Below are 72,089 nucleotides of genomic sequence, written 5' to 3' on the forward strand. Positions count from 1 at the left end.
ATGTCCGCATAGCTTCTTAATAGATATAGGAAGATGTGGTATGCGTGCCAATGATAGAACATACCACCCAAGTCACAATTTATAAAAGTAAACCATTATAAGTCACGGTACGATCTTGATCACAGAGCCTAGGCTCTTAAGTTCACTTGTTGGTTAATTGATGAAAAATAACACAAAGGCGCTTCTGAACTGTATATTGTCCCTAAAGACAACACAAATTCGTAAATGTATGGCTATTACAAAATCAATCGTTTCTGTAGCAACATTTGCCACATTACATTTGAGACTGGCCGTGCAGATATGTCAAGAATGTGCGTATGGGAATATGGGCCATGAACATTGATCGAAACTTTGTACTCTCGTTGCTTTTGTGTTTCCTATGCAGAGGTAAGACTATACCTGATAAGTGTGACCGAATCAAGACGGTATTTACACTCCAGATGGCATTGTACTCAAAAACTGTGTTTGCTTTGAACAAACTCTGTCCTGCGCCGAATTTGTTCTTGTTAAAAAAGGGAAGTGTGTTGTAATGCTTATACGCGTACTGAATCCGCATATGATGATTAAGAGATTAGTTCATGTCCCTATTTGATGAAGACTTGAGCTATTGTGTGTCGCTTTAATAAGTTATATAAGGGTCATGACTGATTTTGAATTACAACATTACCAAATTGACATAACATTGTATAATTTTTCATCCTTCTCTTGATAAGTAAACTTTTTTACCAGGATTATCCCACTAAGACAATGTTCATGCACCAAACTGACTTTGTTTTACACTCAACCAAACCCCTAATCCAGTCAAGTAACACTTATGATTTTTTTAAACCTCGCATTCGCCTCGGGTGACTATGGTATTGTTTGTGTTAAAACCAGACTTTGCAAATACACAATATGTATTTATCTATAACAAGATACTAATTTTCACAAAATACACAACCTTCGAGATGCAAAATTAAAAACACTGTTTCAGCGCTTGAATTTAGTTTTTTTCAAAGATAGAAAAAAATATTGAAATAATTTGATAAACTTGTGTTTTATATATTGGAAAATAATTCTGTAACATAATGCAGTGAAACACTATACACAATATAAAAGTTTATGGATGTGAAAAGGTCAAGGCCACTTCTTATTTTGCTATGTCATAAATGGAAAAAAAATCAGAAGGTTCCAAATCAACGCCATTTTGTAATGGCAGCTTTTCATAGTAAAATTTGTCGTTTTAACATCGTTTATATGATTGAATCGTTTTTTAGCATTCTATTGAACAATATCATTAATTTCTCCTTTTTGTCCTTGTGGTTGAAATATTGACATTTTTAGGTCTGACCTTTGATCTCTATTTCACAAAAATGTGACCACTCTAGATTTTTACGACCAAACTTTTCTTATTGTACACGTTTTCCTCTTTCCATCGATATATAATTTAGGTGTGTGTTCTTCCGGACCATTAAAGTTTTAAAAAATGAATTCTGGTTGCAGTACTATAAGCAGATCCTACTAAAGAATAAACAATACGAACCCCACCAAAAACAAGGGGTGATCTCAGGTGCTCCGGAAGGGTAAGCAGATCCTGCTCCACGCGTGGCATCCGTCGTTTTGCTTATGTGATAACAAATCCGGTAAATAGTCTAATTCGGTAGATCACATTCACGAAAGGGAAGGGATTGTAGTTACGACGTAAGGAACATATCCGATATCATTTGTGAAACGGTTATTCCATAACGGTCAACCAATTCGTGTTGGCGTCCGTAAAACTTACGAAGGGATGACTTCAACTTCACCGTTTGCAACTCTTGGTTTAATAGCTTCCTTGTGAGCAGCAACCCTTTATCAAGAAAATCATGATAGGAAATGCAAGCACGAGGATATCGTATCAATTGGGATATATATACACCGTATGCAGGTGCTGCTGGAATGTTGCTACTTAAAAATGGAAAGTTCATAATTGGAAAGCTGAAATCATCTCTTTTGTTTTCAACCGACCCTCATTGTCAATTTTTAGATGTTAGTCAAGATATGAGGCCGACTTAAATGTATCTGCAGTATCCTTTATCTCTAGTTCGATTGGATAGATGCGTTCACAATAGTCACTAAATTTTGAATTATTTAGTGAAAGAACATCATCTAAATAGCGAAAAGTAGAGTTAGAGGATATTGCTAACTTTTTATTTCTAAGAAGTTCCTGTATGAAGTCAGCCTCAGAATAATAAAGAAAGAAGTCGACAAGAAGAGGGGCATAATTGGTTCCCATTTGAATGCCGACAGTCTGTTGAAAAACACGTCCTCCGAACGTAACAAATATGTTGTCAATCAAGAAATCAAGCGTCTTGATAATGTCAGTTTCAGAGAACTTTTTTTTTGAATCAGAGTGATCCTTTATACAGTAGGATTTATCCCTCCCTATTTTGTCATTGACAATTGCAGCCATTTTGACTTATGTTTGTGCTGATCATTTCATTTCTAATTACAGCTTCCATTTATAATGTTTTCTGCAAAAATTAGTAAAAAACGCCTTAAAATGGCGGTAACTCTTGTAAGTGATCATTCATGTTGATCTGATTTTGAATATTGTTGCTAAAACACAGTTTCATATTCATTTGTTAACATTTACTGTTTGCAATAGCATTAAGTATTCTATATAATAAGGATGTTCTTATCCCGTGCATAAAAACAATGCCGTATTTGTCAAAACCTTTTCAACTTTTAATCTTCAGTGCTGTACAACTTTGTACCTTTTTCACGTTCGATCTTTTATATCTAGGCGTTATGTATTCAGGTTTAGTTTTCTGTAATTAGTTAATACTTTAGTTTCTTTGTGTATATCTCTTTCATATTCATTTGATAAAATTTACTGTTTGCAATAGCATGAATTGTTCTATATAGTAAGAATGTTCTTATCCCGGGCATAAAAACAATGCCGTATTTTGCGAAACCTTTTCAACTTTTGATCTTCAGTGCTGTACAACTTTGTACTTTTTTCACTTTCGATCTTTTATATCTGGGCGTCACTGGTGAGTCTTGTGTGGGCAAGGCGCGTTTTTGGCGTATTGAATTTTAAACCTGATACTTTTTGTTATCTATTAATCATGTTTTTCTGTGTCTAATATGTTCTCCTATTTATTTGTATTGTAGTCCTGTAATATTATGTTGTCATTTCAATGTTATATTTAACTTTGCCATTAAAGTGCGAGGTTTGGCATGCCTTAAAACCAGGTTCAACCCACCACTTTTATTCCCCTTTAAAAGTGTCCTGTACCAAGTCAGGAAGATGGTCATTGTTATATATTGTTCGTTTCTCTTTGTGTTGCATTTTAACGTTGAGTCGTTTGTGTTTTCTCTTATTTTTGAGATATTGAGATAAGACGTGGCACGGTACTTGTCTATCCCAAATTCATGTATTTGGTTTTCATGTTACATTTGTTATTCTCGTGGTGTTTTGTCTGATGATTGGTCTGTTTCTGTGTGTGTTGCGTTTCGATGTTGTGTCGTTGTTCTCCTCTTATATTTGATGCGTTTCGCTCGGTTTTGGTTTGTTACCCCGATTTTGTTTTTTGTCCATGGATTTATGAGTTTTGAACAGCGGTATACTACTGTTGCCTTTATTTCCCTCTATTATGGTTTCTGCTAAATCGCACATAATGTTAAAAAGAATTGTTGTCCAATCTTTCGGAATATTCCATAAGAGACAAACCTTGACCTTTGATAATTTAAACCCTTTCACTAATTCTCTTATTAGGTTTTGAGGTGTTTAAATCATAAATGGTATTTAACCTTACTGTTCAATTTTTTGCAACATCACCCCTCGGGGCAATACTCCGGGCTTGATTAAATCATAAGTATCTGAGAGTAATCAGATGTCAGTATTTATTTTTGTATTTATTTTTGATGTGGTTAAACCGATGTCGTAAATGCATCAGCTATTTTGGAAAACCAAGTACACTCTATTTTTCCAATGTAGTATTTCCACTGATGCTAGTAGTAGATGCTATAAATCCAACCATTTTGACATTCACACCATTTTAAAATTCAAAGGTTTGTATGCATGAAAGATGATAACAATTATTTAAAGAAATTCCAACAACCAAGGTCTTTTCATGGATAAAATTCCTTATCACATGTTTTATCTATTAACAAGACGGTGCTATTACATTTTCCCAGCATTAGGTTTGCCTTTTGTAAATCAATGGCAGGTGAAGGAAGTCAACTTAGGAGTGCGGTGATTGGATGTAAGAGTACAATTTAATGTTTCATTCCTCTATAAATAACTACAATATAAATATATAAATTTTGAAACCCATTGAAATATTTTTTAGAGAATTATTCGAAAAGACTTCAAAAGTTTCATATATTTAGTGTAAAATGACGGGAGGCAAGAATGTTAACATAAACGAGCTCTTTTGGAACTTGGTCATTCATGGTACTTTTTGGTTTCAATTTTGAAAAAGAATTATAAAGTACAAAAACCACAAATAAAAGTTTTATCCAGGTTTTTATTAGAAAAAGTGGTAAATTTAGAAAATTTTAATATTGTCGCCTATGGCAGAATAAATAGTATCGATTTCCCTGGTGCATTTGGCTCAGTATAAACGGTTTCAGAAAAGGAGCATTTTTTAAATCTTACAAGGATGAATACGACAGAAGAAGGCCTAAGAGGACGATGATGACGTCAATGGAAAGGAAGACGAACGACGACATAAGAAGAAGGACTACATACGCCAAGTGATGACGACAGCTAACGTGCAGGCAAGATAATAGAAAAAGAAAAAAAAAAAACGAAAGCCAGAATTATACATGTTAAAGGTGTGCATGTCCACAAAAAAAATTGCAGGTATAATTTTTTTTTATTCCCAAAATGTTTTGATACTATATAATGATAATATTCTGTTTGTATTGTTGTAAATAACATAAACAAAATTAACACCGAGAAGGGTGACTCTATTTTCTTGAACGGAAATGTCTAAATATACTTCATTCCTTTTAACTTTGAATATACAAACTATTCTCGATATTACAAAAATGTATTTCATCAGAGGCTGATTTAGAGGTTTTTTAGGGGGCCCGAACCCCAACCTTGTCTGCGGAAACTTTGGTTGATTATATAGGAAATCACTGAATCATGACTGGAGCGGGGCCCCTCTCAGGCAGTCAGTGGTCCTCACTTATGAACATTTCTGGATCCGCCACTGGTCATGGTGTTTCTATAGAAGCTATATATAAATATGTGGTCATCACAAAGAACTGAAAGTACTTTTGGTTTACTCTGCAAATCTAAAATTAAAGACATTTGCTAATGCATTGATAAGTAGATGATATAAAAATATATTAGTAGTTTTACCTTAAATGTTTATGTCATTCAAAAATTCTTATTAAAACATTTCATGTCTTCTCACAAGGTCAATAAATCAACCCGGATGTTTAAATGTCACAATACACGTAATGCCATGTATACTGTTCATCAAAACGCAGCACATATACAAAAATTGACTGCTGAATTCTTTTCATAAAAAAAGTATATTTTTCAGATGTAAAGTGAAGAGTTTAGACTGTTAGCACGATTAGAAAAGAGCGTCGATAGTTAAAAATAATTTTATATACTTAGGATAAACTATAAAAAAAACAATCAACAACAAAATATAAATTGGCGGGTCTCAAATATGACAGAGCGGGTTCTGAATCAACTAGTCAAAGTCGTTAAACATCTGGAGCAGTCGATGTCATTTATCAGTGGGGGAACCTGAAATCCACTAACTGCGATAAGAGAACCCCAGCACCAATGATTCTTTAAAAAATCACCGTAAAATTTTCTGCAAAAAGGGGGGGGGGTGGACTATTACAAACTCGAGAAAATGTGAAGCTTTTCATCAATGGTGTCAGCTAAAGAAAGTCACCTTACTCATGTCTTCTCACTTTCAAATGAATTCTGTTCTGATTTCATTTATTTAAGGTTGCTGCAAAATTATATGGATTGAGAAATATTTGGATTTCCTTGTTTTGCCAAAGACTTGTCTGTAGAAAATGTATTATTTGTTAATATTCAAATGTGTGGGTCAACTATTGTTCTGACAAATAACATCAACTAGTAACTTGACCTGGATACCTGTTAATCTAACAAATATTTAAATGAATCAAGTAGTAGCTTGATTTGAATACCTGTTTACCTAGCAACTATTTTAAAGAACAAATCAATAACTAGAAATTGATAGTACTTTCTTTTATAAAACTTGAAAATAACATCCCACTTTGTATTTATAAAGGAACCTTTCTATATTTACATGGTCCTAGAGTGATCTTTTAAACCCCCATTATGGTGTCCAAGTTAAGACTGTTCTAGACCGAGAACAACTTATAAAGTATACTATACATATTCATGGCAGCAGTATTTAACACAGTTGGAGTTATCCTGATACATACTCGCTACTGTATACGTATTCTGCAAGTTATAACATTCATATTGAAAATCGAAAAAATTGGAACTATTGCATCATAATTAAAGGACGAGAAGAAGTGGAAACTGTTTCATCAATATTAAAGGACGAGAAACAGTGGCAAATATTTTATCCATATGAAGGATTTAGAAACAGTGACAACTCTTTCATAAATATTATTAGACCAAAAACAATGGGAAATATTTCATCAATATTAAAGTACGAAAAACAATAATGGTCATTATTACCTAATGAAGAGTATTTTACTGTTTTATTTATATTTCTATATCATTTGCTATTTTTCTGCCATTTGTTATTCCATGGTCTATTGCACTGGAAGTTATCGTTCTATTGCACCTGTGTGTAGTCTATTGCACTGACCTATTATGATCTCTTAATCTGAAATCTCATGTTGTCTAATCAAATTGGGTCGTTTAAACGTTTTTAGGTTTATTGTTATTATTAGGTAATAAAACAGTTGAATATGTAACAGTGCAATAGATCAAAATATTTCTCCCTCGGTATGAAGATCAGCTCATTGTTATATTGCCCTCAGCCTTTGGCTTCGGGCATTAGAACAATGAGCTGATCTTCAACCTTCGGGAAATATATTTTAATCCATTGCATAGTTACATATTGAATAACTGTATAGTAGTTCATCTATGATAAAGGACGAAAAAATAGTGGCAAATAGTTCATTAATATCAAAGATCGAGAAACAGTGGCAACTATTTTATAAATATTAAAAATCGAGAAATAGTGTTAAATATTTCATTCATATAATAAATAGTCTGTGGCAGAACAGATTTTTCATTTAGTATCATATCACATGACTATTCAGACTAAAACAATTCAAATAATACTGAATAAATCCTAAAAACTAAAATAAAAATCGTAAATTTTAATAACCTTTTCGAAAGAAAGGCTTTTTTCCAAAAATAAAAACAAACAAAAAGAATGACAGTTTCATTGCGAAGACGTAATTTGTTGACTTGTTTGTCATTGTTTATTACTTTTCTTTCATTTAAAGGTTACAAAATTTCTTATGAATTTTTTTCAAAATGTTTGTTGATTTGAAAAGTATATATAAGTGCAATTTATCATTTTCTTTTTAAATCTTTACATTTTTATTGGGTTCATGTTGCTTAAATGTTGCCACAGTGTGTATTGTTGCCTACCCTTTAGATGTCTTTATCCCCGTACTAAGTTTGAATGTCTCCTCGGCATCTTCTGGCTCTTGTTTTTATCGTTTTCTGTTGCTAAATTGCGCATAGCATACGCTTTCAAAATGTTCATGACTTTTACATGATTTAATATAGAAGTAAGGAAATGTGATATGCAAGCAATAATAGACAACCGTTCAGCCTTTAACAAAGATAAGATCCTATACTGTACCATCGGTTATAAAAGGCTCCGACATGGAAAATACGCAACAATTCAATTTAGAAAACTAACGATCTTATTTTATATCAAAACAAGTTACGTAAAACAAGTATGACAGACATTAACTATAAATAATGAACATCGATATGGGTTCGCAACCAAAGCCCTTCAGGTTTTTTTTTAATTAGGAAAAATTATCGAATAAATTTTTCTTACAGTCAAGTCATTTGGAATCTCATAGAGAGATGTTGCGTATGCCATCATAAGATTCCCCTTATTTCAATATGTTTTAAAAACACAGTATAAATAATAATCAGTCAGCAACAAGAACCACTAAAAACTGCATACTTTCTGGGAGGAATCAGTTTTCTCTCCACTTACAACCGTCGTAATAGACGAAAAATTAAATGTTGTAAATAATGCGGACGCCATACGCGTTCCAATTTTAAACACAACATCTACAGTTCTTACTTTATTTATTTCGCATCAAATTGATTACCATGAACTCTCGATTTTAAAGTGTTTGTTAGTCAAAGCTTGGCGTGTCTCTGAAACTGCCTTTTCGTTTATTTACAGTTAAATTTGATAGATATGATGACCATATTAGTTATTGTCTTTGAGTTATTAGATACACGTTTATCATCTCCAAAAAAATGTAAGTATACTTTAATTAAACAGATGTCCCACAATTTAAAATGGCGTGTACCAATAGTTAAAATCAAAGTCCCAAGACCATGACCTAGGGAACAAGGCCATGGAAAAGTCGTCAAACAGACTGTACTGACAGTAAAATTGAGAATAGAAATCGGGAGTAATACTTTTTTCGATGTTTCGATGTTACAAAATTGTTTCAGATAAGGGTAAAGGTTTCGTACAATTAAAACGTTTAAACCCGCTGCAATTATTTGCACCTGTCATAATTAAAGTTAGAAATCTGATGTTCAATAGTTGTCGTTTGTTGATGTGCTTAATTAAAATTAATATATATGTTTGTAATAGCTGTCAACATGTAGTTTTAAACATGCTTTTTTCAAATTATAATAAAACGTATGGGTCATTTAATTTTTTTTACGCTACGGGTTGTGCGACATTGTCATATTTTGTATAGATTATACATGGACAATCTAATTTTGTGTGATAAAAAGAAAACTATCCCATATTAATTTTGTAAATAAAATAATAAAAGATAGCTTCTCGAAGATGCTTTCAGATAAGAAAATTTATAGAAAATGGTGGTCACCGAACTTGCTTTCTTGCCATAAAGTACTAAAAAAGGTAAATTCACAACTACTCTTTCTATTATAAAAGTTGCATTATATATCCGCTTATGTGGCAAATATCAAATAAAAATATTGTGTTTCTTTTATTATTAGTACAGCCGTAAATATGAAAAAACACTTATTTGTATATATATTAACATAAAAAGTGCTAAAGCATTTACTTAAATTAAATATAATTTAAAGTTAATTATTTAAGTTAGACCACTTTTTAAATCATGTCTACAATTTTCCATTTATTTTATTTTCAAAATTAAAGTAATGATCTAAAAAGAGGGATACGATATTTATCAAGGGGCAAGAAATTAAAGAATCACTATGCGTGCACATGATGCATGGAAATGCGACGGTAAAGAGAACACTATTTGTGTATATATGTTGCTTTCTAGTTTTGATTATTTAGGACATCCTATAGTCTTCAATTCAACTAAACGAAAAGGAACAATGTATAACATTGTATATATATTTCTTTTACAACGTTTAATTTCCTTGCTTTCAAATATTCTCATTTTTTTACATTTCGTTTGCAAGATATATAATTGATTGACTGTTAGATGCTTAAGTCCAGCGGCAAACATTTCATGTATATTCGGGACGAAAACAAACGAACAATAAATAGAAGTAAGGTACTGCCATAGGCACTGTTTGCGCTGAAGGTTCCAGCAGCACCTGCATACGGTGTATATATCTCCCAATTGATACGATATTCCCGTGCTTGCATTTCCTATCATGATTTTTTTGATAGAGGGTTGTTGCTCACAAGGAAGCTATTAAACCAAGAGTTCCAAATGGTGAAGTTGAAATCATCTCTTCGTAAATTTTACGGACGCCTTCACGAGTTGGTTGACCGTTATGAAATAACCGTTTCACAAATGATATCGGATATGTTCCCTATGTTGAAACTTCAGTCTCTTTCCCTTTCATAAATGTGACCTACCGAATTAGACTATTTACCGGATTTGTTATCTCATAAGCACCACAACGGATGCCCCAATGTGAAGCAGGATCTGCTTACCCGTCCGGAGCACCTAAGATCACACCTACTTTTTGGTGGGGTTCGTGTTGTTTATTCTTTAGTTTTTCTATGTTGTGTTATGTTTACTATTGTTTGTCTGTTTGTCTTTTCATTTTTTTCTTTTGGAAAAATTTGGACTGCCATAAAACAAATAGTGGTATATGTATTTGATAGGGACAGCAATTTAGTTTTGCAACAGAACACTTACGGACCCGTCAAAGAGTTGTTTCAATGGTTCTTACATGGAGTGACTCTTTTTACCATGGGTCATCGGAATGTATGTCCTCATTCTTACCGGACGCCTAATTAACTTTGCAAGGCGAGGGTGTTACTGCTGGTCGAAGAAAGATCAATGGTGACCTTTTGGGGTTCTGGCAAACAAAGCACTTTAAAAGTTTTACTAACAAAGTATTACACAAAAAGGGGGCTTTTCTTTCGTTGTACTGATAATCTTAATTTTATTAATAAACAAAAATATGCGCCATCATGTAAGTGCATTTTAATTGTTAGATTGCTGTTTCATTATTGTGCTTTCAGATTATTCCTTAATTATAACATAGATATAGATAAGTTTTCTTCAAATGCTATACAAAAACAAACAAAATCATGTATTTTCCAATGGTTAAAATTACATTCTTTGACATTTAGATATACTAAAAAAAAATTAGGGAATCTTGCAAATGTATGTGTTCAATTAAACTTAAATAGCATCTATAATAATTCAAAACTATTCAATGGAATTATCAACACTGATGTTAATAAATGACCAACATTACAACGATCGATGATTTGATTGTAAACGTTACTTTCCGCACTCTTTCATTTATCATGACGACCTACTTACTAGACAACTCGGCTATGAAAAAATAACACTTATAAATGTTCACATCATATTTAGTCCCAAAATTGTAGGTAATTTAATAAAGAATTTATGGAAGGTTTTCAAATCAAGCTTGGGGAGGAGTAGACATGATCACTGAACTATATATGTGATGTAGCAAAGGAAGTGTACTGTGAAACTTATAAAATTATGGAATAAAATTGAGAATGGAAATGGGGAATGGGTCAAAGAGACAACAAACCGACCATAACACTGTCAATAACAAAATATCATCAATAGGTATTCAATGCAGCGAGAAATTCCCACACCCGAAGGCGTCCTTCAGCTGGTACAGTGATCATGGACGCCATACTAAATTCCAAATTATACACTGAGATGTAAAAATTAGAACAAAAAAAGAAATGGTAGGATTGCCAATAAAACTCTCAACCGGAGACCAAACAACATAAAAAGTAACAGCCATAGATCACCTGACGGCCTTTAGAAATAGGCAAAACTCATACCTCTTCGCAAGCTAAAATTGGTCCCGAAATTACACATAAATAATTCTATCGAAAAAACCAACAACCTGATTTATGTAGAAAACAATAAACGAAAACTGTTGTAATATAAAGTAACAAACAGCAATGAATACATTAAGGCAGAGATATGTGTTTATCTGACCTTAACATGATTTAGTCCCACGTATCACTTTAAAAAAAGAAGCTGTAAACGATTTGGTAAAAATCTAAACAATATATTTTGTTGATCCCTTTGATGGAAAGCATGATTCAGAGGTTAGTTGACTGACACAAATTGATACAACACTATGGGGATATAATATATATTGAATGATACCATCCCGATTGTCATCACTAAAAGCATTTGTACTACTTAAGAGCCTTTTATTGACATATATACATACTATCTCACGAAAGACAGCATATACTGCTTATTAGAAATTTTAAAAACAATATTAAGTAAAGTTTAGATCTAGGACCACGAATGATTTAGAAGGATGATAGACACTAATGGACATAATTATATAACCACATTCAGTTTGATGACTTATATTTTTTAATTGCTTTGTTTAACATGTTTAATTTGAAAATAGTTACATAGAAAAGATATAAATTGCAGATCATATATGTTGCTGTTAACTTATCGATCAGTATATGCACTTAATAAGGACGACCATTTCAATGACTGATTCATTTTCATGTTAACGATGTTTGATTTGAAGCAATAACAGTATATCGAACTATAAATGCATTAACTCAATAAAGACCAACAGAATGGTAGTACTTTATCACATCACAACACAAATTAACGCAACTGTGTAAAAGATGGATTTTATTAAAATTGTTGTCATTTTCTTCTATTGGACACAATTGAAATACTTGATAATTGGTCAAACATTTGATGAAATTTCTCATCTTGAGAGCAAACTTAAAAATTATTCACCTGACCTTAATCCGAAATTGAACCAAAAGGACCCAGTTGACGTTTCAATAATGGCGTATATCACTGCCATACTGGATTATAATGAAGTTTCCGGGATACTACAACCAGTAGTCTCTTACGTGTTGACTTGGAAGGACGAAATCAGACGATGGAATAGCTCAGAATATGGAAATGTAACATCAATAAATTTGCCGATTACAAACACTTGGATTCCAAAAATTAGCATTATGAATATGGTACGTCAAAAAAGTATATTTATGTATCATAATGAAATTGAAATACGGAGATCTCTTGTCAACTACCAGGCACACGGTTCCGCAGAGTTCCATGTAAGTGGTGCACAGGATATAACTTGTTCGTCTGATATGAAGTATTTCCCATTTGATTCACATGCATGTTCCATTCAACTTTATCCAGAGTACGCAAATGGCAACGTTGTTCTGAAACCAGAAATAAACACTTTCGATCTTAGGTATGCCGAATCAAATACCGAATGGAGCATTACAGGTGTAATACCACCATTGATTTTTCCCTATTAGTCTTTGTTAAATTGGCACTTTTAAAAAAATCGTACAGTATTTACCTTTATTTCAACCAAAGAAATACTTTGCATGTGTAAAGTTCAATCCTTTCCAGTGATACAGTGAAAATTTCACACTACATTTCATTGCATATAAGAAAGTAACCACCGCCGAGGGTAGACAACCCAATTTTTACACTGTTATTTACTGGTTACCTGCTTTGGTAACTATGTAACCTTAACGTTCCAAATTATTTTATAAGACCATCAAATAAAAAAAGAATGATGCTTTCAGACACCCAACATACATATTTACGACTCAGAAAAATTTAAGTGCATTGAAATGCAGGGTTAATTTTCTACAACTGTCAAATTCAAGGGAATATTTTTTTAGGCCTACTTTCGTATGCAACCGGATGTGACGTACCATGATTTGGTGGTATTACACCTAAAGAACACCTAAATGTCAAATAAACTTAATGCAATTTTTTCCCCTCCAATTGCAAGTTATTTCAAGCATAACTGTCAAGTTTTGTCTCAGTCAGAACTATAGTTTCAGAGAAAATCACTATAATGTAAGGCCATATCCTACGGCAATTTCAGTCCAATTTCTTTGAAAAATCCTAATTTCAGTGTAACATTATAAAATGCAGTGTTGACTAATATCTGATCATAAACTCATGATATATGCATTCAAACAATTAAATAGAATACAAAAGACAACTTTAAGATGATAAACAATTTTATTGCACCTTTTAGAGTTCATTTGAAGGTCTGTTTTGGTCTGTTTTGGTCCATTTTTCCTCCTTCCTTCCTTTTTCATCAAAACTTGATATCTTTTGTCTAAAAAATAAAACAAATGTGATTATTTTCCCACAAAAATGAAATAAATGTAATGTTAAATCAATAATTAAAGTGTTTTAGCTGAAAGAACTGTCTCTATAAATGTTAACAGTCTACACGGTAGTTTCTATAAGCCCTTATGTGTAACTTGAGTTTTTGGTCTGTTCCCCCAGTGTGAGAAATAACGGTTCCCTTTTAGTCAATCATTTATTGCTACTGGTATCAAAGTCTTTTTATTTACTCATAACAGTATATTTCTAATAGATTTACACAAAAAGTCCACTTTCTTGTATTTTACATTAGAAAATGGGGAGAAAGAGTAATAAAAAAATACCTCAAAATATTTTTAAAAAGGGTTATGTCCCTTGGAATGCTGGTACAAAAAATAATTGGTAAGAATTATAAAGTTTAAGTATGTGAGACTGGATTCTGATGTGTATAAATTCAGGACAAATAAGTGTTTAGATGAGTTATTGTCTGTGCAAAATGTAGACGACACAATGGCAAATTGTAAACTTTTGCGGCCAAAACAAAAAAAAACATGATGATAGTTGATACATACTTTAATGCTGAAGTGTCATCTGCAGACCAATTCACATATAAGATTTTTCAACAGAATGCTCTTCAGAACATGGTTAACACTGAAATAAAAAAATCACATGTTGTATAAACAAAACAAAAACTGTAAGGGTAATTTAAAATTTAACACAGTAATCTAAATACAGCTTCGTCTGTCCACCCATTTGACTAAGAAAACACCCGTAAACCCCCATTTCAATGCAATTTTACCTCAAACTTACTTTCTGTGTCTAAATCCATTCCGAATAGTCCATGTTTACAATGTATGAACTGGTTTATTAATAACTTTTAAAAGTGAAAGTACAATAAGGTCACGAGTGCACATTTAGTTTCCCTAAATAGGTGTAATACCACCATTGATTTTTCCCTATTAGTCTTTGTTAAATTGGCACTTTTAAAAAAATCGTACAGTATTTACCTTTATTTCAACCAAAGAAATACTTTGCATGTGTAAAGTTCAATCCTTTCCAGTGATACAGTGAAAATTTCACACTACATTTCATTGCATATAAGAAAGTAACCACCGCCGAGGGTAGACAACCCAATTTTTACACTGTTATTTACTGGTTACCTGCTTTGGTAACTATGTAACCTTAACGTTCCAAAATATTTTATAAGACCATCAAATAAAAAAAGAATGATGCTTTCAGACACCCAACATACATATTTACGACTCAGAAAAATTTAAGTGCATTGAAATGCAGGGTTAATTTTCTACAACTGTCAAATTCAAGGGAATATTTTTTTAGGCCTACTTTCGTATGCAACCGGATGTGACGTACCATGATTTGGTGGTATTACACCTACAGCAAATTCTGTAGACGGTGAAGTTGATCCAAACGTTTTTTCAATGGTTAGATTTAACATTACATTATCGAGGAATCCGAGTTTTCTATTCTTGAACCTAGTTCTTCCTATTGTACTCCTTAGTTTTGCAAATTTACTGGTGTTTTGTATTCCTGTAGCGTCTGGCGAACGTGGATCACTTGCGTTTACTATACTACTAACTTTTATCGTTTTTATAACTATGGTGACGGAAATACTACCAGCCTGCAAACCAATTTCATATTTCAATATTTTTCTTGAGGTTCAACTCTTTTGCAGCGTTTTGATTGCATTTTGTACAGTATGGAGCATTTCTTTGCATTACAAATTCGCCGAAAATGATACACAAAGTATTTTCCTACATTTTTTACTGAAACTGAGTTGTGCATATAATAATTCATGTTCTAAACAGCAACGAAAAGACAATAAAAACCTAGTTGTGCCTCCCAGAGGGTCAACGGGAAAACATTTCAATGAAACATGTGTCGACAAAACTCCGCAATTGCAAATGGAGCAGGAATTGCACGAAGATATCAAGAGTGTCGATAAAAATACCAAAGACAACCATCAATACTGTTTAAAATGTATAGATTCAATTTGTTTCGGTATATTCCTTACTATTCTCTGTATACAATTGAGTGTGTATGGTATAAAAGTCTTTTATAGACCTTGATCAATGGATTTTATGATATCACGGACCAAAATATTTTTTTTCTTTCAAAAGGGAACTATTTTTTAAAATAGATATAGACCATCTTTATAGTACTACATGCGGTTCTAAGAAAGCGATATCACAAAAGAGGCGAGGACACAAAACGAACACTTAAACCTTTAAAGTCGAAAAAAACGTATATCGCCATAGTTAGAAAAAAAAAAGAGGATTAACGAGTCAACAACATAAAACGAAGAAAACTAAAGATCAGGTATCACGAACTCCATCACTTAATATGTAACTATTTTTCCCTGATATTGGCTAGTGAGTTTACATAACTACTGAATATTTATAAACCATCAGTGTATTTCATGATAAATGCAAAATGCAAAAAAGTAAAATAACAAAATGTATTCCGATGCTGCTGTTACTTCTTGCAACTAGTCATTCAGATTGATTTCATGTTCGAATTAACTAGAACAATATTGTACATGTTTGTTTATTTGTGTTTATCTTAAGAAAGTTAAAAATGTAAATGTTAACAAATGTTGTAAAATGATTCAAATTAACTTTTTGTTTTGATTATATATCCATAAAAATGTTACAATTAATAAAAAAAAATTCCTGTTTGTATTTGTATATACATATCACATCCAGTTTCAATTTAACAAAAATGAAAACATTGTCTTCATATATTGTCTTTTCTCTGAAATGAATCCTATTTGAAACATTATCTATATTGCGTGAAATATTTGTCACGAACACAATTGTTAGCTTATCAACCTTTGTATGTTCATATATTAAAATCATTTTCTACAGAAAAACATCGTCCATGTACTTATCTTCTATCTCATTCTAATCTACCATTCAGCTCTACCTTATATTCAATATTTTAAAAAGCTTACACAGAAAACAATGAAAACTCTAAGAGTTAAGTGTTTCTACAGTCTTATTGTCCGACATATGACGCGAAAATTGACACAATAAAAAAGATAAATTTTCAGCAAATAATTAAAGGATATACCCTTTGAACGAAAGCGGTGCCATACTAAAGAATTAAAGTTTATAAAGTTCAAGGTCTTTATAACATGCAAGTTAAACTCATCATTGAAATGTATGAAAACGTTTGTTCAGAGGACAGCATTAATCTGATATATCTTGATATGAGTTCAGAAGTCAGTTCTGGCAGAATATTTGTAGCCAAAACGTCGTACAAAGTACAAAGTCCACAGTAGTACATTCACCGTTTACAAGATTTGTATTATGTTGGAAGTCTATCTTCTCCTTTTCATATTTCCGAACGGGTGTTTATACTGTTAGAGTACTCATCCTTATGTAAGATATTGTTTGTAAGTTCAATAACACACCAACAAAGAAAAAATGTAAGGATGGCTAGCGTAAAACTACTACTCGTTCAGTTGGGCATCAAAAGACTCGGCACCATTCCTGGTTCTCTTTTTCTTAGGGTCAGGAGGTGATGCCAAAATAGTTGTTGGAAATCTGGAATCTTATTCTATATAAAACTCCAATATATAATCGGCAAACTTTATGAATTTATCGTCAGATGAAGCATCGGCTATAAATTCAACAAACGATTCCTCCATCATGTCAGTTGCCAAGTCAGCAATCCGAATCTTTGTTTTTTTGCAATTGGCACTCAGACCTAACGACTAATTTTTTCCGCCACCAACTTTGTCCTAAATGAAATCTGCAACAACTGATTGTAGCAGTAGGAAACGTTTTAGATTTAAGATCATAAAACTTTGTTCAGTGCTCGGGGCATAACAATCATGCTCGAAACATAATATCAAGCATTTTGATTGGTTGAATTTAGAGTATGAGTACAAATAACTGACTCAAAAGTTTTATGACCGCAAGGCCAGAACTTTTTCTTTATAAAAAATAAAATAAATAATTTACCTTTCTTCCTAAGAAGTTTCTGTATGAAGTCAGCCTCATGATAATAAAGATACAAGTCGACAAGAAGAGGGCACAATTGGTTCCCATAGGAATGCAGACAGTCTGTTGAAAAAATGTCCCCCGAACGTAACAAATATCAAGAAATCAAGCATCTTGATAATGTCAGTTTCAGGGATTTTTTTTGTTTGAATGAGAGTGATCATTTACAAAATTGCGGAAACGTGTACTTTAGATTTACGGAAACGTAGTGTTGGGACTTTGAAAAATTAGGAAAATGCAATACGCCCGATTCTCTACCGCTCAATATGATTAGTATCAAAGGAGATTAAAGCACGTTTGGTGAAGATTGAAGAATTTGAACTTAAAAATTCTTTTAGATGTCAGACAGACAGTCTTTTGAAATAATGAAAACAATATAAATTATTTATCGAAAACTAAGGGTAAGTACAAAAACATGTAATTCGACTTTTATGGAAGAGCTAGGTCGTACTACTCCATTGCATATTAATAATATTTACTGAATCAAACAGTTATTTCAACACCGAAAAATGTCATGCTGGTACATTGTAATTTTACTTCTATATGTTTTAAACGAATACAAAGAGTACTAGAATCAAGAAAATAAAAAGACGTCGGTTGTCTATTTCACTGTTCATTGCCTTTTGATACTGTCTTCTTGTTATGTATGTATAAGACAGTTGTTTATAATTGGTTTGCAATGTATTCATATATCAGTGTACAACACGGAAAAGAAAGAATACAACATGAACATCAAACAAGTCAAAATATTTAATAGGAAATGTAAAGGAAAAGTTGTGTAACTCTTTACAGACATGGATGGATTGAAGATCCCGATTTACATCAAAATATAACAATTTTGCTTGTTCTTTCGTTTGTTTGTACTGCACTCCTGTCACGTAGTGTTGACATTTTAAACGTTGACATATACACATGATAAAATGAAAGACTTAACTAGCCATAAAATCAGCTTCAACCCACCATCTTTTCTTAAAGTTTCGAAAACAAGTCAGGAATATGGCAGTTGTTATAAGACAGTCTGTTTATATGTATGTTGGCGTTTACTATTGAGGTAATTCAGTGCTTTTTCTGTTAGTCCGATGTTTTCCTTTAATACATTTTATGGTTGATATGGGCTTTCCTTGGTTTTAGTCTGTTACTCGAATTTGTTTTTGCTAAATCGAAAAAAAGGACTGATTTGTATATATATATTTGTCTGTCTCGAAGGTATCATTTGACTTTGACCTCGTTTTCATGGTTCATTGGCGAATTTTTTGTTTTCATAATCTTGTCTGTTTTTTAGATACTATCAACAATAGGTCAACTGTTTTTAGTGTATTGAATGAATTTAAGGTGTACATGCTTTTCCTGTATGGTCTATCTAACATTGACCTTATTTTCGTGGATCAAGTTCAGTGTATGTGGTAATTGGTGTAAAGCTTTATAGTTAGGACTATTAACATAAGCTTATGATTTTTTGAATTGGTATTGAAACATTAAAAAGTTAAAAAGTTAAAAAAAAATATAACAAAACGATTTCCGACAAGACTCACTTGTCTTACTGTTTGTACAAATTGTGACTTTGATAGTTCTTTCATTGGCGGTCACTCCACATCATTCTTTGTATATCTATTCTACCCCAAGACCGAAAGATGATTGCATTTTATGTGTCGTTTATTCAATTTATGCCCATTTTATGTACTTGTACATTGTCGATTACCTATGACAAATATACATCAGATTTTTTCAAGTGGTGTAATTCCAATTAAATTCTCACTCTCAATATTAAAATTATTCGTCCATTCCTATTAGTATTCTAAAGTTGATCTGACACGTTTAAAAGCTTCATATACATCAATGTATTTCCTTTTTTTATCCTACGGCGAATAAAAGCCTGCTAAAGGATATTTACTTAAGGACAGTATTACCACTGTCACCATTAAAACCATATGGATTACTTTATGGCAATTTATTGACATATGCATACTATCTAGAGAAAGGCAACACATACTTTATGTACTTACTAACAAATATCGTTTCAGTTTTCGATTTAAAGTCTGTCTTTACTTGATTTTTTTTCAAATGAATTTTTTTTTTTCGTGTTACAACGATTATATTTTTAGCACAAACAATAACGGTATTACAATTTACCCTGTGTAACCAAACTGTTAATTCTAAATCGTCGATGGGCTACCAAAATGTTGTAAATTACCTATTTTATCCTAAAAAAAACCAGGATTTAATTTTTTTGTTGAAATGCATGCTTTCCTAAATGTAGTAAGTGAACCGTAATATATTTGTAAGTAGCAGTGAAATAAAAATTATGATGTCTGTAAATTACGTAAAAACCAAACTTATTTTAACAGAAAAAAAGAAATATACATTTCTTGATTTCCGAATCTATTACAAAACACCTTTTAAATTTACATATAACATTTTGGGAGCTAACGTTCACTTTACAAGCAATTGGTATTTTGACCTTTTTCTAATGTTTGAATTGGTTCAACTGTATGTTATTGTGGAGTATCAAGATGATTTGTGTGAAAAAGTAATTGTATCCAAACAAAGTCAGATACGACATTTTTGGAAGCCCAGCGACAATATCAGTTATATCCCCGTACACCCTTTCTTGTACATGTTGTAGTTATTCATTTATAACTGTTAAACGTAAATCACATGTTTACACAAACTTTAACCGAAACGATCGGGTAAAATATCATTAAAAAGTTATTACCCTTTTCACATTTAACTTTCGTGATATGTCAATTTAACTCATCGACTGCTCTACCATACATATTGCAGACCTAAACTCTTTAAATTTAAATATTAAAACAATAAATAAAAAACAATGATACACATACCGGAAGTAATATTTTTTTTTCCATATAGAACGTCTACAAACTTTATATTTTTTGGAATGATAGAATTATAGTCTATCTTTCGACACAAAAAAAATCTTATACAATTTAAATTGCATATTGCATATGTGTCGCGTTTAGTTTGTTATTCAGTATATGTACTTAAGAGCAATGCACATTTTTAAACATATTTGATTTTTGTATAGAATAATGTTTTGGTTTTGTTTGTGATGTAATAAAAATCTACTGAAAAACAAACCAATCACCTTAACGACGACTACTTTTAATAAGTAATGCCAGTTTATCAGACCAAAACACCAAAAAACCTCAATTGTAGATGGTTTTAGAATGGATATCATTATAATTGCTGTCATTCTATTCTACTGCGCATCATTGATATCCCTGATCTATTGTAAAACATTTAATGACACTTCCTATCTTGCGAGACAACTGAAAAAGATTCCACCTGACGTTCTTCCGAGATTAAACCAAAACGAATTCGTTAATGTTTCCATAACGGCGTTTATTGCTTCAATATTGGACTATAACGAAGTCTCCGAGACACTGCATGCAGTCGTGACTTACTATTTGACTTGGACAGACGAAATGAGAAGATGGAATAGCTCTGCATATGGGAATGTTAGTTCAATAAATTTACCGATAACAAGCACTTGGATTCCAGAAATAAGCGTGAACAACATGGTTCGTCAAAAAACAATTTTAATGTATCATAATGATATGGAAATAAGAAAAGCATATGTGAGCTATAAATCAGACGGCTCCGCAGTTTTTTTATTAGGTGGTGCGCAAAAACTTTCATGTTCGTCAGATGTGAAGTATTTCCCATTTGATTCACACGAGTGTTCTATTCAACTCATTACAACACACGCCTTAGACAACGTTATTATTACATCAGCAATAAAAACCATTGACTTGACATACGGTGAGCCAAACCCTAAATGGAACATAACAGAAAATGTTGTACAAAGCAATGTTTGTGTCTATTTATCTAATTAGTTATCAAAAGTACCAGGATTATAATTTTATACGACAGACGCGCGTTTCGTCTACATAAGACTCATCAATGACGCTCAAATCAAAATAGTTAAAAAGCCAAACAAATACAAAGTAAGCTTAGACATGACATTATCAAGAAATCCGAGTTTTCTATTCTTTAACTTAGTTGTCCCTATTGTTCTCCTTAGTTTTGCTAATTTACTTGTATTTTGTATTCCTGCTGCGTCTGGGGAACGTGGTTCATTGGCGTTTACTATTCTACTCACCTTCGTTGTTTTCATTACTCTATTTACGGACATACTTCCAGCATGCAAACCAATTTCATATTTCAATAGCTTTCTTGAAGTTCAACTCTTTTGCAGTGTTTTAATAACATTTTGTGCAGTTTGGAGCATCTCTTTGCACCATAAATTTGTGGAAAAGGATTCACAAGAAATTTTTCAAAGATTTGTACTGCAAATGAGTTGTGCGTATCGTAATTTATGTTCTAAAAAGCAACGTAAAATCGATAACAAACGTATCCTGCCTCCTAGAGGGTTCATAGAAGAACATGACAATGACACATGATTACACAAAAGCGCTCAATTGCAAAAGGAGCAGCAACTACATGATGATAATAAAGACGAAAGTAAATTTACAAAGGACATCCATCAATACTGTTTGAAGTTTATAGATTCAATTTGTTTTAGTCTATTCCTTATTATTCTGTGTATGCAACTGATTTTTCATGGTATTATTTTCTCGTAAAGATCTTGATCACAAATATGATCTCACGGAAACAATTAAATGTTTCGATTGACAAACAAATTAGCTAATATGATTAAATATATTTATATTTGTGTGATACATGTAAATCAAATAAAATTCTTTTTTTTAATTAACATTGAAAAAATCTACTGCAAGACAACATCCTGTTAAATTAAAGCATGTATACATATAGCTCTTGCTTACAAATTGAAAGATTTTGTCGACAGTAACTAGAAATAAATTTTAGGTCAACATGTAGATGTTAGAAGTTCATTACTCTACCACTTATACAAAAACACAAGTAACATAATTTTTTAAGTAGTATTAATTCATTATGATCTAGATAGTATTATCAAAATCAATATTACGATTTCATACTACTTTGGTCATTACATTTGAGTAATCTAATGTTTTACATAATACATTCGTTAAGATTTGTTTACATCAATCGATATTTCTGTTTGTGTACAATAAATAAAGCTTCCAATGTAATTTATTAAAGGATAACATCCCTATTGTCAACAATTGAAACATTCGAAAAACTTAATGATTTTGTATTGAAATATTCATATCAACTATCATTTTTCTATTGAAAGGCATTACATAATTTTGAATTGATGATTCGATTTTATAAAACCTCTGAAAAAAGAGATTCTGAAGATCAGTATATCATATTTTTATCGGAAAGTGTGTTAGTTGAAATAAATAACGAATTTCTCACACTCAATCACATTTTTGTACTTTTTTTTTGTATTTTTGAACAAAAGAAATAAAAATAAAGTGTTCCCTATTGAACATTTAAAAATTGTGAAGGCAAAACAAACAAAATGTCAACAAATAATCAACGTTTGGCGAATGCTATCGGGTATAAAAACAATCAAATGGGATATCGATGTGCTTGCTTTGTTTTGTTTTTTTATTCTGTAGCTGCTTTTAGATAGCACAAATCATATACATATTACATTGATATTACATTTGAAATGCAATCTAGTCTCATATAGACATTGCTTATTTTCCCGAATGTCTTTTTATTAAAAAAAATATCTCTTCATAAATCAACTTTTCTACGACGAACAAAGTGACTTTGCTGAGCATAACACATACATACTCCGTTATGAAAGGTGGTGAAGATATATTTGTTTAAATAGTTCTCCTTTACTTTAACCTTGCACAATTTTGGTCCTTCATCTATAGTCAGACTTTTGTTGATATGTATTATATTGAAGGACAACTTATAAAACAAACCCATTAATGTTTCCTTAAGGATGTACTTAGGTGAGGTTTTGACATTTGTGTCACATATTCGGACACCTTGATGTTCTTCCATACAATATAAGTTAAAATATTTTGGCCCATAACACCCATTTATTTTTTCATACAAGATTTTTAAAATAGCTTGTAAAAGGTCATTTACCAAAATTATAGCAGATCGTTGATTTTCTTTCTTTTCATTTGTGACCCAAGTAATGCCAACCCAAATATAAGGTAAAAGTCCGAGTCAGCCTTTTTCCGCCACATTTTATATCTCAAATATCTTGAAAAGAAGGTCCATGACATATCAATATTTTTTGCTAATTTTGATTCTTAACCAATGCTCTTTTGACTTACAGTATCAATTTTAAATTCTTGATTTTTTGAATTTCACAAACCCTCACCTAAGTACATTCTTACTTAAAGATGATTATTACTGCAATACTGTGCTACAATGCAGTTTCAGTGATATTGTAAGCAGTTATGTTTACACATTGATGTAGATTGACGAGACCACCATTATCTTATGTTAGTTATAATTAAAGTTGATTTCTGATTCGTGATTTTTCAGTCATGCCGACTAAGAAATTTTATATCATTATTTTAGAAGTGCAGATGTCGTGTATAGTCCAGTTAATAACAAAACTTGATTTAAACTCTGCGAAACTGTTTGAGTGATATTTGACAAATACTTTCCTTATTTCCATTCCATTATTTATATATAAAAATATTATTACGACAAATCATAACTTGATTGGAAATCTGCGAAACTGTATGAGTGATAAATAAGTTCTTATTTTAGGAATCCAATTGATTGTAATCAGTAAATTACTGGACCTATTCTGAGTAATGACATCATCTGATGGTGCTGTTTACAAATACAGCATTCCAGGCCCTTTACTATCAACATAATTAATGCTATAACTGATTAACAAATTTCTGATCGCATCCGATACCGATACCAATAGTATATGTCTTGTGTAGTTCTGTTTGTTGTTTTCTCTTACCTTCTGTAATCCTTTATTCTATCCTGAATAACTGGAATTCTTCCAGTTGTTGCTTTATATTTTTTTAACTAGTCTGTTTTCTTCTATCTCAATACCAATATTAATTTTTGTTAATTATTTAAAAAATGTCTATGCATGGTAAGTCTATTGAAGTAAGAAACCCAAGACGTGTGGACCCGTTCAAAAAGAAAAAAAGAGACTAAAAGAGGCATAGGTACTTGAATTAAGTCACAGAGCAGCGTTGTTGCGTGTGTGGTCTAGTTAAGATATATGGAATTATAGTCATTGTATGCTATATGCATAAGAATTAATTGATGGAAGCCATATATTTGTGGGAAATTAACACACGGCACAGGCTTGTGTAAATTTACAACAAATATTTGTCTTCCATGAATTCTTTCGATTCTAATAGGACAACTACATAAACAGTCGTTAAAAAACTGAAGCGAGGGTGGGTATGCCGTTTGTGTGACTGTTTTTGTTTACTCCCTGTTATAGATAAACCTCAAATATTCTAATAAATTTTTAGCTTACTAAGTACATGGATTATTTAGTGAATAACCGCTAGAAAAAAATATGTTCTCAAACCAAATTATTGCCATTTTGATTTACATGTTTTTTCTCGTAAGCTACCGTCAATTCCAAAGTTGACATTTCGTTACTAAGGAACCGCCATATGTTGACTTGCTGAAATCAGTAAATATGCAAATAATGCAATAGAATAAGAAATAAAACAAAACCCTCGAGACAAAACTTACCTCAGAAATCCATTTTGGTTCAATATTATACGAATTTCGATGGATCACGTAACGGAAAACCTTAAACTCTAGCGTTTTCATGTGTATGACGTCATGTTTTGAAATGATTTAAATGCGCCAAAAACGTTAAAAAACTTTCGCGGAATTTTATATAATTTTGGTTTTGTTGATTTCTCTGAGGTCTTGTGCATCCGAATAAGAAAAACAGTTATTTGTTCTTTTTTTAATTGCAATTATTAAAACAATAAAATCGACAAATAGGTTCCAATACGTGTGTGTTGACGTGGGAGGTATATTGTAGCATCCATTATTATATTTCTCTGAGTCTGCGCTAAGTATAGATATATCGAGAATTTTATCAAGGTGTTGTTTACAAAGCGAAAAAAGCACGTCATATTAGAATAGGCAACTTTAAATGTTTGTTATACTATGTTAAGTTTAGTTTGTCTTAAATAAAAGCAATTGATTACATATTACTCGATTTATTTCACTTGACTGGGCGGGGTTTTACCGGTTCGCTTATAAGAATACATCAGTCTATCTATAGATAGGTGTTTAAGAATAAACTCATTAATGAAGTGTCAAGTCATTCTTTTGTAAATTCCTTTGATGACACTGATAGGTGATTAGAAATCAGTAATAAATACAACGACAATCATCCTTATCACACTCATCTTCAAATAGACTGACCTTATTCTAATTAAAACTTAAGCTCCGCCCGATCATTTGAAATAACATTGGTAATACATGCATTTCGAATTCAGCAAATTAATTATTTGGACCATTAAAAAGGGAAAAAAAGACTTGTGACAGGCACATACATACGGAATATGGCGTGGTTAAACATGTCAACGGGATCACAACTCCCCCTTAACCTGGGATAGTGATGAAACAGCAGAACATAAAAGCAAACTTTAAAAATGTGTCGGAAAAGGCTTGATTCGTCAGGATATAAATAGAAATGCATCTAACAACCAGATGCTCCGCAGGGCGTAGCTTTATACGACCGCAGAGGTTGAACCCTGAACGGTTGGGGCAAGTATGGACACAACATTCAAGCTGGATTCAGCTCTAAATTTGGATTGTGATTAAATAGTTGACACAGCATAGGTTTCTGACACAGAATGAATGTGTTCTAATGAACTTAAAATTTTTGTTTTCTCTTAGAGCAATTCACTATGCTGTTGAATATTAATCCTCTCAAAAAAATGTTTGAAGAAATTTTCTTTTTTATTTATGAAATTTCAAATGAGAAAAATTGAACCCAATTTTTTTAATCACATCCCCCTTTCCCCTATTCCAAAACTAATCTCAATTAAAATTTCTAATGGAGTTTGCAACAATAACTATACTCATTTAAATACATCATAAAATATTAAGATGTAAAAAAACTGCTTGTTATCACTGAATGGTAAAGATTATTTTAATTTATCATTTTGTAAAAAGTGAATATACTTGGTATATTGTATATAACAAAGATTTAAGTTGATTCTGGACAAAGAAAGATAACTCCAATAAAAAAAAAATCTTGCTATTGCACAATATTTTGCAATTAGATATTTCTTGCTTACTATTCTGGACAAAGAAAGATAACTCTAATTAAAAAAAAATTTGCTATTTCACAATATTGTGCAATTAGATATTTCTTGCCATTGCGCAATACTGTGCAATTGAAAAGACTTGCTATTGCACAATACTTATTATAATAATTTTAGATCCTGATTTGGACCAACTTGAAAACTGGGCCCATAATAACAAATCTAAGTACATTTTTGGATTCAGCATATCAAAGAATCCCAAGATTTCAATTTTTGTTAAAATCAGACTTAAGTTTAATTTTGGACCCTTTGGACTTTAGTGTAGACCAATTTGAAAACAGGACCAAAAATGAAGAATCTACATACACAGTTAGATTTGGTATATCAAAGAACCCCATTTATTCAATTTTTGATGAAATCAAACAAAGTTTAATTTTGGACCCCGATTTGGACCAACTTGAAAACTGGGCCAATAATCAAGAATCTAAGTACATTTTTAGATTCAGCATATCAAAGAACCTAACTGATTCATTTTTTGTCAAAATCAAACTAAGTTTAATTTTGGACCCTTTGGACCTTAATGTAGACCAATTTGAAAACGGGACCAAAAGTTAAGAATCTACATACACAGTCATGACAGTTAGATTCGGCATATCTAAGAACCCCAGTTATTCAATTTTGATGAAATCAAACAAAGTTTAATTTTGGACCCTTTGGGCCCCTTATCATGTTGGGACCAAAACTCCCAAAATCAATACCAACCTTTCTTTTATGGTCATAAACCTTGTGTTTAAATTTCATAGATTTCTATTTACTTATACTAACGTTATGGTGCGAAAACCAAGAAAAATGCTTATTTGGGTCCCTTTTTGGCCCCTAATTCCTAAACTGTTGGGACTTAACTCCCAAAATCAATACCAACCTTCCTTTTGTAGTCATTAACATTGTGTTTAAATTTCATTGATTTCTATTTACTTAAACTAAAGTTATTGTGCGAAAACCAAGAATAATGCTTATTTGGGCTCTTTTTTTGCCCCTAATTCCTAAACTGTTGAAACCAAAACTCCCAAAATCAATCCCAACCGTTCTTTTGTGGTCATAAACCTTGTGTCAAAATTTCATAGATTTCTATTTCCGGTTACTTATAACAAAAATCAATTGATTCGGTAGTATTGTAATTATATTCTGAGTATTAATACCACGATTATCTGGTCATCCCTTTTAGTATTCTAATTTTTGACCCGATAATAAACTCATCATAGATACCAGGATTAAAATTGTATATTTACACCAGATAAGTTAATGTGTGTATATGCATCACTGTTATCCCCATTTACTAAACCTCCTGAAATTAAAATTATCGATGAAATATGTTTACTAAAGAATGCTATTACAATAGTTATCAAATTTACAACTGTCATCACTCAAACCAATGAATTACTTAATGGCAATTTATTGACATATGCATACTATGTAGAGAAAGGCAGCACATATTTAGGACTTTCCAATTTTCGATTGAAAGACTTGTTCAATTTTTGTTATGATTATCATTTGAAAGTATTTCTTTGTTATTCATCTTAATTTTTTGCGACATTTAATTTTTTTCTTTTTCTATTTTTTTAAACTTCGTAACTCATGTGGCGTTTACAAATTTGTTTATTCGACCGTCAGGAATATTTCTTTTTCAAACAAAACGCGAGTTTGGTGTATTACACTTTTTATCCTGGAATCTATGGAAAACTTAATTCATATATTGCAGACTGCATGTATTGCGTTTCATTTCTCATTCAGTATACACACAAAAGTGGGATTTTTTTTAACTGATGTTTGATTTAGAATTCAACAATTTTTATGGTTTGTTGATAAGCAAACTATCTTCAAAGTCATATCAACAAACTTTAAAACGACTACGACAGTAATTGAACGTTATAAAATCGTTTCACAAAGAGGCAAAGCTGTGAAAGGTGTTAAAAATGGATTTTGTAAAAAATGTTTTCATTTTATTCTACATTGCACAATTTAGATCCATGATCTATTGTCAAACATTTGATAAGATTTCCGATCTGAAGAGACAACTGCAAAAATTTGAACCTGACCTTCATCCAAGATTAAATCAAAACGAAATTGTTAATGTTTCAATATTTGCGTTTCTTTCTTCAATACTGGACTATGATGAAGTTTCAGGGACACTACAAGTTGTAACATCTTTCATGCTGACGTGGATGGGCGAACTAAGACAATGGAATAGCTCTGAATATGGAAATGTCACGTCAGTAAATTTACCGATTACGAGCACATGGATTCCAAAAATTATAGTTGCTAATATGGTTCGTCAAAATAGTATATTTATGTATCATAATGAAATGGAAATAAGGAAATCGTATGTCAACTATAAATTAGGCGGTATCGCAGTTTTCCAAGTAAGTGGTGTACAAGAGCTTTCCTGTTCGTCTAATGTTAAATATTTCCCTACTGATTCACATGCATGTTCAATTCAACTTGGTACAACACAAGTATTCGATTACACTATTATTAAACCGGTAATGAAAACGATTGATTTGACATACGGCATATTTAACCCAAAATGGAGCATAACAGAAAACTTTGTGATGTTAATGAGTATACTTCGAAAGTTAGCTTCAACATTACATTATCAAGAAATCCGAGTTTTTTGTTCTTGAACTTAGTTGTTCCTATAATTCTCTTAAGTTTTGCCAATTTACTTGTATTTTGTATTCCTGCTGCGTCTGGCGAACGTGGTTCATTGGTGTTCACTATTTTACTCACCTTTGTTGTTTCCATAACTCTTGTAACGGACATACTTCCAGCATGCAAACTAATTTCATATTTCAATATCTTTCTTGAAGGTCAACTCTTTTGCAGTGTTTTTGTAACATTTTTCGCAGTTTAGAGCGTCACTTTGCATCACAAATTTGCTGAAAATGATACACAAGAAAATTTTCCGAATTTTTACTGCGTGAGTTAAAGAGTCCAAATAAAGTACGAAGTTAAAGAGCATAGACCAACATTCCTAAAATTTTTGCCAAATACAGCTAAGGCAATCTATGCCTGAGGTAGAAAAGTCTTAGTATTTCAAAAAATCAAAATTTTGTAATATCACTGGATTCAGCTCTTTCTGTTTGAACTGATAACGGTTTATTATTAGGTCTTTCCACTTTTCTGTGGAAAGACCTATTGTTTTTCTTCTGATTATTTTTTTTTTTCTTCCGCCTAATTTTGTTCTTGCGATAAACATTTGTTTCGCAATATGTCGCTTAGATATTTGGTATATGATATCGAACAGTTTATGCGCTTTTGAAATTTACCCTGCGTAAACGAATACTTTTCTTTGTAGGAGTTATCTCCCCAAACACTGTTTTCCTTGTTAGCGCATCTCCTTCGCAACCGTAAAAGATTATGACAAATTTATTTTACAAAATTGCTCGTTATATCCTTCGCATGATTTGTCCTATTTTGACCGAAGCGATATGACCGCTCCATATGAGAGTTGTTTCCCCTTATGCATCTGATATAAGTGATATGAATTTCTATCTTATAAATCATAAGTGATAGAGACCTAGGATCTTTTGATTTGAGGTCCTTGGTCCCAAAAAATGAAAATTAGGTCAAGGTCAAAGGTCAAGGTCATATTCTAATATTTGAATTTGGCTTATTTTCACTTATATCCAAAGACTGTATAAGATATCAACAAATTATTTTTACTAAATTGTTAGTTGCGACATGTCGTAAGATGTAAATTTTGATTGCAAGCGTACGTTGAATGTAAAAGGGAGTTTTCTCCCCTCTTGTATTTAAAAATACGCGTTTGGTGATATAACTCATTAACTAAATATAATAAAGACCTATGGTCTTTTGATTTGAGGTCCTTGGTTTATGACCTTGAAATTGATCTCAAGGTAATAGCTTAATTTGACGTTCTAGATTTTGACCTTTGCTTTTATTCTATATGTATACATGAAAAAGATATACAACTTTTAGAAAAAGGTATCAAACCATTTAACCTTGTAAAAAACAACCGGAAGTGACCTTTTTTAAACCGGAAATATCTATTTTTTTGTACTTTATTAATATAAAAGTATATAGAACCAGATATTTTTGGAATCAGTGTCAAGTAAATATTCAAATATAATCGGAAGTAACATTTTTCAAACCGGAAGTAACAAATTATCTCCCTTATTTAAAAAAAATGTATGGAAACAATATATTTTTGGAATCAGCTTACTAGGAGCTATCATTTGACGATTGAAATGACATTTTAAACTTAGTTTCACAACTTTTCATATCAAAATACATTGTTTTGATGGAAAGACCTTCAATTGTTCTCTGAACAATTGGTTTTTAATTTTTTTTTTTCTTCCGCCTAATTTTGTTCTTGCGATAAACATTTGTTTCGCAATATGTCGCTTAGATATTTGGTATATGATATCGAACAGTTTATGCACTTTTGAAATTTACACTGCGTAAACGAATACTTTTCTTTGTAGGAGTTATCTCCCCAAACACTGTTTTCCTTGTTAGCGCATCTCCTTCGCAACCGTAAAAGATTATGACAAATTTATTTTACAAAATTGCTCGTTATATCCTTCGCATGATTTGTCCTATTTTGACCGAAGCGATATGACCGCTCCATATGAGAGTTATTTCCCCTTATGCATCTGATATAAGTGATATGAATTTCTATCTTATAAATCATAAGTGATAGAGACCTAGGATCTTTTGATTTGAGGTCCTTGGTCCCAAAAAATGAAAATTAGGTCAAGGTCAAAGGTCAAGGTCATATTCTAATATTTGAATTTGGCTTATTTTCACTTATATCCAAAGACTGTATAAGATATCAACAAATTATTTTTACTAAATTGTTAGTTGTGACATGTCGTAAGATGTAAATTTTGATTGCAAGCGTACGTTGAATGTAAAAGGGAGTTTTCTCCCCTCTTGTATTTAAAAATACGCGTTTGGTGATATAACTCATTAACTAAATATAATAAAGACCTATGGTCTTTTGATTTGAGGTCCTTGGTTTATGACCTTGAAACTGATCTCAAGGTCATAGCTTAATTTGACGTTCTAGATTTTGACCTTTGCTTTTATTCTATATGTATACATGATAAAGATATACAACTTTTAGAAAAAGATATCAAACCATTTAACCTCGTAAAGAACAACCGGAAGTGACCTTTTGTAAACCGGAAATAGCTATTTTTTTGTACTTTTTAATATAAAAGTATATAGAACCAGATATTTTTGGAATCAGTGTCAAGTAAATATTCAAATATAATCGGAAGTAACATTTTTCAAACCGGAAGTAACAAATTATCTCCCTTATTTAAAAAAAAATGTATGGAAACAATATATTTTTGGAATCAGCTTACTAGGAGCTATCATTTGACGATTGAAATGACATTTTAAACTTAGTTTCACAACTTTTCATATCAAAATACATTGTTTTGATGGAAAGACCTTCAATTGTTCTCTGAACAATTGGTTTTTAATTATACATATTTTGTTTTTGGATTGTTTAAAGACAGATTAAAAAAATTGATCCAAGTGTTGTGTATAAAACAGTCGCGAATACATAAATCTTGTTTTAGGAATGGAAATTCAAACTCTTTTCAAACATTCTGATTCCTATAGAATACTGACCATGTTGACAGCATCTGTCCCAATGAACTTGAAATGACAAATATCCCAATTGGGGTCGGTTGAGAACAAAGCAGTACGAAAAAAGAGATGAATTAATGTGCCAACTGTGAACGTTCCATTTTTATTTTGCAACATTCCATCATTGCATGCATTTGGAGTATATACCTCCTAGATAATACGATATTCCAGAGCTTGCATTTTCTATGGCGATTTCCTTGGAAAAAAGTTGATTCTTACAAGAAAGCTATTAAACCAACGGTTGTAAGTGAATAAGTTGTAATCATTCATAAGACAATTTTACGGACGCCATCACGAGTGGGTATCTCGTTATGGATTATTTGTTTCACAAATAACGGCATATATGATTTTATTATACACCAGTGCGTCCTCTTTTCCTCGATTGTCACCTACCAAATTAGACTTATCACTATGTTTGTACTTATATGAGCAACACGACAGGTGCTTCATTTTTGAACAGACTGTAATTAATCCTGATATATACCGCAGTTTTACGTGGGATACCATCTTCGCTAACCAAGGATTACGATCCACTTTCGTTCTCTTCACCCTTGGCAGATTGAGCTAACATTTGTGATATCAATGTTGCGCCATCTATCGGAAGATTAAAGTCACACCCATTCCGAACACATTATTCTAGACCAATGGTAGCACTTGAACTCTTCAATTTGGAGGTAAAAACACGGTAACGTCTAGATTCTACGCACTTGGTAAAGCCGGAAACGAAAATATACGTCAACATACACAGCAACTTCTATTAGTTGATTAAAAATATTCAAGTTGTCACTAAATATAGTCGTATGTTTAGTGATGTAAAGACTTGTTGCACAATTAACACGTGGCAATTGTTTACAAACACTTTCTACATCTACACGTGATCATGTTATGGGCGCTTTTTGATTGAATGCAGCGAGTTTCTACTGCAACCAATAAAAATCTTTTCCTTGTGTCTCTGAAATTTTATCTCAATCCGCCAAGGGTGAAGAGAACGGGAGTGGATCGTAACCCTTGGCTAGCGAAGATGGTGGGATACATGGTGCTCAGTTTTTGATTTTCTAAAAACTGTTTTTATCGTTATAATCGTTTGCCCTTTCGTCGATTTAATTGTATGCTATGCTGTTGTATGTTTTAATTGGACATCCGATTTATGAATGTTTTCTAGGTATCAGCTCTCTCTTGTTTTAACAGATAATCCAGATGTTCTTATGAACTATAAGGTAAGATGGTTAAAGAATTTCGAATAATCTTTATTACAACTTTCAGAATAACGTTTTACTGGTTTTGGTGCCTATATTCAAATTAAAGGTGGAACAAGGTTGTACATGTAGCTTAATAATATTTATGATTGCCATAATGCAAATAAAGTATGAACGTCAAAAATTACTATGACTAACACTAATCTCATAAATAATATTCACTCTGATCATTGTCCTCAATTGTTTAAGTAGAAAAGAAATAAGACTATCGTAGGATAATTTAGATTGAAAAAAGAGGACAAACATACAAATGTATGTAAATATAACAAAATTAAATGTACCAACTGTCGAAAATACGAGATGTAGAAGCCATCTCATGTAATAATTACAAGCTATTTTTTTTGTATTTTCATGCATTTTTCATACTCACTGATATTAAAATTCTATAAGATTGTGACATTTTTAATCCATTGTATAATAATAATATTTTTTTAATGCGTCTGTTCAAATACATTTTGAATCAAATTTTGCGGTTATGATTTTGAACTCATCAAAACCATAATTTCTGTTTTACAAAAGATTTTTTCTCTCTAAAAACTCATTTTAAAACTTCAAAATGTGAGTATAAGAAACATAATGACATCGGATTTCATAAGATTAAAAAAAATGCATGCTTGTGATAAAAAAACTTATATTGTTTATAATTCTGACACAAACAAACCTTTTAATCATATATATGATCAAAAGCATGTCCCCGTACTACCATATCATAGTTTCTGCAACACTTATTTTTCATTATACCTATATAATTTCCATTTATAGTTCCTACGCGTTCGATATGTGCCAAACTGTTTTGAGAAAACAAATCTGCGTTTTTATACTTGACCATTTAACCAAATAACAAGTAAAGATCAAATTTAAAGATAATTTAGCGTTCAAAAAGTCATTGAAAAATGATTATTTTCCTTTTAAAACATTTGACGGACCGTGTCTGTAGATTTAAACTCTAACCGAGAGACAATTGTATACATATGAAAATGTTTTGTAGTGTAAATGGTATATCTATTTCGATCTAACAAATAGTATTCTTGAGTTTAACACAGTTTATTGCTTTACCATAACGCTTTTCATATTATTGATTTACTTCCATAAAAGAGGGACGAAAGATACCAAAGGGACAGTCAAACTCATAAATCGAAAACAAACTGACAACGCTATGGCTAAAAATAAAAAAAGACAAACACACCAACAAAAGTACACATGTCACAACATAGAAAACTAAAGAATAAACAACACGAACCCAATCAAAAATTAGCGGTGATCTCAGGTGCTCCGGAAGGGAAGCATTTCCTGCTTCATATGTGGCACCCGTCGTGTTGCTTATGTGATAACAAATCAAGTCAATAGTCTAATTCGGTAGGTCACATTCATGAAAGGGAAGGGGATTGTAGTTCCGTATCATTTGTGAAACGGTAATTCCATAGCTGTCAACCAACTCATGATGGCGTCCGTAAATAAAGGCAACAGTATTATACCGCTGTTCAAACTCATAAATCCATGGACAAAAAAACAAAATCGGGGTAACAAACTAGAACTGAGAGAAACGCACCAAACATAAGAGGATAACAACGACACAACACTACAATGTAACACACACAGAAACGGACAAAGCACCAGACAAAATCCCACGAGAATAACAAATATAACATCAAAACCAAATACATGAATTTGGGATAGACAAGTACCGTGACACGTCTTATCGCAATGGGAATTTATACTCAAAAATAAGAGAAAACAAACGACGCAACGTTAAAATGTAACACACAGAGAAACGAACTATAATGTAACAATGGCCATATTCCTGACTTGGTACAGGACATTTTTAAAGGAAAAAATGGTGGGTTGAACCTGGTTTTGTGTCATGCCAAACCTCGCACTTTAATGGCAATGTTAAATATAACATAGAAATGACAACATAATATTACAGAACTACAATACAAATAAATAGGAAAACGTATTAGACAAAGAAACACATGATTAATGGATAACAAAAAGCATCAGGTTTAAATTCAATACGCCAAAAACGCACCTCGTCCACACAAGACCCACCAGTGACGCCCAGATATAAAAGATCGAAAGTGAAAAAAAGTACAAAGTTGTACAGCACTGAAGATTAAAAGTTGAAAAAGGTTGTGTCAAATACGACTATGTTTTTAAGATTGGGATAAGAACATCCTTATCATTCAGAACAATTAATGCTATTGCAAACAGTAAATTTTATTAAATGAATATAATAGATATACATAATGAAACTGAAGTATTAACTAATTACAGAAAACAAACACGAATACATAATGCAAAGACCAACACAAGAGACACACCCGACTCAGTCCAGGCTTCAACGCAATAAATCATAATTATGACGTCACATACGATGGTGAAAAAGCACGAACATTACGTCACATTTGAATTGATGAAATTTGAAAACAGATCATCAAAAAATGAAAAATGACGTCACATTTGAATGAATAAGATAGAATTAGGATTGATTTAAGATTATATTTGAACTAAATACTGATATTGCATTTAATAACAATGCACATTTTAATACTTATAAATAGCAAACTAAGGAAGCAATTAACTATTTATTATAAAGCTATGTCCAGTTTGTTTTGAATCGAACTTCAAACGTAAAATATCGTACTGATTACGTTGAACAAAATCTAATGCGGTGATTAATTTTCTTTTCCATAACACATAAATATAATAGAAAAGACGTTAATACATTTGACAAAATCCGATGGGAATAACAAATATAACGTTAAACATTTAAACTAAATACATGAATTTGGGATAGACAAATACCGTAAAACGTGTAAAATTTGTCCGTAAAATTTACGAAGGGATAATTTCAACTTCACCATTTGGAACTCTTGGATAAAAAGCTTCCTTGTGAGCAGCAATCATAATAGAAAATGCAAGCACTGGAATATCGTATCAATTGGGAGATATATACCCCGTATGCAGGTGCTGCTGGAATGTTGCTACTTAGAAATGGAAAAGTTCACAATTGGAAAGCTGAAATCATCTCTTGTCGTAAAGTTTAGTTTTCAACCGACCCTCATTGTCAATTTCTAGATGTAAGTCAAGATATGAGGCCGACTTGACTGTATCTGTAGTAGAGGGGCACAATTTGTTCCCATTTAAATGCCGACAGTTGTTGAAAAACACGTCCTCCGAACGTAACAAATATGTTGTCAATCAAGAAATCAAGCATCTTGATAATATCAGTTTCAGAGAATTTTTTGTTCGAATCAGAGTGATCTTTTACAAAGTAGTATTTATCTCTCCCCAAGACAAGATACTTGTATCTGCGTTGGCGATTCTTTTATATGAAGCAAAGCAATACCAACCCTTTCAATTTATCTTTTAGTGTGAAATGTGGAATACTTGTGTGAAGAGTAGAAAAGTCAAATGTTTTAATACTATTACAAGATAAAAGAGAGTTAGATTGTATGTACTCTAACAGATCTTTGGAATTTTTAAGTATTCACATCTGATTCATAATATGACAATGAGGGTTGGTTAAGAACAAATATACGATGACTTCAGCTTCCTAATTGTGAATTTTCTATTACTACGTTGCTATATTCCACCAACGCATGCATTTAGAATATGTATCTCCAAGTTGATACGATATTTCAGAGCTTGCATTTTTTATCAAGATTCATGTGATGTTTTTATAAATGGCTGCAGGTTACAACATGTACAAGGAAGCTATTATACCAAAAGTTCTGAGTGGATAAGTTGAAATCATTCCGTTTTACCGCAGTCACACCAGGCCACGACCGCACAATCGGAATTTATTTTAGATCGCGGTGAGTGTGGTGCTGTCGGGGTCTACTGTTATTGGTACATTAACTGTGTTGTTCGATGATATTGATAATGGTAGGTTATGCCAATTTGGAAATTTTGACGATCGTAGCGCGATCGTGTAGATCGCAGTAAGGTCGTGGTACGGTCGTGATGCGGTCTTTATGATCGTAGCCATTTTTGTACATGTTCAAAAACAATCGTGGTGCGGTCATGGCGAAATCAGTTCGTAGTAGAAGTGTAGCGAGAGCGCAGTAAGGTCATGCTAGGATCGAACAGGTCGCGTAGCAAAAGCGCGATTCTAGTCTGAGAGCGTAGTTAGATCGCAATATGAACGTGCAAGATCATAGAATGATCGCGGTAAAAGTGTTCTATAGTCGCAATAGAAGCGTGGTAAGATAGTGTTGCAATCAGATAAAGCCATGTATGGTCGTAGTGAGAACGTGATGAGCGTTGTAAAAACCTGATAATCGTAGTGAGGTGGCAGAATAAGCGTGGTGAAAATGTGGTACAATTGTAGCAGAATCGTTGTAAAAGCGCAATGACGACGTAGTAAGATCATGAAAATAACGAAAATCTACATTTTCATGCCGCTCATACCGCGACCTAACTACGATCTGAATTTATTTTAGATCGCGGTGAGTGTGGTGCAGTCATGGTCTAGTGTGACTGGGGCATTAACTGTGTTGGTAGATGATATTGATGGTGGTATGTTAGGCCAATTTCTGATGGTCCTAGGGATTACAGATTGGTATATACATCTGTTCTGGTTACATCTTATAGATAAATGTACTTTCTGCAATGACGATATTAAAGCACATATTGTGGACATGCTATAAAATATTAGATTTATGTATGAAAATCAGTTATTGGATGTATAACCAAGCACACATAATATTTTCATAGAAAAAACAGTAAAACAACAGAAACTCATTGACACGTTAATTTCGCCTATTTTATGGAATTATAACGCTATTTTTGCCATTACATTATCTGATATAAATCATCTCAATATTAATCAATCACTGAAACAAAAAAGGCCGCTGCCTAAATTTTTCAAAAGTAATTATATTAGTCTTATTTGTGTTTTCGATCCTCAAGTGTCCCTTATAGTTTATTAAACCCCCTAATATCAGTTTGCAAATAATTTGATCCTGATAAACATTTGCGAAAAACTTAAGCGAAAGAATTATAAGAAAAATTGAGATCGTTCAACTTGTTTATTTTTTCGGGCTTCTCGGGGTTTTTTCCCTATCAGTCAACACTCGGCTTTTTACCTTCAACTCGTCACGCGACACGATTTTGACAGAAAACCATTAATCAGCTGATTATAAAACAGTACAACTATTTAATAGCGATCTGCAATGAAAAAAAGTGTTGATCATAATTTTCTGTTTTCATAAAATTGTGTGGTCGAATGGCTTCATATATATGTTTTATAAGTGAGTTGTTTTACAAATAGAATATTGTCACGAAGGTAATTTTCACAAATGTTTTAGCGATTCTATTTAAAACATACTTTTATGTTTTAATTTTACATATTAACGATAAGCCGAAAAAGGAAACTTTTTGACAACAACTAAAGGTTTGCGACCACGGACGTCAAGTGATGGCAATAGCTCAGATGACCCTTTTGGCCAAATGCGCAAAATGGAAACATAAGCAGAAAAATGCATTTGGAACTAAAAATTTTTACCTTTCAAATTTGATATTAGTGATATGTTGATTTAACTGATGCAACATAAGTCATGTAGATACATATAGTTACTGGCCCATAAGCGCGCAGGAAATTGAAGTTAGGGTCAAAGGTCGAGTTATGTTTCTAATTTCGAAATCTGCTTGTTATCGTAATTCCTTATATATGTTATAAACAATTACAGTTAAAGAAAATAGGTTTTCTCTCCTTTATATAAGAAATCAGTATTACTCCTCAACCATGCATGTTGTCTGCTCTATGGTCGGGTTGTTGTCGCTTTGACACATTCCCCATTTCCTTTCTCTATTTTATGTAAGGACCTGGGGTGTTTTGATCTATGCCATATGATCTTAAAATTTAGGTGTCTCTAAACTCTACATTTTTGGAATCTGTGCAAGATAAGTTATCTTCTGACACTTTTTTCAAACGAAGACTACTGTTGTTACCAAAACAAGTTTTTTTCAGATCTGTTTAAGAGTTCATTTCAATAAGTAAGTCGGAAAAACCTGCGAACAATTGATATTTTAATTGTAATATGCATTGCTTATGAATCCTATTGAAATTTTGTCACTCTGATATGCGTTTTGGTATGTTGATGTAGTGTATGATTCAATTCGGTTATAAATTTAACAGCTTATGACCTTTCTCATAAGCCAATTATTCATGAGTTTCAGAATCTGATTTTTATTTTCAAAATTGATGATTAACTAATACATGTTGCATGTCTCAGTTTGACTGTAAAACAAATGTGCTTGTTCTTTCTTTTAAAAGGAAATCCTGTATCTTTCGTCTTATAAAAATCAGAAATGTGTCGGTATTGAGTTAGTTGCTTCCTGTACTCGCCCAATGTAATCCCATTTAGATACATTTTAAATAATGATAAATAAAATGTTGAAAATGATAATATATGTTTTGCCCGAGAGAGTTACAAGTTAGTTATTATACATAACCTTGAAATGTATTGCGATCAACAAAACACCTTTCACATGAAATCAGTAGATATAAATGACATGGATATTAAGTTTTGTTAACTTTTTTATGTTCTTGTGTTATACAAATTAAAAGGTACGTTTCTCAATCGGTTTTATTTACACTGTTTGAGTACGTTGATGTATAAGTGTCTCACATAACAGATAAACAGTTTTAGTTACAATATGAATTGATGGGTGACAGCTTTCTATGTTGATATATTGAACGAGAGCCAAGTTAGGTGGGGTATATTTTGTTTTAGATCAACGGAATCTCGATTTATTGTTACAAATGCCAACTTGAAAGACAACACATACTATTGTTCAATTGATTTTGTAATATATTTCTTCAACTGAGCGATCGCCATTTCATATTACAGTAGATATACATGAAGATTTGTGAATTTCAATCACATCATCGAGCACATGAACTACAAACAATTTACCTTAAATCTTTTTTTTCTCTGGTGTTTTTGACAAATGTATAGGGTTGAAATGTGCAACACATGTTTCTTAGGAGATAAATACTATTCTATTAGCAAAAAGATTTAGAATGAAATGAAAACTCATGTGCATATCATATGATTTTTTTAAACAACAATACCAAATAAAGATATAAAAAAAGTATCCAGCAACTTTCAGCAGTTATGATCATACCGGAAATAGGAATAGCTGAGTGTGAATACATCAGAGAATACGACTTTAATTTAGTATTTTTCAACTTAATTTCAGTTTAGTAAAAATAATATATATTAGTATATATAAAATACTCATGATTTAATCGACTATAGTTAGTATCTATCAAATTTGATTGCAAGTTTCAATGAAGTAAAACAGATGTAGAGTATACGTTAATGACAAAATAAACAATCTACATTAAGCCGTAATTTTTGGTGTGCAAGTACTTTTAACAAAAAACAGATAACAACAAAGCAATAAAAATAATGGTCAAATAAAATCAAACTACTCAAGAGCAATCAACGAGATTGTGTGCTTAAAGAGTAAACAGTGCCGAACTCTGTATGTATGGAGAGTTAAAATTTGAGAATCTGAATTCTCTACGCTTGTCGAGGTATGGTCTTATCAATCGACCTTCATTGTAAATTTCAGATGATAATCAAGATGTAATGCCAACGCAAGTGTAACTTTTGTATCCGTTATTTTAATTTTAATGGGATAGATGCATCTAACATGCTCATCACATTTTGAATTATGTAGGTTGAGGACATCATTTTCTATAGCAACACGATAAGTTGGAGGATAATGATAGCTCTTTTCATTATCGTAAGAAACACCTGTTTCAAATCTGCCACAGAAGAATAATTAGAAAACTTGTCGACAAACAGATCTAAAGGGACACACATATATACCGATATTAGTGCTGAAAGTTGCTGAAAACAGGTTCTTCCAACGTAACGAACACATTGCGAATAAAAAATAGGATCTTTATAATGTCAGTTTCTGAGTACTTTTTTTTCGAATCAGAGTAGTGTAATGTTGTAAAAATGCATAAACTTTATAATTGTATCAGTTTCTGCTTTATCATGTTTATATGTCGTTTTTGGTATCAAAAGTAATTTTTCTTATGAGTTACTGAGTTAAATATTTTTTATTTAGCAAAAAGTGTATTTTTTGTTTTGGAGGAATTTATATGGGGTTCGTATTGCTCACTCCTTGATTTTCTATGTAATGTTTTGTAAACTATAGTTTGTCTTTGAATCATTTTTTTCTTTTGCCATGTCATTGTCAGTTTGTTTTTGACTTATGAGTTTTACTTTCCCTTTGGCATCTTCCGCCTCTATTAAACCTATACAATTATAGAATGAAGCAATTGTTGGTGTTACACTTCAAGTTGAAATAACATTAACAGTACCAATTCTACTGCGTTGACTTTTTATTTATCTAAAACTTAATGAAGCAAAATTAGGTTAAATATAATTCTTGATGTTTGGTTTTGAAAACCTTTATAACAATACTGGTATGTGGTTTGCGAGAATAAGCAATGAATTAGCAAGCATTTTATATATTTATGATTATCATATAAAGCTACAGATGCGTATATTTCAAAAAAATGTTTGAGTTTTCTGAGGGACTATCCTCACCAATAATATAATAAAAAATGGCGAAATCAATTATTTTATAAATGAATTCAGAGGGCCTTGTTGACATAAGCCTACACCAATTTTGACAACAAAAAAGGACGATACCGTAAAATAATTATGCGAAACAAACACGTTTGTATTCATAAACAAAAATTAGCAGACCGTATTGAATCAACATACTGGCGTGCTGTTTACTCGGATGAACCAAAGATCTGAAGTATGGCAAATAAATAAAAAAAAATATGTCATATTTCCATGTAGACTACTGGCAGTTGCTTTTTAACGTCAAATATTATTCATTTCAGTCACATTCATGATGTAAGCATACTGGATAATAACATATAATTAATTGTCTAGGATCTGTGGGCATATAGGGTAGATAATGAATAATACATTTAATGAATCCATTTCGATCAGACGTGATTGTGTTTAAAACAGACACCCTTTCCGGATACAAGACTGAGGAAATGTAATTGAACATAATTGTATACTCATGTGACACTTGTTTGTGTAAACAGTATGCGTTGGTTGCTCCTTTCCTTAAAACTTCACAGCTTAGACCTTTTTTCTGTGGATAGTTTTAGATATATCTATTTCATTCACGTTTTAATCATGCCATGGGCCCAACAATTCATAACATAAAAAAATCACGTAATTTCTACAATGTTTATAAAAGCAATTGTTTTGTTTGCCTTGATGAATTATTCAAACAGATGAGGTCATCACAGAAGCATATAATACATTTTGTTGTTCGCTCAGATTAATCAGTAGTGGATAACAAAAAGTTAACTATTAAGAAGGGTTACTTGTTACTAAGGGTAGGAGGAAAGAGCCAAACCTTTTAGTATACTAAATACTCATATACATATAAACATATATACATAAAAGTGAACTGGTTAGCAACCTAACAACAAAGATTAACATTTAATATTGACTATTTGCGAAAGTCTATCAGAAATATCGATTGATTAGCATTAATTCAAAAATTGGAATTGTGTGCCTCCTGAACTTCAAAGCAAAAGTGACTTACTCTAGACTATTTGACATTTTATTTTTTGCTTTCCAAGTTTAAAATCACCACCCCGCCCCCCAAACACACACATATACACAAATGCATTTTCAGTGAATTCCGGATAATGATGCAGAAAACAGTTACCTTTTACAGCGTTCCCTACCACATATTTTATATATAATGTCGACACCAAAGAGTATAGACCTATCATGCAATGGCTCGAAAATCTAAAAATGGGCTTGGTGTTTAGAAGAGTTGGCTTTCTTTCTGGCAAAATATAAAAGAAACATTGCCAAAGGTCAGCAACTGAAAGCATTAAAATATACCTCATATACGGTGACCTATAGTTGTTAATTTCTGTGTCATTTGGTCTCTTGTGAAGAGTTGTGTAATTGGCAATTATACCAAATCTTCTTTTTTATATCTTGTTTGACCATCCAAATGCATCGTTGTCATTCTTTAATTGTCTGCATGATAGTAACCATTTCCGATATGTGAGACGTTTTAAATAGTTTTCTAAAATGTTTTCAAGTGCAACGATAGGTGAAAAATGTTTTAATGGATAAGAACTGATGTACGTGCATCATATATTTACACTTATACCTTGATTTGATAGTTTATACTCTTCGTGCATCATAATACTTTGATTAAAATAGATACTCTGCTTTGTACTGAACCGACACTGTAAACCTAATTTTTAACATGCTTTTTCACATGGAAATAGTCCACAAGTAGACATGTCAGCCTCCGCGGAAAAATTATCCGACTCCAAGTCGACTACTCTATGCTCTTTTTCCTAAATGCTACGTGCCTAGCAGGGAAAGAGCAAAGACATATTTTCAAGTCTTTTTAGCCTTCGTCCCCCTACACACATAAATTCCAGGGATGCACGCTACAAACAGACCAAGAGGCGGTCAAATAAGGATAAAATCAAAATAAATTTTGTAAACCATGTGTTACTATTTGTTTTGTTACTATTAGTACTTTTAATGACCAGCTAAAACAATTGAAATATTATTGAAAGTTCGTTTTGGTGACATCCCCTGAAAAATTCCTGGATCCACCCCTGTTGATCATAACAAGCATTTGACAATAACAAAATAAGAAATGTTATAGTACTTTACTTCTGTTTTCTTAACGTTTACTTGAAATAATTTTATTTTTGTTTTCAAAAATTCCTTCTAAATAATGATAATAGAACCAAGCTGTGTAGTTGACCCTGTTTATTGTTTATATGATATGCTTATGAATAGATATTAATTATGTAAAATCATGAAATGAGAGTCTGTATTTTCTCCGTGGTGTTATGTTGATAAACTAAGAGTAATCTCATTGATAAATTTATATCTTATGGTTATGGTCTGTTATCTATTTTTTGCATGAAGAGATATTTCTCATATCACACTCTTTAACTCCAATACAAATAATGATACGAAATTGTGATACGAGAATTTATTTGGCTTATCTAGCGTCATGAGACGAATTTACGACATTTCCATTGGCTATTAGTTAGGTCATTGGCGACTTTCAAATGTTAAGACGATGAACATTTCGTCTTTGGCAACGGACATATTAGATTTCTTCAATAATATAGAAAACACTCACAGTTGTCAGTTTATTTTCGATTTATGAGTTTGATTGTCCCTCTGGTATCTTTCGTCCCTCTTTCGCTTGAAAATCTACTTAATTTCAAATTTTATTAATTTCTGAAGCCAACAAAACGTCTCGAAATGTCTGAAGTTAAAGTGTTACTCCGGATCAGGACATATGATGTCGTACCTGTATGTGTAAAAGACTTGACGCCGTTAGTTTTCTCGTTTGAATTGTTTTACATTGTCTTATCGGGGCCTTTAAAGCTGACAATGCGGTATGGGCTTTGCTAATTGTTGAATGCCGTACGGTGACTTATAGTTGTTAATGTCTGTGTCATTTTGGTCTCTTGTGGACTGTTGTCTCATTGGCAATCATACCACATCTTCTTTGTATATTGACCAATGATTCTCGGAATTTTTAATTTAACATAATGAGAGTGTTGACCATAAGAGAATTATAGATTATTACATAACATTTTCCATATTGGCCCTGGTATCAGCCCTAGACTCCCATATCAAGCCAGAGGGATTTAGTCCGAGGGCTTGATATGAGTCGTGGACTGATACCACGAACCATATGGAAAATATAATGTAATAATCTTTTTATCACATATTTTCAAGCAAGAGAAAAAACTAGCATTTACACAATTATGTTTGATATTTTTAACAAAAAAACCCCAAAAAAAAACATTTAACGAAAAAAATTTAAAAATGTATCATAGTAAGAAAACATAGTTCGTATCACAGTGAGTAAATAAGTTGAGTGAAAAGTCTAACAAATAATTAACAATAGATACATCAATTCTCAGAATTGTAAATATTAAACGACTTAAAGTATTACATTTCCAATTATTGCTGAGGAAGAATACGTAGCTCTATTGTCCTTTTTTTTTTGCCATAGAGCTACGATTTACTCCCATTGACAAACCCTTGAAATAGCGCTCTCAAACAGGTGCGCTACGTGTCGTTCGTTTTCCATCTTTAAAAATTTTGAGGGCATGGGACAATGTATATCAATCGAAAGCTGACATATTTTTCTTTAACCTTCCATAGTTATCATGGTTATTTACCTTCGGAAACCTCATTTAACGCCCACATTAATCAAAACATTTTTTTTCAGCTAAGCTCCGCCTTTTCTTCGGCCATTGTTGAATCAAACGAGATCGCTGTATTTGTACCACGTGATTTCAGGGGGACGTAACTCCACTTGCAAAACACGTGTACGGTTTGTTTACGTTTTTTGTCGGTAAAGTCGGCAATTCGTTGGCATTTAAATTCGTTATTCGACTTGATTTGTTATGTTTGCAAATAAAATTTTGAGACAATAAACTTATAATATTGAAGTACATTTGTTGACTTCACATTTTATTGACAAAAGTTGAAAAAGATGATACTTATAAAAAACACATTCTCAGGATTTTTCTTAGCCAAAATCAATGGATGTAGATAAGATATATGAGGAGAAAATAAGGGGGAAATATAAATTTCCTTTCTTCTTAAAAGAAAAACAGACTCAAATCATTGAGAATGTGATGAGAGGGAACCATTCTGTTGGTATTTTACCAACAGGATATGGTAAAAGTATTTGTTTCCAAATATTGCCAATATTACATGAAGAAGTTTTTGGCCAAAAAAAATTGATTTGGTTTTTTCACCTTTAAAAAGTTTAATGTACGATCAATGTGCAGCAACTACATCGCAGGGTATTTCGAGCATCTGCATTGTGCAAAGAACAGACATGTCTGATGAAACAATAGAAGGTAAATTTAATACCAGAAAAGGGAGTAAAAATAAGTCCAAAAAGGGGGGGGGGTCAATTTAATAAAAGTCAATTAATTATAAAAGAGCTGAATAGGACTATGCTAAGTAATTTCAATAAATAGGTCTATATTCGAACCATTTTACAGTAAATGATGACATTTTGGTAATTTTAATAATGAAAAATAGTGGACCCCTCCAAAAGGTTCAACTTTGATTCATACATGAATGTGTTCGGTGTATATATAAGCATTATACAGGGTCTCCCCCTTCTTGATTCACCTAAAAATAAAAAATGTTGTGAATTTTTTGGGGATTTGGGAAAGAACTGGTTAAAAAAAATGAAGAGTTAAAAAAATAGAAATGTCGGAAAAGTTTTTTCAGGGATGTTGAAAAATTACTTTTAGAGCATATGCTGTACTCGAGGATGAAGGGGGTTACAACGCCAACATTGAAGTAACAAAAAGTAATTATCAACTTTTAAACAACATATCTTCAATGTATTGTATAAGTGTTTGCCACAGTCACTCCATAACATTTTTTGTGTGTCATTATGTAAATTTAAATGGTCTCTGTGTTATTCCAGGCATAAACAAGGGATTGTATTCCCTAGTTTATCTGTCTCCAGAAATTCTGCTTAAATTCAAGTTCTGGCATGAGATATTAGTTGAGTCAGCTGTATATCAGGAACAGATTTGTGCCATTGTTATTGATGAAGTGCATCTCCTTGAAACTTGGTAATTACAAACACTAATACACGAGATTAAAGTAATTATAAATGCATATCACATGACTTTCTTGGTTTATATGTATAACCTGTCTTACATAGTAGTGATTGATACCCTCCAAAAATTGTAGTTGAGTGTCCTTGTGTCTGGACCCTGGTGGTTTCCAGATGATCACTTGGTAATAGATTAATGATTTGTTGGCTTGATAAAGAAAATTAAGAAATAAAATCACATACATTAAATTTCATACCCTTTTTATTTTAACTAGTGCCATATTAAATAAAAAAGCACAATCAAGCACAAACAAACTATAAAACAAGCAATTTCTGCATGTATACAAAGGCCTAATTGACAAATATAGACTATTTTTCAACATATATAAGAATATCTTATTGGAGGGAAAAAAGATATTGCTTTCCATAAATTGACTGAAATTGTTAACAATCATTCTTGTCAAACATTGTATAGTGATTACAAAATCGTATTAGGCTACAAAAAATATATGTGAGTTTCAGGTTTATACATTGCTTAACAAATAGGATGGGAATGTACCTGAAGGTAAAATCATTTCATTTTTTAAAAAGTATTTTGTATAGGCTACATTGACTTCAAAGGGGCATATTTCTTGACTTTAAATGAGCTTATTAAACCAAAATCTTGATATTGATATTGGTTTTGTACAAAATTGTCCATTAAATTGAGCTAGGGTAGGCATAAAAACTAGGAAAGTAAGGTCACCTGAAACAGACATATTTTGACGTAATATTATAAGTTTTAGAAATAAATTATTGGTTATTGTAGGGGCGAAAAATTCAGGACAACATTCCAGAGGCTAGGAGAACTAAGGAGCCATTTCACAAATGTTTCTTTCCTTCTTTTAACTGCCACCTGTACTGATATCATGTTACAGTCTATATTAAGAAAACTGTATATTCAAGATCCCATCATTGAATCCCTATGTCCTGACAGGTTTGTTTAATCTCTAAAGAATAAAAGGCAAAACATGGGGACATTCAATAAACTCAAATATTTAACCACTTGAACAGTAACATCAAAGTGCAACAATGAGCATTGGTAAAATAAAGTGTCAATCTACTTTGTTTTATACTATTTTGTCAAAAACATACATTTTACCATATTAAGTACCACACTTTAAACCACTGTGATGTGTCAAACTCTTGAAAAGTTTGTAATCTATTAACAAAATTAATAAAATCATTTTTCATTATCAAAATCCATTATCAAATATTTAAAAGTGTTAAAAAATTGGCGTCAATAATGGCCTTTCTCCTTTCTTGTGCGTTTCATGTAATCTTGTCTTCAGTGTGAACAAATATATAACATGTTCATTATTTGTTAAACAGACCAAACATATTTCTAAAATACAAAAGTGAACCAAGCATGGAACCGTTAGTAGAAATTTAGTGGTATCTTGATGAAATTAAAGAAAAAGGTGTAGGGGCAGATAAGGCCATATTGTATGTAAGGTAACTATCACTTTAAATTGGTTATGAAGAAGACTGTTGAAACAACACCATCCATAAATGAACATATTCACTGCATATGTTTGTTTAGAAAACAAAGTACAGGTGCTCACAAGATAAAAAAAAGTCTACATACAAAGTTTAGACATAAATATATACATAACAAATCTAATATAAATATTTCTTGTTATCAAAATCAATCAATTTCTTTCAAAGTTTTCAAAGTTAAAATAATTCACTAGCTAGCTATGGTTACTTAAAGATTAGAAAAAATGATTTTCATCTATACTAGTATACAAGAGCAAGTCACAATAACAGCATAAATAAATTTTGTTAATCTGGTAAAAAGTTTCCATAACCAGTAACTGGTTGAGTATTTGTCTCCACTATCCACTCAAGTAACAATAATGATTTGCAGAGTAACCTGTACATGAAATACATAAGTATCCATGGTAGCAAAAAAATTGTATCAATATATATAAGAAGATGTTGTATGATTGTCAATGAGACAACTATCCACAAGAGACAAAAATGTCAAAGAAATGAACAACTATAGGTCACCGTATGTCATTCAACAATGAGCAAAACCCATATCACAAAGTCATCTATAACAGGCCCTGAAATGACGATGTAAAAAAATCAAACGAAAAAATTAACTGCCTTATTTATTACAGGCTCCTCAGACTGTTTTAATCACTATTATTTCCTAACAGTCATCCTTAAAAATATTACAGGAGTGTAACTGCAGTAGGAACATTGTTCAGAGACATAATGGGGAACCAACGTGATGATGGGTATAAAGACAGGACAAAAAGATCACAAAACCGTCTTGTTGGGGAATTTCATGGTGCCCTTGAAGATCATGACCAAAACAAAATTCTATGCTCTTTCCTTAAGCCTGAGTCTCCAGTCAGACTACTCATTTGCACCGTTGCATTTGGGTTAGGTGTTAACATACCAGACATTCGGTATGTCATTCATTGGGGGGCATGTGACTCACTGTTACAGTATTGGCAGGAGGTTGGTCGTGCCGGAAGGAACGGGCAACCTTCTGTTGCATATTATTATGCTGTTAGAACTTCCCTCATACATGTGGAGGATGACATGCAAAAGCTATGTGGAAACATTAAAAATGGGAGTGTCAAATGCTTTCGACATGGTGTTTTGAGCCACATGATTGGAAATTATGAAAAAGTTGGCCACAAATGCAGCGGATCATGTGATAAATGTAATTGTAGTTTCTGTAAATGCTGAAATATTTGTCAGTTACAGTGTGAATGTGTCAAAAACAAATAAAATCATTTTTTCTAATCTTCAAGAATGTATGCTTCATCCTCTAAAACTTTTGAGTACTTTTTGAATCGGCAAGAGAGTTTCTCTGGCTTATTCACAACCACTGCATTGTTGAAACCACTAAAACCAGGATGGTGTCTTCGGACGTTCCTGTCAAACAAATTTCCTGGCAAGTATATTTTAACAAATTTGTTAACACTATCTTTATGTGAATGCCTCGAATATTTTGCCTTTCTACAATATTGATGCATAATTTTGGATTCAAAAATGTTTTCTATTCCCTTTCCCAGGCTACCCACAAGTCTGCTGCACCTTTGCACCTGCCGATCTGAGTATTGGCCGTGAGCATTTCTCAGGTTTGCTGAAATAATGATGAGAATTAAATAAAAGGAAAAAAAAATTATATACATTTATGTACATAGTTTGTTTCTTGTCTTATAGGTGTTTTCAATTATTTTTTATCTCTTTTTAAAAATATTTTTTTTACTGTTACCTGTTGTTGTCAAAATCAATTCACTGTTCTGTTGTTTTCTTCAGATGGTTAGATGTATGTGCCTGTCCCAAGTCAGGATCCTGTAATTCAGTGGTTGTTGTTTGTTTATGTGTTACATATTTGTTTTTCGTTCATTCTTTTACAGGAATAAGGTCGTTAGTTTTCTCGTTTGAATTGTTTTACATCGTCTTATCGGGGCCTATTATAGCTGACTATGCGGTATGGGCTTTGCTCATTGTTGAAGGCCGTACGGTGACCTGTAGTTGTTAATGTCTGTGTCATTTTGGTCTTTTGTGGATGGTTGTCTCATTGGCAATCATACCACATCTTCTTTTTTTATAGATAATTGATATAAGTTTATAATAAAAATTGGTAGCCACATTTTGAAAGAGTTAAGTCCCCTTTGAATTTATTGCTTATACAGCCCTACCCCAGTTTCAATAAAACCCATTTGTCAGTTCTCAAGTTATCACTGCAATATATACTTACATTTGAATTAATTATTTTGAAACTCATTCACAAGGTCTAAGGCCAAATTATTGCCTGGTCCACCAGAGAGATTAGCTGTATTATTCCAAGTTAACTCTTCCTGAAGGCGTTGTGGCAGCCATCCAGCAACAGCTGTTAAAAAAGTCAAATATTTAAAAATAAAATGTGGTTTTTACAACTTAAGAAGTTTTGAAATGGTTCATACATTATCTTCTGTGATTAATGGGACCTTTAGACACATGTTTTTTTTTCTTAAATATTCTTGTCAAATGCACATTATCTCCATTTGCCTTAATCAATACGAGGTAAGCAAACATTATTTAAAATTGAGAATGGATTATTTGTATACATATACAGTAATTTTATCACAGTGCTGGTCTGTAACATTTCATAAATACATGATTTTAGAGTTGTTGTTGTATTCAATATTTTTTGGTTGAGTTTAAAATCATTTAAGACCAAATAACTTGATAGAACAAGATGATATTAAAACTTTCATTGTCTAAAATTGGAATCAGATGTTTAGGCAACCAGCTACCGTTACACAATTAAATTGAGAATGGAAATGGGGAATGTGTCAAAGAGACAACAACCCAACCATAGAACAAACAACAGAAGATGGTCTCCAATACAAGAATGGATCATTGCAATAAATTAATTTGCATTCCCTTCCAGGTTTATTTCTGAGGTATAGAATATATGTATTTCTAATCTTTAAATTGACAGCGCATGGTGTACTAATTGTTTTTTTTTAATAAACTATTTTTTCATTTGGCGGAAATTGTTATACCTGCTAGTAATCTATGACCAAGTATCAGGTACTTGTTATGCCCATTCTCCCAGAAACTGACCATGTCAGTTCTCCAATCGGACAACATTGCCAACCCATCATTTTCTCTTTCAGCATCTTTGTCAGCCATCATTTTCAAGCCATGCCACAACATACTGCATGAATACATAAACACATGGTCATCTTCATCTATATCATCATCAACATGGCGAGTATCTGTGAATAAGATAAAATGATTGTTGATAACAGTAATCTTTAAGTGACAAAATCATACACATTACAAAATAATTTCTTAGCATGTCGTTGCACGCCAGAGATTGTTTTACCATACCTAACTCGTCTTCTTTTAACTCCAATATACAATGTTTATCTTACCTCCTATACATTTCTAGGAATATGATTGGTTAAAAGAGACCTGTGGAGACCGTGTATATTCAATATTAGGTTAGTAGGGAGGCGGTTAGTTGGGGATTTACGACTTGGGCACTGTTCGATTAAAACCATTAAAGTTCTTTTTAAAAATGTGGATATCAAGGTTGTTGATAATAAATATTTATCGTTTATATTAGTTGTTTAGTGCAGACCAATTAAAGAAGGTTCTTAAAATTGAACACTTTAACAACTTTAACAATTGAACAACTTTAGTCTAAATTCAACAAATAAAGATAGTCGGTAAGATAAATTCGTTACATAGTGTGCTAGTGACCTAATATGATATATACAGGGTAAGTAAATTCCATATGGTCACTAACACACTATGTAACTGATAATATATAGAAAAATGTTCATATAAGTGCAGAATAATATATGTGAAATTTTTGCATATTAAATGATTTTCAAGTAAATGGAAAGATTGCTTTTTTTGGAAACTCATAAAACTTCATCATGAAAATAGTTGATTATTGCTTACCATTTGTGGTACTCAACTTACTATTGATTTTATATGATAATCAGTTAAATCAATATTTGAATTATCCTATGACAACAAAACTAAATATGTAATTACTGAATCTCTTACTATTTTCTATGTCTTCATCATCACTAAATATTTCCTCATAGTTGAGGGTGTCATCTAATTCATCAATGTCATCGTTGTACGGTATTGTTTTGTCCAAATCTTCTACTACAGTATTGAAGGACTCCTTGTTTATAACTGGCCATATCATATTAACGATTTGCTCTGATGTTTGTTTTAATAAATCGTTAATGTCACCGTCATGATTAATCTCCTCCAATGATGTTACATTCCACAATCTGCAACACAAAACACACACAAGGCCTTCAGTTACAAATGTCCAAAAATCCTGTGTATCGTTGATACAATCTGATGTCTTCTTTTTCACATTTTTAAATTTAAAACGATTGCGTATTTGGAACAACGACCCACGTGATCCAGCACTCTTTCCATCGAAGAACTTATTTATACAGTCCTGAAAACGAGAAATAACATAAGTGTTAATATTATTTTAAAGAAAATTCAGCAAAGATTGTTTTGGAAGAAGATTAAATGTAGCTTTTGTATATCGTTACTTAGTTGAATATATTACCCTTTACTTTAAATTGATAGAGTAAGACTGAATAATGAAGTTATTGAAGTTACATGTACAAACACAAAAATAATTAGGGAAATATGCAAGTTGCCACTTGGCATGAAATATGTGTATATTATGCCAAAAAAAATAATCTTGATTTTCAAGCCCACCCTCATCTCTTACAAGGGTGCCTCATTGCCCCTTTTTATTGACAATTCCATAAAATTAAAAAATAAACACTTTCCTCCTCCAATTAGGAACTCTTTTACAATGTAAAAAGGGCCTTTATCACTTTTTTGATAGGAAAAAAAGTACACATCATTTTTTTTTAAGTAGCTTGAGAACCAAGGAATAAAATTTTGTATGGCTCTACCTGTAATAAGATACATCGCTTGTGGAAGCCCTGTGGTCTTGGAATCAATCCAACTAGTTGGTCCTCTGCTTCCTCATTTACAGCCATTGCCAATCGTCCTGTCACCATTCTCTCCACGCTCAATTGATCACCATTACAAACAATTGGGATGGGCATTGCATTGGGGTCAAGTGGAATGTACTGTTTCAAATATTTCATTATTTCCATAACACCACGACAACTAGCTGGGTTTTCTTTTAAGACACCAAGGTTGACCTAGAAAAAGAAAATCCAAGGTTTACAAAATATCAGATATGTGCAACAAGTTAAATTTGTGAAATGCCAACTCTGTCCCATATTATTAAAAATAAATCTATTTTCCATAACAATAAATGACATGCGGTACTTGTACATGTATTACTATTTGAAAGGATTTAAAATAAATTAAAAATCATTAGTTTGAAATGTTTTTTATTCGTCAAAGGAATTATATAGGTTAATACTCCTGAAAGTACTAGATGGATTTTTCTCATATTTTTTGAATTATCACAATGGATACATCATATAGTTTATCAAACCCCACTGTCATTAATCATTAATTTTGGCAAATTTAATGGCAGCTATGGGATTATAATTTTGCTTAAGTGTGTGACATTTGGTAATATGCAAACGAAATTTGATTTGATAGATTTGTGGAATAAATTTGCATGCCACCAAGACTACCACTAAATTTTATCATTTCAAAATTAAGAAAGGAATAAAATGCGCTAACAATCTCTGATTTTTTACTGGATTCTTTGGAATATCTGTGTGGGATATGCATGCAGACATCAGCTCTCTCAAACGCAGCACAGTGTTTCTTAAGAATCATCTGAATAAGAATCCCCATCCTAGTTTGCAACCTCTCCCAGTCAGAGTCCATAGGTAGGAAATTCTATAATAAAATTAGGGAAAAAAATTACTTAATGAAATATTTCAAATAAGAGTTGGTTCTATATAGTTCAAACAAAGACATGTTAAATGTTTCGATCGGTTAGAAAATCTTGCTCTCACTACATTATAATGTTAGATTTCCAAGGTAATTGAATTGTGTTAAGGGCATACGATTTGCATGTTGGCTATTTTTTTGCCTGATTATATTAAATATGTATTAATAAAAAATATACCTTCGTGCTACTTTTTGAGTATAAATGAGGTCCAAATTTTATATATTTGCAAAAAATAACAATTTACATTAGCAATATCATTACCTCCCCTGAAAAGCAGAGGAAGGTTGGTTTAAGTGGAGTCTGGATCGCTTATATATATTTTTAGTTTTTGACTTTGAGGGTTAACATTTTTTTATTTTATGCTGTTTTCATTGAATGTGTTAGGTTGTACATGTCACTGAATTTTTTAATTTTGTCTAGCCTTAAAATTTCCATTGCTTTGTTTCCACTTTTAAAGAAAGTAAGTGCTGCAAATTTTAGTCTTATTTGACAGATAACAAAATGTACGACCAGGGTATAAAAAAAACCAAATGAGACCTCCAAAAACAGACGAGGGAGAAAATTTGACCATTTAAATACATTTTAATTACATGTAATGGAATATCCTTAGCAGGAACAGTTTCATCAAAGTAATCTAGGTTAAGAAACCCAATCCGATTTCTGGTGGCAAAGGACAAGGCCCACAACATCATCTTATTGTCTGTTCCATCACCTTTGTGCCTAGCAATGCTTAGCTTTTGAACGTTGTCCCAGCACAGGGAAAATCCCGGCTCTGAAATTATCAATTGGTCATTTATTAAGTTATAGGCAACAACTGTTGGATGTTTTGGCCAAAAAAACATATACATAGATTCTGAATTTTGAGAAAAATAAGTTGTCTCAATAGGAAACAATAATGATAATCTGATGAATATTGTTATGTTAAATATTAATATAATAATTTATTGTGTCATGTCAAAAAAAAGTTTTCCAATTAGAAAAATATTCCTTACTATATGCACAGATAGCCACAGAAAATCAAAATATGCTGTCTTTATATTGTGTGTGTATGTTTGAGGCTGTATGCGCAAGTGTATCAGTTGTACTATAATTTTAAAAGTTGTAACAAATATTGACATCACACCATTCTTTCATTAGTTAGACATAATTTATACAGACGCTATTTTTATAAAATTGAAAATTCATATTAATGTATTGTTTACATCTTGTGACCATCATCCTTCAATCAAAATGTTTGAAGCTGTTTAAAAACTATAACAATACCTAGGTTATGATCAGCAGGATCATGTTGGTCATCAATTACAGATGATTCCAGTAGTGGAACTATGCCATCTAGATCATCATGCACATGTGATCCATCAGTATCTGAATCTAAGTCGTCATTGCCATGCGCATCTTCATCTATGGTGTCATTAGGTGATGATTCTGCATAACCAATTGTGACATCAGACGAAATAGATGATCTCTCCGAAGATCCACCAGAACTACTGTCATCACGAACAGGGACACGAACTGCCCTCAAATTACCAGCATCTATCTGTTTAAAAATATAAAAAAATATATTAAAAAAACAAAATAAAAGGTCCTTGATATGTTGGAGTTTTTATAAATAAATTTTTGAGTTTTTGTCACATATATATCCACTTCATATCATTCCATTTGCTATTATTTTTAACTTTTTTCAATTTCATTCAAATTTTGTATGAGATAATTTTAAAAGTCAAAGTATATATGTTGAGAATGGAAGGTCAGTCAAAAGTTTGATCTAATAAATCTTACTTAGTCTAATACATAGGATTTCAAGAGAATGTGACTAAATTGCTAAAATCAATATAGATGAGAGTATGCAAATTTAATTGGACCATAACCATGTAATAATTATGAAATTGTGTCAATAAAATAATTTTGTGAAGAAATGAAGGGTATTGAAACAAAAATCTAAAGGAGTTATAAATATTTTTTCTGAAAAAAGGGAGTGTAGGCCATCCAATCTATATAGGGGTATATTGTGTTAATTTACGTTTTTTAATTGAGTTAAGCCTTCCAATTGATATTTTATGTTGTGATGTTATGCTATTGTTTTAGAAAAAGGGAGAAGGTTTGATACCATTAAAACGTTTCATCCCGCTGCATATGTTTGCACCTGTCCTAGGTCAGGAATCTGAAATACAGTATGTTTATGTAATTTATACGTGTTTCTCGGTTTTTATTTTGATTAAACCATTGGTTTTCCCGTTTGAATGGTTTTACCCTAGTAATTTTGGGGCCCTTTATAGCTTGTTGTTCGGTGTGAGCCAAGGCTCCGTGTTGAAGGCCGTACTTTAACCTATAATGGTTTACTTTTTAAATTGTTATTTGGATGGAGAGTTGTCTCATTTGCACTCTCACCACATCTTCCTATATCTATATATGTTACTTGATGCTTTTATGTAATATCACTACCTGAACATTATGCTTCCAATTCTTTATTTTGCTGTCATAATTGGCACATAATTCATCAATAACCCTCTGGGTAGTTGTCACACTTCTACACAGTCCCAGCCTGTTGAACCATCGGAAAATCTGTAAAAATATATTATAAAAAATAATGACAAGATTGATCATATTCTGTATATGCATATTACAAGGCATAACCATTTGTTGGCAGAATTAAACTTGAAACAATTGGAAGACAGGAAAACCAAATTATTATAAGTGACGCAAAAAGAGTTTACCTCTATACTGTTTGATATAGAAAACTTGTACAAGTATATTTTCTTGCCATAGCCTATGATGGTCATATCAAAATGCAGGCAGAGAATCTAGATTTTATAAAATGATATAATAGTCTTACCTTATGATTACATCCTGATCGATACATTTCAATTGAAACAATGTTTTGCATGAAGTTGACCCTGGTTGGAAAACGTACATGCAGCATGTTTGCCAGCAATGTCCTATAAGCAGGGAGTAGAGGTCCAACATGATTCTTCTGATCACTGTAAAAATATAAAATGATTTTAAATTAAAGTACAGATATAAAAAACTTGATACCATTGTAATAATTAACTTATCTCAGGATTATACTTGTATGTAACATGTATATTATGTATATGTTTCACATATTCATTTGTGGTGTTTATACTAGTTTCAGTTTTGATAGCACCCAAAAAAATGTTTTATAGCTATTGTGAAAATAATAAAATACATTTTTTTATTCAATGAACATCATAAGTTCTGAGTCTCTCTGAGGGTTTTTCCCACAACCTTTTGATAAATTTCAAAGCAACTGAGACTTCATTTATATGGCTTCCTCTTTCATGCATTTATTTGTTTTTAGTGACATATTGCATACTCTTCTATCAAAAATTACTATATAGTTGTTTTGAACTGCCTTTTCACAAGTGTTTACAATGCATCAGTAAAAAGAAATTGTAAAAAGAAATAACTTTGTGTCTGACTGGTCATAAATCATAAGCTAAACCGTGGAAGGGGAAATAAACAATCTTTTATATGCGCCGCAGCCTGGTTTTGAAGTTTCTGTCTTATTTATTATTTTCTCTATCAAATGTCTATGCTATATGTATTCAAATAATATAATATTATATATATTACATCTATAATACTAAAATTACGAGGTCCAATTTGTTAGCCGTCATCGGGTAAAAACGACAAATCAAAGAATTCAACTCTATATATAACTAATATAGGACAATGGTGTAGATTAAAAATTGCACCACTCCAGACCCTTTGTTTTCAGCATAATTAATATTGCCAATAATTAACAAGTTCCGGGTCGAATCCGATACCGATACAAATAGTATATTCAGCTATTACCTTATCTGTACGTTCCGCATGTGACAGGCGCACCACCAAACGGTGTATTTAGGATTTTGCTATTTACACGGGTCATAATCAAAGGACTGACACTACTAAATTCAATCATTGTCAAATTGTTCCCTATTGTAGTTTTATTCAGCAATCAGCAAGACTTTCTAAGATAACTAATATAGGACAATGCTGTTGGTTAAAAAATACTCCATTCCTGGATAGCCAGGAACTTTTGTTTTCCAAATAATTAATATTTCCAATAACTGATAAGTTCCAGGTCGACGGGTTCAAACAGAAAGATTTGAAAGCAGAGAAAACTGTGTATCTTATAATCGACATGACTTATCAGATGACAATACCAATTACTAAAATAAGGCTTAGGCATAGTTAAATACTTTAATTCAGTCACGGACCCGCGATATCACGGGTGTGTACTTGTGTATATATAACAATACCTCTTTAAAAAGGATCAGGTGGTTAATGTTTGGGTATCATATAATCTATCAACTGAATAGCAGATGCCTGAGATGGACTTAAACACATTTTATTCAACAAGAGTAAATTATAATTAAAGAATCATACATTGCAACTTTTATCTCTTTGCGAGGTGTTGGTGTCAAGGCGGCCTTAATGGCAGATGTAAGGGTTGGTATGCATTTGTCACTAGCATCTATAAACGGCTTCCCGGAAAACTCATCCAGAGTACCTTCATTTAAAGGCTTTGAGAGATTTATAACACCAAGATCCAACCGCTTTATCTCCTGTCTAACTGCATATTTGACCAATTTCGTGAATCCCTGTCTTGCTGACTTGCTCTTCTCATAAAGGCATTTAAAAGCACTAAAGTAGTGAGAACTTCGAAGGGCCTGAACAGCCTTGTCCATAAAAGCCTTTGAACTATGAGTACTTGTTTTTTTTTGAGAGACAACAACCTTAAGCTTTTTTGGTGAATTAATGTTACATCTCTTCTTGGAGACAGGAGACAACAAAGATTTATCTACAGTACTTTGAGGCGAAACAAATTCAAAAGTATGTTTACTTGGCGTCGATTGAAACAGAGGCCGTTTTCTTTTTCTTATGTAAGAAGTGTCTGCTTAAAGTTTGTTGAAATCATCTAATGCGTCTTTAGTAGTGGACTGTGATTTAAAAAATTTCACAACTGAACTAGCACATGTATTACATACATATAAAGACTTGTCAGGGGTTACTTGAGTGTCAATAGTATTGTTCAAAACTGATCGAAGGGAAATAGCTGGCAATTTGTTTTGACTGTCAATGGATGTTCTTTTGTATCCCTTATTCCTTTTTTCGAATTTATTGTTGCAGTTTATACATGTGTCACTATCGTCCATTGTTATTATCTTCCTTTAAATCCTAAAAGGGACCTGATAACCGACCCATAACTGATCGAAATTGTAAACTGCTTACACATTAACTTTTTACAACAAATTTACTAAATTTCACTTGTTCCAGATGAAGATACCAATCAATGCGACTATCTGTCAACTGTAAATCGGTTCAAAACACAAATGGTTCTGCGAAAATGTCGAAATTTATTGTCAAACTAAAAGTTTCTTACGTAAACAAATAAACCGGAAGTATGTTTAGTAGAGTTACGTCCCCCTGAAATCAAATGAAGACGAAGACGAATCACGTGGTACAAACTCCGAGATCTCGTTTGATTCAAAAATGGCCGACGAAAAGGCGGAGCTTAGCTGAAAAGAAATGTTTTGATGAATGTGGGCGTTAAATGAGGTTTCCGAAGGTAAATAACTATGGAAGGTTAAAGAAAAATATGTCAGCTTTCGATTGATATACATTGTCCCATGCCCTCAAAATTTTTAAAGATGGAAAACGAACGAAACGTAGCGAACCTGTTTGAGAGCGCTATTTCGAGGGTTTTACAATGGGAGTAAATCGTAGCTCTATGGTCCGCTAATATCAAAAATCATCAAAAGGACCTTAAGAGCTACGTTTTCGCAGCTAATAAAACTATTGACTTGACATACGGCGTATCCAACCCAAAATGGAGCATAACAGAACACTTTGTGGAAAGCAGAGTTAATGACTATACTTCGAAAGTTATCTTTAACATAACATTATCCAGAAATCCGAGTTTTTTATTCTCTAACTTAGTTGTTCCTATAGTTCTCCTAAGTTTTGCAAATTTACTTGTGTTTTGTATTCCTGCTGCGTCTGGCGAACGTGGTTCATTGGCGTTTACTATTTTACTCACCTTTGCTGTTTTCATAACTCTTGTAACGGACAGACTTTCAGCATGCAAACTAGTTTCATATTTCAATATCTTTCTTGAAGGTCAACTCTTTTGCAGTGTTTTTATAACATTTTTCGCAGTTTGGAGCATCACTTTGCATTACAAGTTTGCTGAAAATGATACACAAGAAAATTTTCCGAATTTGTTACTGCGAATGAGTTGTGCGTATCGTGATTCATGTTCTAAACATATTCGAAAAGACAAGACAAACCAAGTTGTGCCTTCAAAAGGGGTCATACATGTAGCAGAAAAATGCAATAAAACATGTGTAGACAAAAACGTTCATTTGCAAAAGGACCCAGACCTGCATGAAGATATTAAGAGTGTCAATAACTGTACGAAGGACAGCAATCAATACTGTTTACAATTTATTGATTTGATTTGTTTTCGACTTTTCCTTTTTATTCTGTGTATACAATTGATTGTTTATTGTATTATTTTTTTTATGTAAACCTTGATCAAAATGTGATTCTACAAAACGATAAAATGTTTCAAATATTCAGATATTCAACAATTTATGATATAAAGATTGTTATTCATATAGCATTAAACTCCCTTTCGCCTGACATGAAACTTACATTTCTGTCATGATGAAAAAATAATAAGAAATATCTATCGGAAAATGTATAATGAAAGTAAATTTCTTTTAGAAAAAAAAGATTGGAACAAACTGGGAAAATACTATATTTGACAATGCATTCGAAAGTATACGTAATTTCACCAATCAAAAAATTCAAAATTTTGTAAACAGTTAATTTGTAAATATAACCATATCAATGATAATTCATGTCAGCACAAACACTGCTGACTACTTGGCTTGTGATACCCTCGGGAAAAAAAATCTCCACCAGCAGTGGCATCGACCCAGTGGTTGTGAATAAACTCATCATAGATACCAGGAATAAATTTTGTATATACGCCAGACGTGCGCTTCGTCTACAAAAGACTCATCAGTGACGCTCGAATCCAAAAAAGTTACAGTCCAAATAAAGTACGAAGTTGAAGAGCATAGAGGACCAACATTCCTAAAAGCTTTGCCAAATACAGCTAAGGCAATCCATGCCTGAGGAAGAAAAGTCTTAGTATTTCAAAAAATCTAAATTTTGTAATATCTCTGGATTCAGCTCTTTCTGTTTGAACTGATAACGGTTTATTATTATACATGTTTTGTTTTGGATTGTTTAAAGACAGATTAAAATAATTGATCCAACTGTTGTGTATAAAACAGTCGCGAATACATAAATCTTGTTTTAGGAATGAAAATTCAAACTCTTTTCAAACATTCTGATTCCTATAGATTACTGACCATGTTGACAGCATCTGTCCTAATGAACTTGAAATGAAATTTATTCCCAATTGGGGTCGGTTGAGAACAAAGCAGTACGAAAAAAGAGATAAATTGATGTGCCAATTTTGAATGTTCCATTTCTATTTTGCAATATTCCATCATTGTATGCATTTGGAGTATATACCTCCTAGATGATACGATATTCCAGAGCTTGCATTTTCTATGGCAATTTCCTTGGAAAAAAGTTGATTCTTACAAGAAAGCTATTAAACCAACGGTTCTAAGTTGATAAGTTGTAATCATTCATAAGGAAATTTTACGGACGCCATCACGAGTGGGTATCTCGTTATGGATTATTTGTTTCACAGATAACGACATATATGATTTTATTAAACACCAGTGCGTCCTCTTTTCCTCGATTGTCACCTACCAGATTAGACTTATCACTATGCTTGTACTTATTTGAGCAACACGACAGGTGCTTCATTTTGGAACAGACTGTAATTAATCTTCGGAGCACCTGATATATTCCGCAGTTTTACGTGGGATACATGGTGCTCAGTTTTCGATTTTCTAAAAACTGTTTTTATCGTTTTTATCGTGTGTCCTTTCGTCGATTTAATTGTATACTATGCTGTATGTTTTAATTGGACATCCGATTTTTGAATTTTTTCTAGGTATCAGCTCTCTCTTGTTTTAACAGATAATCCAGATGTTCTTATGAACTATAAGATAAGATGGTTAAATAATTTCGAATGATCTTTATTACAACTATCAGAATAACGTTTTACTGGTTTTGGTGTCTATATACAAATTAAAGGTGGGACAAGGTTGTACATGTAGCTTAATAATATTTATGATTGCCATCATGCAAATAGAGTATGAAAGTCAAAAATTACTATGACTAACACTAATCTCATAAATAATATTCACTCTGATCATTGTCCTCAATTGTTTAAGTAGAAAAGAAATAAGACTATCGTAGGATAATTTAGATAATTTAGATTGAAAAAAGACGACAAACATACAAATGTATGTAAATATAACAAAATTAAATGTACCGACTGTCGAAAATACGAGATGTAGAAGCCATCTCATGTAATAATTACAAGCTATTTTTTTTTTTATTTTTATGCATTTTTCATACTCGCTGATATTTTATAAGATTGTGACATTTTTAATCCGTTGTATAATAATAATATTTTTTAATGCGTCTGTTCAAATACATTTTGAATCAAATTTTGCGGTTATGATTTTGAATCAAATTTTGCGGTTATGATTTTGAACTCATCAAAACCATAATTTCTGTTTTACAAAAGATTTTTTTCTCTAAAAACTCATTTTAAAACTTCAAAATGTGAGTATAAGAAACATAATGACATCGGAATTCATAAGATGAAAAAAAAATGCATGCTTGTGATAAAAAAAACTTATATTGTTTATAATTCTCACACAAACAAACCTTTTAATCATATATATGATCAAAAGCATGTCCCCGTACTACCATATCATAGTTTCTGCAACACTTATTTTTCATTATACCTAACATGTTCTTGGATTAATTTGCACTTCTCATAAGTGCAAATTGGAACCTCACTTTTTTTTGTCGTAGAATCATCAAATTTGGCAATAATGTACCTCTGGGGATAAATAACACAATACAAAAAAAAATTTGGTGTGGCTCGCCCGGTTCGGCAACTGGAGTGAAAATAGTGACAAAATCCTGTAGGATATTTTTTTCTCCCATAGGATTTTTAAAAATCCTACAGGATTTTGAGAAATCCTATAGGATAAAGTCATAATCCTATAGGATATATTTTATATCCTACAGGATATTTAAATCCGAAGGGATTTAAAATCCCTTAGGAGAATAAAAATATCCTATAGGATATAGTTTCTCCCTTAGGATTAAAAAAATCCCTTAGGAAAAATAAAAGCATTTCCTATAGGATATTTTTTATCCTACAGGATATTAGTCTAATAAAATAATCCCATGGGATTAAAAATATCCGATAGGATTAATAAATATCCTAAGGGATTTCATTTCAGAAAAAATATCCTGTGGGATAAAAAAGAATCCTAAGGGTAATAAATAAATCCTAAGGGTAATAAATAAATCCTAAGGGAGATTAAAAATCCTAAGGGAGATTAAAAATCCTATGGGAGATCAAAGCAACTCATAAGAGAGAAAAAAATCCTATGGGAGAACGAAATATCCTATAGGAGAAATAAATATCCTATAGGAGAAACAAATATCCTATGGGAGAATGAAATATCTTATTAGAGAAAAATCTATTTGTGAACAAAACCAAAGAACAGAGAATAGTTTTATATGTTTTTGTAGTAGGTAATGATATTATTTTATTGGAGCAGACCAAATATTCCCAGATATTATTGTTTAAGAATTGTTAATTTTTCTACCAATGACACAAATTACCGATAAGTGTACTTCAAACATGGAGCCTGCATTGAGTTACTGCTACTGGTCCGTTTGTTATTTTATGTTTATTATTGCCATTTGCGTAGTTTCTTCTGTTACCTATTTCTACATCTGACTCTGGCTTCTTTTAAATCGAGTTTTCTCTTGTTAATGCATTGTGGTTGTTTATTACTCATTTGCTAAAGGAATAGGGGCCGGTTGAGATATCAAAAGTCATGAGTAAACATCCATCGCCTGTCTCAAGGCAGAAACCTTTATCCTTTGGTAATCTCATGTGCTTTTTTTTCAATTTAAGTTCAAAAGTGCATTTTAGTGTTTAGTGTAGCAACCATTTCACTGAACTATTATACATTATTGTTTAGTGACCAAAAGAGGTCCGCCTCTATGTGCGGAATTTTCTTTCTGCATAGAGGACTCATCATTTTGAACTCATCAGGGTTCCTGTACTCAACCGACTTGTTAGGTACTGAGACATGACTGTGACACCATCTGAACAAAAACTGTGAATAAAATCAGAAGCAATTTTAAAACAACACATGGTGTTGGGGCTAAGAATACCACCAGCTTTTCATTGAAAGTAATGACAAGACAGAAACATGCGTCCAACGGGTATATCCAATACACTACAGTTACTTAAACAACTTTGAAAATCGTACATAATGTTTTTTATTTTTTTATTTAGTATAGCTTGCTTTCCGTGAAGATATTTTTATTGTGGAGATGCCTGGATAGATTTGCCAGTAACCATACTTCTTCGATTGTGTCCTCAATATGCATGTAGTATTTGCAACTGAACATTTACATTAACTTTCACCAATAAATTCTTCAACAAAATTTGATAATAACTGAAATTTTATGGAACTAAACACTAGATGTAACTAAAGACAGTATTGTTCACCTAGGTCTATGTGCATCTCTGACAACAGACACATCAACACGTTAGGCTAGAATATCATTCGTAACTAAAACTTTAAAAAAAATCATTATTGCTGATAATTTCAGAGATTAAAAGGACAAATCAGTTTGCTTTTGTTTTATTTCTCTTTCTATAAATATTTTCGTGTGCAAGGCTTTGATGAGCGCCAACTCTTAAATTAGAATATGGTGAGCTTGTTAAAATGTTTATATATGTATTAAAAAGTTTTATCCAGAAAATGTAATAGAAATGTCGACAATAACAAACTGAGATATTCTATGCTGAAAATAGATTTAAATATAATTAGTGGTATGAGTGCTAATATTACAGTTGATTTGGCAATGGAGAAAAAATGTTCCTATCCATCAAAATTTTTAAAACTTTACACACTCTGTGTTCTCTTTGATTTTTTTTTTTTTTTATAAAAACCTATCTCCATTTCCAAGTTGTGGTCCCTTACGCGGAATTTTGTTGAAATTTGAAGAATAGCCTTCAACATTTGAGGCTTTTTATAGCCAAGGCTGCGTTTAGTTTAAACATATTTTATTTAAAAATTGAATAGGTCAAAGAACAGCCTTCAACACGGATCCTTGGAAATTAGAAAATTTGCAATTAGAGGCCGCAAGAATAGTAACAGGTCTACTAATATTTACAAAACCTGAAACTTTATATTCTGAGGTTGCCTGGGAATCTCTTTTTGAAAGAATAAGGATGTAGTCGTAATTGCGTGTCGATATCTTGTCAATCGTACTGTTGTTTTATTCGACTAACTAACTTTATACGGAAAATTTTTGCATTTTTTTTTAAATTACCATGGTCTGTTGTTTTTAAACTGTTAATATTGGAATTAAGTAAAGAGTCAAAGTTGAAATCATGAATAAGTGTTCCGTGAAAATTGTTTTCGAAAATATAATTTGTTCATAATTCTTTAAAGTAATAAACTTTTTTCAAATAAATTCTGATCTTCCCTCATCTGATCACCAGCATGGCTTAAGGTTTTACTTCCAAAGGTATTGTAAGGGGTGTGAGGTGACACTTCCAGGTATTCAAGCGATTTCCTGTCGGACTTGCAAGTTCATGCATCGTTTCACTTCTGCAGGTAATATTCAGTGTACACGGCCGATAACTTATAACTTTCCATTTTCAACTATCAGATGTATAATATACAACTCTGTCTTACTTGTCATAACTAAACTCATACGCTTGTTTATAAATAACATTTCTGGTGTAAAATAAAAATATAAATAATACCCAAAAAATAAGATTTGATGAAATTAAAATCTATTTAAATATTTTTTCCAAGGTTGACTTTGGGAAAATGTAATATATACTCGATGTCAATAGTGAAGGACAGATTGAAACATACCAGAAATATTGATTTAAAAAAATGTACGCACTTGTCGATGATTCGTCTATACGACTGGGTAGAAAGTTACGGAACTATAGCGCAATTTAAAATATATACATGTATACATTAAACATAAGAAAAAAACATATATTTTGAATAAATTGGGGTAAAAGTTTTGTAAATAGACTAGTCCACGTATGCCAACAGTGTGTAATCATCGAATGTCGATAGACTATAATTGTATACCAAAAGAAGAAGACGAGGAAGAAGAAGAGAACCAATTTGATTTAGATACAGGTCGATGTTTAACTTGCTTTGGTTCATCGAAGTTGTGGGCATAGTAAAATCACAGATTTATATTGACGTTACGCACGGTATTGTTGCCACTTAGCGTTACACGACGTTCCTAATAAAACAACGATTTTGACGTTGTTCCAAAAAATGTGTCGACGATTCGTTTATACGACTGGGTAGAAAGTTACGGAACAAGACTGAAAAATACGGAACAAGACGGAACAAGACTGAAAGTTATGGAACAAGACGGAACAAGACTGAAAAAGTTTCAAACGTTGACCTTATATTTTACTCATGTGAAAATGCCGCTTAAAGTACAGAGAATTTCGATGTTGCTTCTTTATATGTTTTTATTTTTTTCAAGCGGGTGCAAATGCAAAATTCCATTTAATTAAAATAATTTTTAATATTTGAAAAGAATTGTCTGCAACAGTAACACAAAATAACAATTTGATGTCTTGTAAAATGATTTAAATATATAAAAAAAGATGTGGTATGATTGCCAATGAGACCACATTTCACAAGAGACCAAATTGTCACAAAAATAAACAACTATAGGTCACTGTACGGCCTTCAACAATGAGCAAAGTCCATACCGCATAGTCTGTTTTACAAGGCCCCGAAATGACAATGTAAAACAATTCAGTCGAGAAAACTAACTGCCTCATTCCTGTTACAAAATGAACGAAAAAGTCTGTTTTGTATATTTTTTTACTTTTTTTTTTTTATCTTCGAAATGTTTTAAAACTTTCAAATGTGAGGCTCTTATTTTATCAACACTTTAATTCTTGGACTATTATACTAACGTTAATATAATAGTCCCAGAATTTTATTTTTTATTTTTCTTAAACAGTGACTTATATATTGTAGGCAAATAATTAAGAAAATACAGGTTATCAAGGAATTTTCACATTTTGTACATAAATCAGGCCGTTAGTTTTCTCGTTTGAATTGTTTTTACATTTATCATTTCGGGTCTTTTATAAATGACTACAAGGTTAGGGTTTTGCTCATTGTTGATTGCATATAGAAATAAGATTGTTATGTATGCCACTGGACGAACACTAATTGTGAATATTTTGATGGGAAACTATTGAGTATCAAAGTTCCAAATTAATTTCGGGATTTATTTTCTTTCTCGATATTCAATAACAGAAAAAAAAAATTGCTTGTCCGCTAAATAGGGATTTTCTTGTTAAACATCGTTAAAAAGATGTGTGTCTAAGGTGAACGCCACAAGAACCCTGTAATACTAGTACGAGAGTATAGCATGTAAACATTCCTTCTTAATGATATGGTTGTTTTGGAAATCTTTTCTTACAACTCATGTCGGCGCTAACATGTCCTTTAGTAGTTATTTTTTTTTCCAAAAGTCCAATTTCACGTTTCCGCATATTCGTGCATTACTTTTCCGAAATAAGTAGCGGCGTTTTTACGTTTCCGCAAATTGGTATTACTTTTCCAGAAAAAGAAATTACTATTCCGGAAAAAAAATAATTAAGGTATACCTGTTGATTGAATAATAAAAAATAAATATTTATTAAGTTAAAGGTCATCATAACAAAGTCTACAGTAGTACATATACATTCACCGTTTACTAGTTTTGTATTTTGGTCAAGAAAGAAGTCCATCTTTTCCTTTTCATATTTCTGAACGGTTTTTTTTAAAAGTTAGAGTTATCATCTTTATGCAAAATTGAATGATTTCGTATACTAGTAGTATTACGTTTTCTGTGTCTCTTAGATTTTTTAAGAATACATTTTCGAATGCTTTAACATGATAAAGAAAGCACGTCAACTGTTGGACTCGTGAAAATATTTTTCAACTTTTTAAAGCTTCATCTGTGTGATCGAAATTGTCGAAAGATTCTTATGACAATTTTAATAAAAAGTGATGCAAGTACAAGGGACCAGACGATATGATATAATTGGCACTAGGGAATGAATTATAGAAGTAAACTATTTCAAAATAAATAATTCAATATTTTATATTAATAACATCTTTAAGAATTACAAAATTTAATGTTTTATCGACAAATGCCACGTTCAATATTGATTGCAATCTGTGTAATCGATTGAAATTCATGATCATTCAACCATGGACCGCTAATCACGCACGTGTGTACAAACAGTTTGACTATGAATATGTTTTTTTCGGCGACTGTTTTTTCGTCATGTGTTTGGTATTTCAATTGGTTTATAAAACAAATTATGGATATCAATAGGTCAATCGGGAAAAAAATATTCCATTTATCATAAAAAGCTTCACAAGTTCCAAGAAATGGTTTGACACGAAATAAAGATATGTATCTGCTTTTAAGCTATTCTATAAAATATATATATTATGACGTTACTTAAAACTGCGAAAAAAAAACTGAACCATTTGTCGATAAAAAACGGACGAACGAAATTGTAAAAAATATATATTATCTTTAAAATTTTTTAGTATATTTATTCTAGTTTATAAATCAAAGGTTGATCACCAGCAGTATGTGTGCCTTACTAGTTTATAATGTCGTGGACTGTGATGTATGCTGCCACCTTCGAGACGTATTTGCTAACGGTTCATTAAAAAAGAGGGTCAGGATGGGGTCGATGAATAGTGAATAATGGGTTAAAAGTGCCGAATAAAGGAAAATAAATAATGACTACAGAAACATAGAGAAAAAGATAAGGAATAGAGAATGACGAAGTGCTTATATATATAAAGAACACAGAAAAAGACTGAACAATTATAGAATTAAGGACCCCCGTACAGGTCCTCATACAATTGACACATCTTATTTTCACACCTAGCAGTTTCTTGGTATATACACATAGTGGTCAGCGTACATCTGCAATGTTCAATTAGGTGTGAAATTTTAATCTATCTGGTAATTGAGATAAAATATAAAAGATGAATATAATGATTATTTCATTATAGTGTCGCACATTGGTCTTACAGTTAAAACAAAGATCGATAGCCAGCCTTCATAAAATTACGAGACACTAAATTTACAATAAAATTAATTAAAATATATACAATTATGAATTAGTTACAACAAGGATTTGTATAGTTACACACACATCTTTATCAATGAAATCCAGGATTTGTTTAGTAAATCTTTGATGAAATTAAAATAATATCCAGATTTGATATAAGCAGAAACATATAATACATATGTATTATATGTCCCTGATATAAGTAACAAAATAAACGAATAAAATCTTTATTAAAATGCTAATATTCTGATGATGGATATTATAATAAAATTGTCAATTGAAATTATCTTTGCAAAAGAAAATAAAGGTATATAAACTTGGGATTTTATTTGAAACACATCACAGTAACCTTTATGTAAGAAACAAATATGCACAAAGAAAGACAAAAATAATACTGAAGATATATTGTTTGTAAATCATAATTTCATAAAAACTTTTTTCTTCTAATAAAAAAACTATTTATTGTACGAGCTAAAAACTTTTGTTTGTATTTACAGTTCATATGAGCAATACATCTTTTCTCTGTGTTCATTCTGTCAAAGTTAATATGTTCACGTGATGTTTTAAAAAGTTCATATCGGAAGTCTGTATATAAAAGACAGACCATTAAAACATGTATTTCGTTTTCCACACAGTTCGAACTACAAAATTTACAAAGTCTATCATTAAATGGTATCTGCGGTATGGAATATCGTTCCGTCTTAACGGCTAGCAAAGTTATGATTTCGCAGAAAAAAATATGAAGATGTTAAATAAAATTATTTAAACCTTTCTCACCACAGACTTTTTCCCAACGTGTACACTTCGATTACATTTTTGTGACTTTCGTCCTACTTATAAAAACATGTGCGACTTTTCCCTCAGCATACATGTAAATCATGGGATTCGTAGAAATACTACAAAGGACCTCCTTGGTGCACTAAGAACAAAATTGTACACTAATGACCTGATGGAAAGATACTATCACAACGGATATGGCATCTAGAAAAAGACTTTGTAAAAAATCATAAAATCAAATTTTATAATTATGTCATTTTTAATTAGAAAGTTATCTAATATTTTCTCGACACGTGCTTCAATCGGTTGATTGCCACCTTTAGTGTAATCAGTAGAAATTCATGTTCGCTCAACCCTGTCCCGTTTATAATCCGCTTGTATATACCGATTTTAACATGTATATGGTATTTCAAATTGTTCTCTTGGTTTTTTTCGTTTGTTTGTTTCTGCCGTGTTTATTCTGTCTGGTAAATTTTTTACTTCTAAGGTAATAGCGTCTTCTCAAATATTTTCAGTTTTTGGAAATGTTTATCCTTTTTTTTTTTTTATTTTAAAAATACAAATAATTGTAAACACTTCTAAGAAAGGTGAGGTTTAATACTTGGTTGCTTAACGTCCAGTGGCCTATACTTCACTTTTTTTTCTGATCAGTGTCAGAAACCATGCCTCACCGCAAGGTTTTTAAAAGGATAGAACACAGGCAAATGCAAAAAGATTCTAATGACTTTCTTTGCTGCCTAGGTCTCTATATAATGATTTATGTTTTATGGGATACTAAACTCCTGTTCTACAAAAACAAATATATTCAGTTTAAGTGAGGTTTTAGTCTGATCTAAGTTCTGATGTGATTTACTGAGAATGTTTCACTTATTTATAAGAGGCAGTACCAAACATGTTTATCTTTAACATGTGGTCAGGTTAAATACATATAGGGTTAAACACTTTCCTCGACATGTTTAGGAGAGGAACATATTTAGGGTACGAACTTGTTTACAAATGCATTACGAGTAT

The 72,089-nt window shown here is 31.9% G+C and overlaps 1 long non-coding RNA gene and 1 pseudogene across 1 annotated transcript; both read right to left on the reverse strand.

The window, feature by feature from the left end:
- Window positions 1–13,631: 13,631 nt before the first annotated feature.
- On the reverse strand, window positions 13,632–15,123 carry LOC143079849 (uncharacterized). The gene is made up of 3 exons (XR_012979501.1): window positions 14,748–15,123; window positions 14,313–14,391; window positions 13,632–13,750 (listed from the first exon to the last, which is right to left on the reverse strand). It is a non-coding gene; the product is annotated as an uncharacterized LOC143079849 (long non-coding RNA).
- A 33,479-nt stretch (window positions 15,124–48,602) lies between these two features.
- On the reverse strand, window positions 48,603–60,111 carry LOC143078610 (uncharacterized; annotated as a pseudogene).
- Between the last annotated feature and the right edge of the window lie 11,978 nt (window positions 60,112–72,089).

This window comes from Mytilus galloprovincialis, chromosome 6 (genome assembly GCF_965363235.1).
Source record: "Mytilus galloprovincialis chromosome 6, xbMytGall1.hap1.1, whole genome shotgun sequence".
NCBI classification, from domain to species: Eukaryota; Metazoa; Mollusca; class Bivalvia; order Mytilida; family Mytilidae; genus Mytilus; species Mytilus galloprovincialis.